At 36.8% G+C, this 72,089-nt stretch overlaps 4 protein-coding genes across 5 annotated transcripts; 3 read left to right on the forward strand and 1 right to left on the reverse strand.

The window, feature by feature from the left end:
* The first annotated feature begins 20,416 nt into the window (after nt 1–20,416).
* On the forward strand, nt 20,417–23,330 carry LOC111915459 (aspartyl protease family protein 1). Of its 2 annotated transcripts, XM_023911121.3 has the most exons (10): nt 20,417–20,865; nt 20,975–21,110; nt 21,251–21,486; nt 21,565–21,789; nt 21,875–22,010; nt 22,128–22,201; nt 22,462–22,561; nt 22,647–22,704; nt 22,828–22,899; nt 22,994–23,330. In XM_023911121.3, the coding sequence occupies exons 1-10, from the start codon at nt 20,558–20,560 to the stop codon at nt 23,221–23,223; spliced, it is 1,575 nt and encodes a 524-aa protein (XP_023766889.1). In that variant the 5' UTR covers nt 20,417–20,557; the 3' UTR covers nt 23,224–23,330. The 2 variants fall into 2 exon arrangements, with proteins under 2 accessions (XP_023766889.1, XP_023766888.1); XM_023911120.3 differs by having other exon boundaries at nt 21,875–22,201.
* A 1,393-nt stretch (nt 23,331–24,723) lies between these two features.
* LOC111915440 (peroxidase 64) lies at nt 24,724–26,315 on the forward strand. Its single transcript, XM_023911097.3, has 4 exons — nt 24,724–24,983; nt 25,103–25,291; nt 25,389–25,551; nt 25,772–26,315. The coding sequence occupies exons 1-4, from the start codon at nt 24,780–24,782 to the stop codon at nt 26,161–26,163; spliced, it is 948 nt and encodes a 315-aa protein (XP_023766865.1). The 5' UTR covers nt 24,724–24,779; the 3' UTR covers nt 26,164–26,315.
* Nucleotides 26,316–33,663: 7,348 nt separating this feature from the next.
* On the reverse strand, nt 33,664–35,285 carry LOC111915458 (uncharacterized). Its single transcript, XM_023911119.2, has 7 exons — nt 35,107–35,285; nt 34,828–34,932; nt 34,604–34,690; nt 34,470–34,520; nt 34,223–34,316; nt 34,027–34,111; nt 33,664–33,943 (listed from the first exon to the last, which is right to left on the reverse strand). The coding sequence occupies exons 1-7, from the start codon at nt 35,254–35,256 to the stop codon at nt 33,805–33,807; spliced, it is 711 nt and encodes a 236-aa protein (XP_023766887.1). The 5' UTR covers nt 35,257–35,285; the 3' UTR covers nt 33,664–33,804.
* Nucleotides 35,286–36,828: 1,543 nt separating this feature from the next.
* Nucleotides 36,829–38,868, forward strand: LOC111915457 (uncharacterized). The gene is made up of 5 exons (XM_023911116.3): nt 36,829–37,143; nt 37,667–37,785; nt 37,876–37,933; nt 38,044–38,121; nt 38,582–38,868. The coding sequence occupies exons 1-5, from the start codon at nt 36,951–36,953 to the stop codon at nt 38,773–38,775; spliced, it is 642 nt and encodes a 213-aa protein (XP_023766884.1). The 5' UTR covers nt 36,829–36,950; the 3' UTR covers nt 38,776–38,868.
* The last annotated feature ends 33,221 nt before the right edge of the window (nt 38,869–72,089 follow it).

The following is a 72,089-nucleotide window of genomic DNA, read 5'->3' on the forward strand; positions in this document are numbered from 1 at the left end:
GCATCCTAGAATTCTCTATAGTTTCCTTCTATAATCTCCAAGTATATATAAGTTATATAAAATTAAAGTTAGATAAAACTTCGAATGTAATGTGTCTGCCCTAGGCCCACAACCAAACATGGAACAGGAAATAAGGCGGACCCACCAATTCTAAGTCAATCACGACTAGATTCTATATAACTCTAGCATATACACTTAGAAATTATAGCTGAAAACTAACAATTCTAGGTAGAATGTAGTCTTAAAACCAAAGATCGAAACCAAATCCTAGTGTAGTGTACGAAATAGTAATAGTGGTTGTGAACATAAACTATACATATCATAGTTCATCGGATAGTGATAGTGGTAGTGAACATGAACTATGCATATTATAGCTTACCAAATGTGATGGCGATAGTGAACATAAACTATACATATCACAATTCAGCAAATAGTGATAGTGGTAGTGAACATGAATTATGCATATCATAGCTTATCAAAAGTGGTGGTGATAGTGAATCCCTTCCTGTTATAAGTTCTTAGTGTGGATGAAACATAAAATACACCTATTATAGTTTATCACATTGTTTGTAATGTATATACGCCCTAACTGTACCGATTATAACTAGCGTATTCGTTTGTGGGGGTATAATAGACTTAACTATACTTATTATAGTTTATCATAATTATTCGTAGTGGTAGTAACCCTTTTGTATATGTAATACCTTTAGTAATGTGTTTATCATGTAAATGAATCAAAAACTATACCTATTATAGTTTATCAATTAATTGTTGGGGTAGTGAGCATAAACTATACTTGTCATAGTTTACCAATGTTCGTATTTCAATGGATATAACCTTGTAATACCATTTATATATTTACCATACTTATGAAGGTAAGAACCCATTTGTTTTCTGATGTATTTCTACATAACAAGATAAAATGACATATATGGCAATAGCATATCATCACATGAAGGTACACACCTTGCTCAACAAGTTACAAGGTGCAAATGAAATTGAAAACATTTTTCTAGTATTACCATTTCTATTCTCTTTTTAGAAAATTCATATGAAAATCATTAAAGGTCCAAATCTGAATCCATAAATTCTGAGAGTTTGGAAAATGAGTCTAGTTTGTTCATAAATTTTATTATGATTTTTAGTGCTCCCTAACTTGTGTGAAAATATCCATATTCACAGACTGGTCCGGATTTGTTATTGAAATGATAGGCTGTTTTGTAAAAATCACCATAAATCATAGAAAAATTGTAAGGAGATGTGCAAGTAGTCATTTTAAAGGTATAAACCTGAACTGTTTGCATCTAATACAGTTTTGAAAACTAAAATGTTTAAGTTGACCAAAACAGTCTGTGAATAGAGTTAAACTTTCTTGACGAAAGCTGTTGAAAAAGTTTATTTGTGTTCTTGGTGTTTTAACTTGTATTCCCCCCCCCCCCCCCCTAAAACTTAAGAAAACATGAAACTGTAGGGGTATGAACTCACCTTGTGTGATTTCAGTGGATGGATGCTGAAGAAAAAGGAGTGTTCAACTCAAGAACACTAAGAAGATTGCCTTGAAGATTCGAGATTCTAACACCAATGTGATGGAATTTGTGTAAGCAATCTATGATTGGAGTAGAATGAAGTGTAACTATCACAAGGAGGATGAATTATACTTACCAAGAGTGTAAGAAAGCTTGATGATCAGCCTTGTAATCCCGAAATTGAGGGAGAAAGTTAGAGAGGAAAGTTGAGTTTGATCTTTGGTGAAATGAGAGCAAGTGAGTGAGAATGAGGAGAGAGGATGAGTGTCCAGCTCTAAGAACGTTGGAATAACTTGTGAGAGAGGGAAAAAGTACAAGGAAGTGACAAGGTATGGTGGGGAGGTGGTCGGGTTAGTCATGGAGTGGGTGTGGTGGTTGCTTGTGTCATAAATCAAAGAAAAGTCAACACTCCACCTCTTGTACTTCACCTACTCTTCTTGGATAAGATTTATCCCCAAAAAACGTGATTATTTAATAAATATAGGGTCTTATATGTTAAAATATAGTTTTGGGTGAAAATCTCGCGTTAAAATGATCAAAAACGGGCTTAAAACGCAAAACTAGTCAAAAACCAGGAAGAAAAGGCGAAGTCAGCGAAGCCTCTCGCATGGGACCGAAGGTGCGAGGGTTCGGCCCTGAGAAGGCTGGAACCGAAGGCGAGCTTGTCAGAAGCGAACCTAAGCGAGGCGGGAAGCGAAATAGACCGAGAAGAGGTTCGGTCCAGCAGGGTTCGGTCCTTAAAGGGGACCTTCGGGTTCGGTCCAACAGGGTTCGGTCCTTAAAGGGGACCTTCGGCCCTAAGAGGGTTCGCTTCTTAAGAGGAGGTTTCGGTTCCTTAAGGCTATTTCACCCGTTTTTACCCCGTTTTAAGCAGTTTTTGACCCAGTTAAGGGTCGGGCTGACCCTAAAGACTATAAAAAGTTAATGGAACTTTTGAGAGATATTTGGTAGAGATTCTAAATAGAGAGAGATAGAGTAAAAGAGATTGGGAGAGGTTTCGTTTGTGACCTTTTTGAGTATCCAGCTTCGCAACGCAAGGTCCGAAAACCCGTTAAGCCATGTTTAAGGGTCTTACACACTCCCGATGAGTATGCAACATCGTTTTATCGGTTTGGTTCGTTACTTACTATAGTTTTAGGTTAAGGAAATCTAGATATACGAACTTTTCAATTGATGATTCCTCATTAGTGTAGCGAGTTGAATAGTAATTACCTAACGTAAGCCCTAGTACACAAGGGTTAATTGAGTCGACCGGTTTGACTTGTTGATTTTGACTTAACCGGAAATTGACAGTTGTCACATTCAGGTCGATGAGCGCTTAAACTATATGGAGAGACCTGTGGGTATTTTGGAAAGGAAGAAGAAGATTTTGCGGAACAAGGAAATAATTTTGGAAAAGGTACGGTAGGAACATCGGAGGGGATCCGAGTGGACATGGGAGCCGGAGGCGGAGATGCGCGAGCATTACCCGACATTGTTTATTCCAGCGGACTTCGAGGGGGAAGTCTAGTTCAAGTGGGGGAGAATTGTAATGCCCCGAGTCTCAAGTATTTCTTAAATATGGTTTATTGGGTTAAGCTCTACTCGACGAGTTGGTTGACCTACTCGTCGAGTAGCAGCGGGATGGGATCGCGTGTTAAGTGACCTACTCGACGATTCCATATTGGGACTCGGCGAGTAGGATCTGGCAGATGAAACCCTAAATCCTAGGGTTTGTACCCCTATTTAAAGGGACCTTAGCCTCCCTTGGGCCTATTTATAGTTCTAAAGAGTCCTGAGAGTCCTTATACGTGTGTGGGTGCCTTGGTGTGGTGTTTGAAGCTTGGAAAGAGAATCTTGGAGGAAGAAAGCTAAGAGTGCAAAGGAATTGAAGCAAGGAAGGCGTGGGAAGCAGGATTTACCTCGGCTAGCATCCTTTGGAGGTATCAAAGTGCCATCCTTACTTCCCTTTTCCCTTTTGTTGAGTTTCTAGGGTTTTTTTTATGGATTTTCAAGTTGGTATGATGAGCTATGGGCTAGATCTGAAGTTGTAACATCAGATTTGGACCCTCCTTGGATTTTAGAAGCATAAAGTCACATTTTTGGTTTTGATTCAGGTCCCTCTGTAACATCCCGAGTTCAGGAGTGCAAGTTCAGGGTTCAAAGTGAAAATGTGAATGGGCAACTCGGCGAGTCCATGGGTAGACTCGGCGAGTGGGGTCGCGATTCTGGTCGCGTGATAAGTGGCCAACTCGGCGAGTCAGCGGCTGGACTCGGCGAGTTGGTGCTGTGTGGAGAAAACCCTAATTTCGGGGGTTGAGCCCTATATAAAGGACATTATACCCTCTCCCCCAACCTCCTTACTCTCCCTTGAAGGCCAGAAAACCCTAATGCGCGTTTGTGAGTGATTTTGAGAGCATTTGAACCTTGGAGAAATGTTTTTGGAAGAGATCTTGGAGAGTTAAGAGGCTTGGAGCAAGGGGCTTTGCAAGGATTTGGATTTCTCTTCTGTTGGAGCTTTCTTTTGAGGTATTATTTCGTTGCTTGGGCTGATATTCATCTAGATTCATCATTTTGGAGTTTTTGGAAAGTATAGCTTGTGATATTTTGAGTTTGAAGGTTAGATCTGAGGTTGCTACCTCAGATCTGGAATGGAGAAGGTCTAGAGTGCATTAAAGTCCCTGTTCTTGAGTGATTGGTGAAGCCATCTTGTCCCAAACCCTAACCCTAGAGTGTTATATGCTTAGATCTCTTTGGATTTACATAAAGTTTGCCACTTTACGTGATGGATGGTTTGTAGAAGGGTAGATCTATGGTTTGGATCATCTGCATGGCCTGGAAAGCCTCTGTATGGATTTAGACCTAAGGGTACTCGGCGAGTCACAAGGGTGTACTCGGCGAGTTGCTTGAAGATGGACAGGAACTCGACGAGTTGGAAGAACAACTCGGCGAGTTGGTTGAAGATAGCCTTGGACTCGACGAGTTTGTTCTTGGACTCGGCGAGTCTGGTCGTGAGGTCCTAACCTTTTTCTGGTTAAGTTGTGAATCGGTGAGTCAAGGGATGACTCGGTGAGTTGAGTGAGAAAGGACTCAGAGTTTGTTGGACTCGGCGAGTTGAGTCGCAGATTGGGAGTTCTGAGCATGGGGACTCGACGAGTCAGCGGGTTGACTCGGTGAGTAGAGTCAGTCAGGAGGTTGACCTTGACTTGACTTTGACCAAGGGTTGACTAGTTGACTTCCAGGAGCATTTTGGTAATTGTTGGCATTTGTTTTGAGTTCAGTGTTTTGGTGTTGGCTAGTGGTGGAGATCGTTTCAGTGGTCGGAGCAGCTTGGTCTTATCTTTTCAGTCGGCAGTTGCGAGGTGAGTTATCCTCATATATCGACATGGTCTACGGCACCAAGGCCGGCCCTTTATCGGATTGTAATCCGGGTATCGTTGTTATGTTATTGCTTTGCTATGTTTGCATCCTGGTAGTTAGGATGGTATATGTTAGAGACCTGGTTAAGGTCGGTATCCTGGTATATAGGATGATGCTATGCTAGTGACCGGTTAGGTCGGTATCCTGGTTAGGATGATGTTATGTTATGTGATCTGCTAGATCGGTTGATTGGATGTGAATTGTTATATGATTGAGTGTTTATGTGCACATGGTTGTTGGATTGGGGTTGGGTTGAGGCGGGTCCTGCTTTGTGTTGTAGGCCAACATACCCAGGGCGGACCGGTTATCCCGAAGGCCCAGCGAGCGGCCCGGATAGGCTGTAGGCCCCAAGAGGGCAGACCAGACGTGCCGAGGCTCGAAGAGTGGACCAGACCGACTGAAAACCCAGTGTGGGCGGACCAGTCATACGGTAGACTCAGAGAGTGGACCAGGTGGATTGAAGGCCTGGTGCGGGCGGACCAATCACACTGTAGACTGGATGTATATGGCTAGACTCGGAGGGTGGACTAGGTGGACTGAAGGCCCGGTACGGCGGACCAATCACACAGTAGACTCGAGGTGAATGGTTGTTCTGTGTTCTGTTATGATATGGCATGTTGTGCGTGTATGGTATATGTGGTTGGTATTTTAGGAGTATCTCACTAAGCTTTCGGGCTTACAGTTGTGGTTTAATGTTTTTCAGGTTCTTCAGGAGACCGTGGCAAGGCAAAGGCGTGATCGTACCGCTCCTCATGATTATGTTTTATGATGTGGTTCTCGGAAGACTCTGATAATAATTGTATTGAAAACCTTTTTGTAATAACTTTATGAAACTGGGTTGTTTTTGAAAAGTTTAAATTGGTTGAAATTTTTAGAGTGTTACACCCTCTTGGGCATGAAGCCCCATTAAGAACTTAGATTTGGCATTTGGAGCCTTTATGGCCACGCATGCACGTAAATTTTGCAACTTTACATGATAAGCATGCCCTAGAAGCTTGGATCTATGATTTAGAGTCGCTGCATGGCTCAAAACAAGTCTGTATGGAAAGAGGACTGAATGGACTCAACAAGTCGCAAAGTTAACCCGGCGAGTCACATGAAGATGGCCGTGAACTCGACGAGTTGGATGAACAACTCGGCGAGTCCGATGAAGATCGTTATAAGACTCGACGAGTTGAAGAACAACTCCGCGAGTCGAATGAGCTTTCTCTTGGATATGTATGAGTGTGTATCCTTTGAGTTACAAGGAGGGAACTCGACGGGTGGCCTTAAAGTTTGATCGAGAATCGAAGGAACTTGACGATTCACTCCGATGACTCTCCGAGTTGGAATGTACTTCAGGGAACTCTACGAGTAGCCGAGGGTACGCGGCGAGTCGAGGTCAACATGGACAGTTGACCTTAACTGAGGACTTTGACCTTGATCAGGGGTTGACTAGTGGGTTATGGGGTACCTTATAAGGTTAAGGACTTATGAGTATATTGTACTATGATCATAGGTGGTGGAGCCGGTGTCGGGTGATCCAAGGGTTGGAGTGTATCTTCCGAGTCGACATTTGCAAGGTGAGTTATCCTCACTATATCGATAGGGTCTATGGCACCAAGGCCGACCCTTTAGTTGTTGATGTTATGGTATGCTACATGTGGTTATGATCTGTTAGATCGGAATTAGGGTAGACAGTATGTTATGCTATTATGATCCGTAAGGATTAGTATGTTAGTGACCTGCTAGGTTGGTATGTTAGTTACGAGAAAATTCTATGATTGATGATCAGTGTGATATATATGTTTGATGTTGTATATGCCAGTATGTGATAGTTATGCGCACATGGTTATTTGTTTGCTGGATGGGTTGAGGCGGTCCTGTTTTGTGCTGAAGGCCAACATACCCTATGAGCGGTCCGGGGAGACTGCAGGCCCACGAGGCAGACCAGTCATGCTGAAGGCTCGAGATAGATTCAGATAGACTTTAGGCCCAGTTGGGCAGTCAAGTCAGGCTGATGGCTAGTATGTATGCTGATTGATTGATACATTGTTACTGATATGGTTTTGTCAGTGTGGTATTGGTATTTTAGGGGTAGCTCACTAAGCCCTCAGGCTTATAGTTTTCAGTTTATTGTTTCAGCTACTTCAAGAGATCATGGAAAGGCGAAGGCATGACCGTACCGCTCCTCATCCTTATGTTATGATTTTGGGACACTCTGATGGATATTTATTTGAAAAAGTTTTCGTAAACAATTCTATTTGAATTTCATTTATGGTTGAAAAAGTTTTAAATTGGTGTAAAATCTATGGATGTTACATACGCCGACAGACGCTGATCTGAGTTAGAGTTTCAGATGGGTGATATGGTACTCCTGAAGGTCTCACCCTTGAAGGGTGTGATCCACTTCAGGAAGAGGGGAAAATTGGGTCCCCATTACGTTGGGCCGTTCAAGATCATTGCCAGGGTTGGCAAGGTGGCATACAGGCTAGAGATACCGGAAGAGCTTAGTCGGTTCCACAGCACTTTCCAGGTTTTGCAGTTATGAAAGTGCATTTTGGATCAGGAGGCAGTGGTGTCGTTGGATGATATTCAGGTCGATGAGCGCCTGAATTACGTGGAGAGACCTGTGGCCATACTGGAGAGGAAAATGAAATTTCTACGGAACAAGGAGATTCCTTTGGTGAAGATATAGTGGGAGCATCGGAGGGAGTCCGAGTGGACATGGGAGCCAGAGGCAGAGATGCGGGAGCACTATCTGGAGTTGTTCGTCGTGGCAGACTTCGAGGACGAAGTCTAGTTCAAGTGGGGGAGAATTGTTACGCCCCGATTCTCAGGTATTGATTTTATGTAAGTATTTTCTTGAATTCAAGGTCTACTCGACGAGTTGGTTGCCCTACTCGTCAAGTAGCAGCGGGTTGGTCCACGAGTTTAAGTGACCTACTCGCCGAGTCCAAGAAGGGACTCGACGAGTAGGAGCTGACAGATGAAACCCTAAATTCTGGGGTTTTGCACCCCATTTAAAGGATCATTGGCCTCCCCCAACCTCCCCTTTACAACTCCTTGGCACCCTTAAACACTAAATCGTGTGTGTGTGTGTTTCTTTGGTGTGTTAAAGCTTAGAATAGGGATCTTGGTGAAGAAACACTTGGGGAAACAAGTAAATTGAAGCAAGGAACTCGTGGGAAGCAAAGATCTACTTCAGTTGACACCCTCTTGAAGGTATTGGGCTATTACCTTGGCCGATTTCATCTTAAATATCTTTTGGGTGGGTTTTAGGAAAGGTTTCTTATGTTTGAGCCAAGATCTGAAGTTGCAACTTCAGATCTGGACTCCCTTTGGCCTCTAGATCCATAAAGTTATCAACGTTGGCAAGTATGAGCCTTCCCTCAAGTGTGAGACTTCTTTACAAGCTTGGTTTTGTCATTTTTAGACTTTAGAGCTTTGCATGCACGTAAAGTTTGCAACTTTACGTGATAAACATGCCTTGGGATGCTGGATCTGTATTTTGGAGCCTTAGCATGGCTTAAAAAGCCTCTGTATGGATGAAGGACTGTAGGGACTCGGCGAGTCGCATAGTCCACTCGGCGAGTCCGATGAACATTGACGTGGGCTCGACGAGTCAGATGAGTGACTCGGCGAGTCGGCTAGGGTTTTCCCAACCTTTGGACACGTATGAATGCGGCGAGTTGTAAGGGGAAAACTCAACGAGTTGGCCGAGGAGTTTACGGCCACTGACACTAGAAACTCGGCGAGTCACTCAAGTGACTCGGCGAGTTGAGGTCAACATGGACTGTTGACCTTGATAGTTGGCTTTGACTATTGTACTTCTGGGACATTCTGGGGAATTCATGAGCATGGTGGGGACATTTAGTCAAGAAGGTCATGATGGGTATTAACTTAGCATTTATTGTGTGATAGTGTGAGATTTCCGGTAAGACAGCAGTCCGAGATTTGCAGTACTTCAGCACTACTTGCGAGGTGAGTTATCTCACTATACTAAGGGGTCTAAGGCACCAAGACCGACCCATAGGATATGTTATCCTAGCAGTAGTATCATGATTGAGTATAAGTTAGTTTGTATGCTAGTTGCTATGCCAGTTGGTAGATCTACAGGACTACCTGTGTTATTATCTGACAGTCTGTATGCCCAGTGGATATGATACCCTAGCAGTTGGTAGTATGATGAGTATGAGTTAGTATTGTATGCTAGTTGCTACGCCAGTTAGGTAGATCTGTAGGACTACCTGTAGTATTATGTGATTATCTGTATGTGCATCAGTTGTGCTATATGTCGACATATTATGTGGGATGTGTTGAGGTGATACTGCTCCGTGCGGTAACCAACAAACCCGAGAGAATTCCAGATACGAGCTAAGGGAGACTCGTACAGTGGGCTCGGTGGCAATCCAGATGTGAGTTGTGGCCCCGGAAGGCAATCCATACTCACACTGTGGGCCCAGGGGTAATCCAATCTGTAAAGCTATGGACCCAGTTTATGCTGTTAATTGTATATGTATTATGTGCAGTGTATCGGTATTTTGGGGGAACTCACTAAGCTTTTGGGCTTACAGTTTCAGTTTATTGTTTCAGGTACATCATAGGATCGTGGTAAGCGAAGGCATATCGTATAGCTCCTCATGATTTATTTATGTTTCTGCGGAAAACTCTGATAGTATACATTTTGAAAACAAATTTGTAATAATTGTTAGTTTTAAATGTTTTGAATAGTTTTAAATTGGCTTGAATTTTATGGGTGTTATAGGAGAGTACTCTAGTATCGTGTTTTATGATTATCTTAATGATTATGAAACCATATCACAATTGATCCTCTAAGGACACCTTAGTACACTTGTATGGCTAAGAAGAGGAATCAGGAATTGTTGAAAAGGTTAAATCAATTAAGGTGAGTCCTACTTCGTTCCAAAATCAAGTCTTAGAGTCATACTCCAAGATTGCAACTTGAGTGACATATCTTAAGAAGGTTTATAACACATCATGAAATATGGGATAGAAATGTTTTCTAATTCTTGCATATTTCAAAATTGGTAGTTGTGATGTTTTGGATAAAACAAAGACCGACTAAGACCAATTGTATGAAGTGTTTTTCCTTAATAAGAATCCACACTAACTCTTGGATATTAGTTTGTCAAGGAATGTTTCTTGACAGAGAGTCATATATGTCAAGAGGTCAGTGGGAGTCTTAAAAGATGTTGAATAGCTTCAAGAACTAATCAAGAATAAACCTATTGTTTATTACTAGCACACGACTTGAGGTTCATAACCTATCGTGTTGACATATTCGTGTTTCTGTGCCCACTCCAGTTAAAGTTGACTATGCATGTGAGTTTTATGAGTTCTCAATTGTTTGCATAAGGCAAAGCGCCTTGATCAGTGAAAGTTCATTGACCAGTATAGGTGAGTTGTTATACAACTTAGAAGACATGGTAGGCCCTTGTGCTGCCAAGTGGAAAGAAATTAAGATTGAACAAGTTCAGTCCATATGAGTTTGAATCTGCCATAGACCTTATCTAATGATAATGGTTGGAAATGACAGTTTCACATGAATAGAAACACATACACCATAAAATATAAGTGACATAAGGTCTCTTTTCAATTCATCAAAATGATTGTGAGGAAATGCTTTCAGTAAGTAGATTTTAAAGGAGATAGCAGTTGTGTTAATTGCGTTCTCAAATTCGATTATGATTACAACATCCTTCTTCATAGTTCGAAGTATGAGAAATGGTAAATAGTTTGAACATTCGGGACTTACTGCTGTAAGTTCTGAAATAGTTTAGACACACATGAGCTTTCTAATAAAAGGTGTATAAGCTTATATAAAGGCTTATCAAAGCATCTCGTATCAGAAATCTGAACTTTGGTATGAAAGTCAATAAGTATTGATTTCTAGAAGTCCAAGTGATTTCTGGATACATGTCAAAGCTAGTGGGAGCATAAGTTTTATGATAGTAGGAATATAATTAGCATGATAGTGGGAGCATGATTATTATGTGAAGTGTTGCAAGTTAGCAATACTGGTTATAGGAAACAAAGGTTAAGAATTTTGCAAAGTTGCAGAATTTGAAAAGTTGTTTTGCTATAAGGGAGAGGATACTTATACTTCATTTCGAATCTAAAAGTTTAGATTGAAATTAAACTTAGTCATAGTCATATATGAATGTCACGCTGAAAATGTTTCAACATTGGAAATTATATATATGGAAATATTATAGCAAAAGACTGGTCAAGTATCATGTCTTTATGTAAGACATTATGAATTATATTCCATATGCTTCGGGTATAAGATCAATTGCATATGCTATAATATTCACATTTTCTAATTTTCAAATGCCTAGGGAATTAAGAAGACTAGAACCAGATATGAATAAAGCTATTAAACAACTGTCAAGGACAATCTGAAGTTCGCTAAAGATTGATCGCTTGTAGTTGGAAGTATAGTAATGGATGGACTGTATTGACATTATTATGAATAGACATGATTCTATTAATATGAGTGGTCATATGACATATATGGAAATGTTTCCATAATGGGAGATGAATATTAAGAATCTATGTGAAAGTTAGAAACTTTTATGCAAGAAGGATGTTCAAAGGAATGTACTTTGAATTTGAGACTTCGCTTTCATGGAATTGTTCTTGTAATAATCTCCAAAGGAATACTTTGTAATATCATTGGCAAAGTCTTTGTGACTTTTGTACCTCAATATTACAAAAGGAATCATTGCATAATAGTATAGAATCTTACACGTATGATAAAGATTTGGAATTGTGAATGTGTCTATTTCACAAAGAAAGGACCATAGGAAAACATAGTGTGCATGCTTGGAGCATGGTATAACTATTGTTTTAATTCAAGTATTTAGTTGATTAATCGAAACATTGTACAATGAATAATGTGTAATCAATATGGTGATTAAATAAAAGGTGTTTTATTTGTATTCAAAAGTTTGGAGACCATATTGGATTCGATTATTCTTGTGTTTCACTTCGCATGTTTTGACTTCCCGAATAATAAGATTACTTAAACCATTCACGATCGATCATACTTTGGAAGTAGGTATTGAGGCAAGACTGTCATGAATCCGACTGTAGATTGTATAAAGTGTTTAGACATAGCAAAGTTTGCTGCAGTGGTCATGAGTACTCCTGTAATAAGATTTGAGTATTGGATTTAACCCACGCTCATCTGAATCACTTCATGGATTTCATCATGAGTGATTGTGAGACGATAATATCTTATATTCTTGAAACAAAGACATATAGTTGCAGTTTACAAGTTGGTTGCACATTGATGATATGTAAATGCACCAGTAACTTAGTGTTATAAAACATATTGTTGTGTGTAATTTGATGAGTAAATATAGCAAGCATACGAGTCGAAGTTTATCCGTTCCTTTTACCATAATAGGGATAGAAGCGATATCGCTGGGCCCCTCGATGATTTAGTGATGACACCCTAAGCGCTTGGCCAAGGCTGGACTGATTTGATTTATTCAATTAGGTTGTCGTCATAAATTGGAAATTGGGAAACAACACATGGATAGAGAGAATGATCATAATCCACGTCCCATGTCCATACAATATCTAGAATGGAGGAATATATGATCCCTTATCTAATGGACGTATTATTGATCAGAGTTCACAGTGGCTTTTGAGAGCTACGATTTCTAATCAGATTTTGGAGTCGTACTTGCAATAATAGTTATTAGACTTATCCAAGTGGGAGACTGTTCGATTAGGTGTATAAGCTCATAACTATAATTGATATGTACTGGACCCGATAGTAGCTTGATCCATTTTGGGTTGTCTTCACCAGAACAATTTGATAGGATGAATATTTGAGAAAGAGATTATTTGTGATTTATTAATATATTATAAGTATAATATATTAATTGAGGAATCATATTATTTAATTGGTATTAATCGAGAATTAATTTAGTGATCAAAAGAGACTTATTAAACTAATGGGGACTGATTAAGTAAATCGGTGATACTTATAGTTTGGGCTAATGATCCATGTTGATTATGTGGACTAAATCGTTGTGGAGTCCATGAAGATTTAATCCAAAGGGCTTATCATGTAGATTATTGGATTAAAGGTCCAAGGAAGTGGATTAGGGTTTACAAGTTGAAACTCTAGGAATTCAACACTATAAATGTAACCCTAATGCACCTAAAGTTGGCTAATGATTCCATGGTGAAACCCTAGTCGATTTTGATGCTTCATAACTTATTTCGCACAATCCTCCAAATGTTCACGGTGTTTGTGAACCATTTGATGTATCACACTTGAGATGCTAAGCTCTTGAAAGGCGAAATTCTACAAGTTACAACTAAGAGTTATTATTCTAACTAGTTTTTTATGTTTCAAGTATCAAAGTTGTATGCTAGTTATAGGTTTCATGCTTTGGATAATTTTTGTTGCATGTATAACTAGAGAAAACTTAGATCCAAAGCATTAGGGTTGTATGTGCACCATATGAGTGTTATAGTACATAAAACCCAATAGTTACGACCGTTTGAAATTAGGAGGGTTTTTTGTTAAGCCGCGTATGTTGGTCGTACGGTGTGTACGTTGGGCGTACTAGGCAAGGAGGATCGCGGGGGATCAACCGAGATTACTCTGGGCATAAGCGATCAGACCCCAAACACTAGTTTTAGGGTTTTGAGACCAATTTAAGATCCTTAACTCCCCCAAAACCTTTCCATTCTCAATCTCCACCCCTTCAACGTCCTTCCTTGAAACCCTAACCCTAGTTTGAGCCTTGTGAGCAAAAAGAAGGTGTTTTTAAGTGTTTTGGAGTGTTCTTGGTGCATCTTGGAGAAGAAGGAGCTCATTGGAGAAGTTTTTGGTTGCATTGGACCTTGTAGATCCAGACCTTGTTCACCTTAATCTTTCTTTTGGAGGTATAAAGTTTGAATCTTGATGATGTATTTGTTAGATCTAGCTAGTTTTGAGTGTTATGAGCTTTTGGTCAGTTTAAGTGCATAAAGTTTAGATCTTGAAAGTTTGTGACCTTGTTATAGATAAATTTGGAAACTTTATCCATCTAAACATCATATTGATTCAAATCTAAATGATGGAGACTTGGACTTAATGGATTAAGTTGAAAAGATCCACTTTTGGCCCCTTTGATACTTAAAAACTAGATCTTGGTTGTTTGGACCATTCTAATGTATAAAGTTGGAAAATTTATCCATTATGGAGCTATTAGGAACCATAAATATGTGATCTTGGTCCTTCTATCCCTTTTATCCACGAGTTATGATGCCTTAATGGATTAATAAGTTATGGTTTTGGCTTTTGGACCTTTTCTAGATATGGACAGTCATAAAGGTGGGAACTTTATGACTTAGAATGATGTTATGGGTCTAGATCCGAGTGTTGGATGAAAGGAATTAAGAGAATAATCACTTAATGGAAAAGTGTCATCTGACCGAGTACGTTGGGAGTACTTTTAAGTATGATGCGCGTAGTCGTATGGAGTCCCATTTCTGGATGGTGAGTACGCCATGCGTACAAGTTGAGTACGTTGGGCGTACTCAACCTGAAGTTTGACTTCTTGACTTGTTGACTTTGACCTTTGACCAAGGTTGTAACACCCAAAGTTTTGAAGGCCAAGAAAGGAAAGAAAACCCTAATTTTTAGGGGCGACTCGGTGAGTCCGAGCGGGATCCGGGTCGAGGTGCAAGTGACCGACTCGGCGAGTCGGCCAAGTGGACTCGACGAGTCTGGTCTGTGCGAGGAAAACCCTAAATCCGGGACTTTGGGCGCTATTTAAGCTCCTTATTCTCTCCATTAGGGTTCCTTAGAACCTCCCTCATTCAGAAAGCGAACCCTAAGCCTCCATTGTTGTGCATTCAAGCTTCCAAGCCACTTTTGGGTGAATTAAAGGAAGAAGAAAGAGGGGAATCAGTGAAGCTTCAAGGATTGGCTTCAGATCTGGAGTTTGTGGAGCCTTTCTGAGATATTGAAGGTAATAAGTCGTCTCTCTCCTTTAGATCTTCCATGGTTGTGAGATTTGGGGCTTTTAAGCCATGGTTTGTCACCCATTTGAGTTAGAAGCCGGATCTGGAATTGCTACTTCAGATCCAAGTGTGTTATGGACTAGAGAAGCATAAAGTATCAGCCCTTGAGTCAATGTTGAAGCCCCTTGGCCTTAAACCCTAGTTTATGGTGTATTTTGCTTAGATCTCTTTCTCTACACGTAAAGTTTGCAACTTTACGTGAGGAATAGGCTTGGGAAGGGTAGATCTACAGATTTGAGTCCCTGCATGACTCAAAAATCCTCTGCATGTATGAAGGACCGGATGGACTCGGCGAGTCCTTTGAGTGGACTCGGCGAGTAGCTTGAAGATGAGGAGGAACTCGACGAGTGGGATGAACAGCTCGTCGAGTCGGATGAAGTTGGGCATGAACTCGGCGAGTTGGAAGAACAACTCGGTGAGCTGGATGAAGATTGTCTTGGACTCGGCGAGTCTGTTCGCGAAACCCCAAACCCTTCGAGTTGAGACTCGAATCAGTGAGTCGAATGGAGACTCAGAGAGTTGGACAGGTCACGACTCGGAAATCGGTAGACTCGGCGAGTAGAGTCGCGAGTGGAAGGACTCTGAACATATGAACTCGGCGAGTCAATAGGGTGACTCGGCGAGTAGGGTTGACCTGGAAGGTTGACTTTGACCATGACTTTGACCTTGACCAGAGTTGACTTAGTTGACTTTCGGGGGATAGTTAGACTAAGTGTTGCATTGATATTGGTAGCTCGGGGAACTAGTGGAGCAGGAGTTCAGAGAGCTGTCGGTCAGCAGCCAGAGGATTATCAGCAAAGTTCAGCAGTGCGAGGTGAGTCTCCTCACTGTTTGTATGGGTCTAAGGCACCAATGCCGACCTATTCAAAATATGCATGAAAGACCAGGGGGTGGCTCCTGGCACACTGTATGTTATTATGGGTGATAGGAAGACCCGGGGGTTAGCCATAGGCAATATGCATGAAAGACCAGGGGGTGGCTCTTGGCACACAGTATGTTATTATGGATGATAAGAAGACCCGGGGGTTAGCCCTAGGCAATATGTATGAAAGACCAGGAGGTGGCTCCTGGCGCATTGTATGCTATTATATATGAAAGACCAGGAGGTGGCTTCTGGCACATTGTATGTTGTTTAGCTAAGTAGAGTAGTATGTACGGTTGTCTTTGTGATACTTGCATAAAAGAATAGGGGGTGGCCCTTGGCACATGTCTGTAAGACCAGGGGTGGCCCTTGGCACTTGTCTGTAAGACCCAGGGAGCAGCCCAGGCTTGACCAGGAAGACCATGCGCGGCCCGTGGCATAATGACAAGACTATGTTTGGCACATAGCACCTTACTTGATTATGGATAAGTCGGTTATGTATGGTTCTTGGCTATGAATGGTTTGTATGGTATGTGGTATCTGGGGAACTCACTAAACTTCGTGCTTATGGTTTTCAGTTTTGGTTTCAGGTGCTTCCGGTAGCGGATGATGGAGCTCGGGATGATCGCATGGCACACACCATAGATTAGTCAGCCTGGGAATGTTTTACTCTGATAATGAACATGTGTTTTGAAAACTAATACTCTGTTTATGTTTTGAAATGATGATTTTACTTTAAGTAATATTTTATTAAAAGAAATTTTTAGTCTTGAATTTTGGGACGTTACAAGTAAAGTGGGTTAGATCTGATCCCACATCGGCTGAGAAGGAGAACTAAACATTCCTTATAAGGGGTGTGGATACCTTCCATATAGCAATGCGTTTTAAAGCCGTGAGGGCAGCAGATCCCATAAGAACTCTGCAGTTAAGCGTGCTCGGGCGGGAGTAGTACCAAGATGGGTGACCCCCTGGGAAGTCCTCATGCCGAGTGGCACAAAGCAAACAATATTGTGATACGTGCCAGAGGGGGATGTTACAAATGGTATCAGAGCCAGGGCACGGGTCGATGTGTTCGACGAGGACGTCGAACCCTATAATGGGGGGTGAAAGTGGGTTAGATCTGATCCCACATCGGCTGGGAAGGAGAACTAAGCATTCCTTATAAGGGGTGTGGATACCTTCCCTATAACAACGCGTTTTAAAGCCGCGAGGGCAGTGGATCCCATAAGAACTTTGCAGTTAAGCGTGCTCAGGCGGGAGTAGTACCAAGATGGGTGACCCCCTTGGAAGTCCTCGTGCCGAGTGGCCCAAAGCGGACAATATTGTGATACTTGCCAGAGGGGGATGTTACAAAGGTTTTGACCAAGTATGAATTATGGGTATTTTAGGTATTTTGGACAATATTTTGAGATAAGGTCACTGTTTGTTGTATAGGTGACCAGTAGAATTGGTGTGCGGAGTTGTGATGTGTTCAACTATATTTTTAGACTGAGAGGTGAGTTTTCCTTACTGTACTATGGGTCGAAGGCACTGATGTCGGCCCACTTGGTTATGTATCCTGGTATATAAGATGTTGATATGCTGTAGTGATTTGTTAGATCTGTATCCTGGTATATAGGATGATGTTATGTGGTAATGATTTGTAGATATTCTTGTTTGTCTGTTGAGTGGCTATATGCTTATATGTTTTATATGTTGACGCAGTACGGTTTTGGGTTAAGGCTTTACTACTACGTGCATGGGCCAATAGACCGGGGGTAATCTAACCCGATAGTTGTGGACCCGAGGGTATTCCAGTCTGATGACTGATTGGACCTGTTGCATATTGTCATTCCAGTCCGACAACTGATTGGACTTGGGCATTCTAGTCTGATGATTGATTGGGTCGGGGCATTCCAGTCCGATGACTGATTGGACACAACATGCATGATTGTATATGTTATATGTTTGTGTGGCGGTACTTTGGGAGAACTCACTAATCTTTGTGATTACAATTTCAATTTTATGCTTTAGGTACTTCAGATGACCGGGACAATGCGAAGGTAGATAGATGGTTCTTATAGAGACAAGAGTATGATACCTTCGTGAATGAGTTATGTCCCTGCAGGGAAATAGATGATTATTACCTTTGGGAATGTAGATAGATGGTTCCTGTAGGAATCCAAATTGTGTATGATCAAGGAAGATAAAGAAAAGGCTCATTGCAAAGAACTAGATAAAAGAGTTATTTGTAATAAATTAGAGATATCCCATAAGGGATTAAAAGTAAGGATTCCATAAGGGATTCAAGAGAAGAAGAAAGATTAAGGATCCATGAGGAATCATAAGAGAGAGAAGTAAGATCTGAAGAGTGTGCCCAATAATGTTAGTGGGATGTTGTTCCCTTAGAGTATAATATGAGATGGGACTGTAGGGCCTAAATGAGAACATGTTGAGAAATTAGAGAATAGTTAGAGCCTATAAGAGACAGGGTAGAGAAGAGAACATAGCAAAGAAGAGAACATAGCAAAGAAGAAAAACAAACACAGGGAAGAGACAGAGCAGAGCAGAAAAACAAAACAGGGAAGAGATAGAGCAGAGAAGAGACAGAGTAGAGAAAAGACATAGATAAAGTATGAGTCGAGTATGTGAAGAGTCTGAGAAGAGGCTAAGAGTAGAGTATGGGCAATATAGTAGATGACAAAGAAAGAGGTAGACGAGATAAGAAAGATTAGAGAATAAAGATAGATGAGATAGATGAATGAGAAGAATAGCGGTGGATGCTATTAAAAAAAAGAGCTTAGATGTCAGAGTATGAGAAAGAGAATGAAGAGAAAGATAAGAAAAGACAGAAAGAATAACTCACCAGACATAGTGTTTGATGTAGTAGAGATTTATGTTTTGCAAGTTGCAGCAGCATCCGTGGTACCAAAAGAGACGACATGAGCACAAGGAAAAGAAGTAGATAATAGCTTGCCATTTGTTGTAGTTCCTTGTTGTTCATTTTTATGTATAGATTTTATTGTAAACCCATGATTAAACCTGAGATTTAAAGTGTTTTAAATTTTGTAGAATCCTGCATTGTAGATTAAAATTTTGATAATTCCCTTAGACTATATGTTAGAAAATTTAGGTCGTTACAGTTGACACCTTCTATCATTTTATGTAAAATTATAACTTCATATTTTCTTCCATTTTCTTTCACTGTATTATCCACTTGTACCAAAACTATATAAAAATCTTATAAGTTCATGTGATGGTCACATTTACTATTATCTCCCATACTTGTCATGTAAAATAACCAATTTTCCCTTAACACAAATTCTTGTATTTTCCCTACTTATTTCCATTTTTTGTACTTTCTAAACATCCAACTTTTTGATGTTACATAAATGAATTAAGCCATCAACATATTAATTAACACAAGTCGATTATTGTTCTTGCCTCTAAGTATTTTGCATCTATCGTATCGAAGATCGGATAAAGGAAATGAGTAACAACTAATTTGGAGGGTTGTGAATTCCCTTATTTTGGTTGTAGGTTCAACAGACGTATCACATCTAGATAATGTAGTACGAAGATGACCCATCTAAGTTTCCAAAGGGAAAATAAAAGAAACCCTACAAATCATATATTAGAATGGGATAACGAAAGTAAGATGTCTATAGTCGTGTCTCCATCATGGATAGAATGGAACTCATCTAGGTTTTCAAAGGGAAAATAAAAGAAACCCTACAAATCATATATTTAGAATGGGATAGCGAAAGTAAGATGTCGATAATCGTGTCTCCATCATGGATACAAGGATTGTGTCACAAAGATGTCCTGACCTTTGACATATTTAGATTCATTAACCTGAAAATGTGGTAAGCAAAGAGAATGCAAGTCGCGCGGAGTGAGTAGTATTACATAAACATGGGTAAATCATAGTACAATCATATAGATCAGAAAATATGCAAACGAGACCAACAATGAAATAGTAAGTCAAAGTAAACAGTAAAACATAAACATAAATAAATCATAATATAGGCATATGAGCAAGAAACATGTACTAACTCTATAGATCAGAAGACAAACCATATAAGGGTGTCATACTATCATCTATCCTAATATTTAGCCTCTACACCATCCTATTTGAGGCCATATCATATGAAGAGAAAGCTCATTCATGTCTATGCTCACATTATCCTCCCATTTTTGTTTATGACATCATCTATTTCTCTTGCCATCAATCATCATAGAATCCATATTTGTTACCACCGTTGATAATAGTCTTCTTTGGACATGTCCATATCATCCCAATCCTCATTTCCTTAATTTTCACAATTTGTACCACTCCAAAAGATTTTCTTACGAATTCATTTGGTTACCACCATAACACAACTATCATAACCTTGAGACTAGCAATAAAAATAAACCATTTTGATATTGCAGTTATGGAAGGAAAATATTGCAAATAGGTAGAAAAACATCGCAAAATAGGTAAAAAGATAATTAAAAAGAAAAATAAATGGATATTTAATTTCACATTAGAAAAATATAAAATGTTGTTTCATAAATTACTATTTAACCCTTTATCCTAAAATTAAAATAGAAATATATTCGTCATCGCCGACCAAAACTAGAACACAAACTTTCGCTTCAACCGTCACTACCCCACCGATTCTCCTTTCCTCAACCTCCGATTTACAGATCTTAACAAATCCCCAATTTTTCATTCAACTAAATGACAACTCCCACCTGAAAACAAGTAGAAATGCAATCCTTTTTCGTCTTCTTCATCACCTTTCTTTCAATTTGGGGAAATAATTTCATCAAACACTGCTATGCAAGCGTCTTCACCTTAAAAATGCACCACCGGTTCTCGGAGCCGGTGCGAAAGTGGTCGGAAAGCATTAACAAACTCTCCACTACCGATTTCCCTTCCAAAGGTAGCGTCGAGTTCTATTCTCAGTTGGCCGACCACGACAGGGTATTCCGAGGCCGGGGACTTTCAGATTCCGGCGAACAACAGCTCACTTTCGTAGATGGGAATTCCAGTTTACGCATCAAATCGTTGGGATAGTATGTATTTTGCCAACTCATTATCCTTATTGCTTGTCTCGAGTTCCTGATTAGGGTTTTTTATTCTTGTTTATCATCTCAAATGCGGATTTTTTTAATGTCCAATTAGTTTGCATTACACAACGGTTTCTCTAGGGACGCCAGGCCAGAAGTTTTTGGTGGCGCTTGATACCGGAAGTGATCTATTTTGGGTGCCATGTGAGTGCAGCAGATGTGCCTCCATTGATAACACACCTTATAGCTCTGTATGTTATCTATATTTCTATCATCTCATAATCAAATCAAGTCAAGTTGTTTTCATGAAAGGTTAAACTTTTTCTCATAGGTAAACAATTTGATCTAACAAAACCCCAAATATTAATGAGATTTTTATATGATCTTATAGAAATTTAACATGAGCATATACAACCCAAAGGAATCATCAACTAGCAAAAAAGTTACTTGCAACCACAGAATGTGCACTGCCAGCTGTCCTGGTAGTGGAACACTCAGCACTTGCCCTTATTCATCTTCTTACATCTCCTCTCAAACTTCAACTTCTGGAATCTTGATGGAGGATTTCCTTCACCTAGAAACAGATGACATTCATGGACAAATTGTCAATGCATTTATCACTTTCGGGTAAATTCAATTCAATAAAACTCATTTCCACATTATGTATACATACATACATGTTTGATTTATATTTGAAAATTACAGATGTGGACAAGTTCAAAGTGGTTCATTTCTACACATTGCAGCTCCAAATGGTCTATTTGGGCTTGGAATGGAGAAAATATCAGTTCCTAGTTTGTTAGCAAGAGAAGGTTACATTGCAAATTCTTTTTCCATGTGTTTTGCACATGATGGAAGTGGTAGGATTAGTTTTGGTGATAAAGGTAGCATTCATCAACAAGAAACACCGTTTAATTTTGATGCATCAAAGTAAGTGGTATTTGGTAAATGGTAAATTTTCGTGTTTTGATTCTAAACTTTTTGATCTTTTATTTATAAAATTCACAATTTGCAGCCCAACATATACAATCACAGCAACACAACTTCGTGTTGGTGAATCTCTTATAAACTCAAGTTTCACTGCCCTTTTTGATTCGGGCACCTCCTTCACATATCTTGTTGACCCTCATTACACAAGGTTGACCAAAATGGTAAGAATGAAAAAAGATCAAAACTTTATAATCTTTATTACATGGGTATGCATGAAATCATCATATATTGAGGCATCAATTTATGTTTATATGTGGGAACATCTTTTTGTTTTGCAGTTTCACGCACAAACTAAAGATTCACGAAGGCTAACCGATAAAAAGATCCCTTTTGAATATTGCTATGCTATGAGGTCTACTTTCTTGTCCTTTTTCTTTCTTAATCTTTCTTTCTTGTTTTGTTTTTACATAACCAAGTAACCATTTTCCAAAGGCCAAATGTGAGAAATAGAAACCTACTTTCTTTTATTTGTGAAATATAGCATCATACTTTCATTTCTTTTTTATTAAACAAATAAATGAAAGTAAAAGCACGTTGCTATTTTTACTTTTAATATTTCATATAAACCCTTTTCTAATTATGTTATCGTGCCTTTGTCTTTGTTATATCTAGTCCTAATGCAAACACTAGTCTACTCCCGGATGTTACTTTGACCATGAAAGGCGAAGGTCAATTTTTTATCTACAATCCCGTAATTGTCCTCCCAACTCATGTAAAATTCCCATCTTGCCACTTCATTTCAATTTCTTGAAACAAAAACAAAAAAACCTAATCTTTCTTATATTATTATGTTGTAGCTGGAAGTTATATATTGTCTAGCTATTATCAAGAATGAAGAAATGAGCATCATTGGACGTAAGTCTTCTCTTTCTTCTATCCATTTTGTTGGAAAATACCTTTTAATCATATATTTATCAGACTAACTGAAAAACTAGCTGATAGCTGATAAAAAATAACGTTTAATTTGTTTGCAAACAGAAAACTTCATGACCGGCTACCGAATCGTATTCGATAGAGAGAAACTTGTTCTTGGGTGGAAGAAGTCTAGTTGTAAGTCAATTTCATTTCCACTTTTTACACATATTATGATTATTGGAAGTCAAACCTTGACTTTCTTTAAAAATGAAACATAATTGTTTTGTAGGTTATGACATTGATAACTCAAATGCTTACTCATCAAAGCCATTAAACAGTGAGATTATTCCTCATGCTGTTGCTGCTGGATTTGAAAGTGAAGGGAATAATAGAACAAGAGCTCGAAGCTCTAATGCATCATTTCTTCATGCAAATTTTTGTTTTTTGACTTGTAATTTATTTCACTCTCTTGTCATTCATTCTTTCATTGTAGTTATTTTTCTTCATTCTTTTGTTTGAATTAAATTGTTTTACTTTTTTTTTTGTTGATTGTGTGTCCATATGCCTAAAGTTATGTATGATTGTAGCTTTGATTGTGAATAGTTGATAGTGTTAGATTAAAGAAAGTGTAAGAAGGAAAAAGTGTTTGGATTAGTGTATACATTATTAAAACACAGTAAGCTGATAAGTTCTTTATAGTGTTTTGCAAATTTTGTTTATAAATGACAAAAAAGACATGGGTAGAAGGGTAAATTGATATGCAAGTCGTTAGTGATAAACAAAGAAAAACAACGGTTGCAATTCACATGATAAGATTCTAAACTCATGGGTCAAGACAAGTCAACGGGTCAACCCATGGGTTTTGGGTTCTGGAATAATCTTTTGTGCTTTTCATTTTAGCCCCGTTTTAAGATTTTTGTGCTTTGAAGTATCTAAAAATGACCCCATATGAACTTTGAACCTTTGGTCTCAAACTAACATGCATCCTAACTTGTACCATGTGTAACAATACTTGTACCTTTCATGCCTTAGTCAATTTTCTGGATTTTCAAGATAAAGATGTATCCAACTTGTCAAAAGAGACTTCAAATAATAAATTTTATTGTTGGACTTTAGAGTAAACTAACACAATAGTAAAAATCTTTGACAATTAACCTACTCATTGCTTTAAAAGCATCCTACTTTAAGATACATGATAAACATAATTACTCTCTCGGATGTTATACTCTTTCTTCAACTTAAGAAGTCTGATAGTTCGGTGGTTTAAAAAAAAGTGAAAATCGTTTTTTTCCGATTGATTGTGTAAAATATTAAAGTATCAAATACAAACAAACAAAGTTACCTTTAGCCAAAATGGTTAAGGCCTTTGTCTCTCAAAGGTTGTATGTTTAAATCCCTTGCAGGGTTTTTTTTTCTGTAAAATTTAATTTTTGCGTGTTTAAATGTTATCTGAAAAAGTAAATCCGTGATTTTACTAGCCTTTTTAGTATGGTAATTGGTCATTGTGTTGTATTTTCCAAAAAAGTAGGTTATGATGTAATATAGGAAATCAAAATATGGTCGGTGAATAACTCAAAAAGTATTGCACCTAAAGTTAATGTTTAATCAAACATTGAATCAACAAAAAGTATATTTCAAACTGTAATCATATATTAAAACATGGGGGTGTCTAGCTAAGGTTCTATTTTTTCCTTTTAAGTAACCATTGTATCATATATTTTATCAATTAAGTCTATTAGATCTAAATGGAAATTAGTCCCTTCTAATTGATGTAAACAATCCACCAAAAAAGTTGTGAAATGCCTAAAAGGTAAAAACAATGAATAGACAAAGTCTTGTCTTCTAACTAATTCTTCAAACTTACTCCAATATCACTAGCTATATCAGCCATGCACTATCAGTTAGTTATCATACCAACCATGAACCACCCAATCATATCTCCCCCCCCCCCCCCCCCCCCCCCCCCCCCCCCACCCCCAATATCTTTCTATAAATAACATGCCATGAAGTCCATGCAGATCATCTCAAAGGTGACAAACTACATACGAGTTGATTTATAAAGGCAAGCATATAACATGGCTCTCATGACTACATTATTAGCCTCACTACTCATTCTCTCATTTTTCTCTCATGGAACTTCACTAAGTTCAAACTACTATTCCAAAACATGTCCTAATGTTGAATCACTAGTCACAAAGGCTGTGAGTGATGCTGCATCAAATGACAAAAAGGTCCCTGCAGCACTACTAAGGATGCACTTCCACGACTGTTTCATAAGGGTATATATATATATGCATGGGAATCGATAGTTCATTTCAATTCTCTGACATTCTTATTATATCGTGTTGATGACTAAATTGATCACTAATTAACTATTTTTGTTCAATCTTTCTAAAAGGGATGCGACGCTTCTGTTTTGCTGGATTCCAAGGGCAAAAACACCGCTGAAAAAGATGGCCCACCTAATGTTTCTTTGCATGCATTTTACGTAATCGACAATGCTAAAAAAGCAGTTGAATCCGCATGCCCAGGAATAGTTTCGTGTGCTGATATCTTAGCTCTAGCAGCAAGAGATTCAGTTGTGCTTGTAAGAATTGAATAAATCTTCTTATTGTCGACAATATTAATTATAAAGAAACTGTTGTAATAATTATTAAAGGGTATTTTGGACATTTCATTAACAGTCTGGAGGACCATCTTGGGATGTGCCAAAAGGAAGAAAAGATGGAAGAACATCAAAGGCTAGTGAAACTATACAACTTCCGGCTCCTACCTTCAACATATCTCAACTTCAAAAAAGCTTCGCTCAAAGAGGTCTATCCCTAGAAGACCTAGTTGCCCTTTCAGGTAACTTATATTCCGAATATGCCCTTTTGTACCTTTTTCACCCCAAAATAAATGAAACATTTCCATTATAACAAAGTTTCAATCCAATATATTATTTCTTCATCGACTCTTTGTTAATTTGAGGGTATTTTAAATATGCCAAAGTCAAAGACTTTCACCGAAATATGCATCCACATTAACATAACATATTATTTGTTCATGTAACTTGTTATATATGTAGGTGGGCATACTCTTGGTTTCTCGCATTGTTCATCATTTAAAAATAGAATCCACAACTTCAACTCCACAACAGATATTGACCCTTCACTCCAGCCTTCATTTGCTGCAAGTTTAAAAAGTGTTTGCCCAGTTAAAAATGCAAAGAATGCAGGAGTTCCAATGGATCCTTCTTCTACAAGTTTTGATAATACATACTACAAACTACTCTTTCAGCAAAAGGCGTTATTTTCTTCGGACAAAGCTTTGCTTGATTTCCCTAAAACTAAAAATTTGGCATCTAAGTTTGCAAGCTCAAAAGATGCGTTCACAAAGGCGTTTATAAAGTCAATGATTAAGATGAGTAGTATTACAGGTGGTCAGGAGGTTAGAAAGAACTGTAAGGTGGTGAACTAGATTGCATATGAAGATTTATATGTACTTTCGTGTGGTGAGATAAGTTTATAAGATAAAGGAGAAGCCCAATGCACCATGGCTCTTAAGTCTTAGATGACATGGTTGTATTAAATTTGTTATAATAATGTTTAAGTTTTTGATACTAGCAGAAATATTACATCTGTCAGTGGATTTTAAATTTATAAGATTTGAGCAAGGGAAGACTAATGAGTACATATGAACTATGACAATTGACACACATGCCATTTTATGACATACAAAAATGTATGTCAACAAATGTCATCTAAAAAAACGAAGGATTTATGACTTGCATACTTCTATCACGTAAATCCGTGTCATCTTTTTATAACATTTACAAATACAAAGATGTATGCTATTTTTAGTGTCATAACAACTTTCAGAGTGATGAGAAGAAAATGCATCTTCTTCTGCCAACAATGAAAGTCGTTTCCTTCAAACTTTTCAAGTTTTTTCGAATTTGGAACTCATGTCCCTGACAGATTATGACATTGTTATTCCTTTCAAATCATAGATTTTGAATGTTAGATTTTGTGTTTTGAAATAACAATAAATAACATGGATTTTCAAGGATTGTGTTTGGAAAACACTTTCCAAAATCTGTGATTTCGACCATATTGTCCGGGGTACTATGAAATCTAATTTGGAATCCAAGAACAAATCGATTTGGAATGCAATCTTATTCCAAATCTAAAACACAAAATATACATTGCTTTGTTGTGATTTGAGAGACAGGATTGCAGAGAGAATAAGAAGTAGTTAATAGGGAAAAATAGTTACTTTCCTGTCTTCCTTACATATGAAGAAGAAAATAGTTAATAGGGAAAATGGCTCCTTTTTAATGGACGTGAATATTGGGTCATTAGGCAAAAAAATAAGGGCCGCCAGGGCTTTGTCCCTTGGACCCCGCTAGAGGCGCTGCCTCTAGACCCGTCAGGGATGCTTCCCTTGGAACCCTGTCCTTTGGTGTGTTGCCCTCGAACCTCCGTATTCTCGAGTCCACATTTATCAATATGAGTGTATACCCCGCACCTCTAATTTCGGGAATTAAATTGAATTCAGTCTATCTCGATAATAATACTAACTACACTAAAATATGTTGATGATACTAAAATCACCAACATGTCTCACCAAACCATCATTGTCTAAATTTATATGCATATTGTTAAAGTTCTAAAAGTCATATTTATTAAGTATAATACTAAAAATTATTCAATATTTGTAATAAATACAGATAATGCTATTTTTTTTTATCATACAAGTAAGTTACAAATTTTATAAGAAAAAAAAGTTATATTTGAGCCAACACATTTCTTTTTATAGTATTGTGTATGAAGCTTATTTTGCTTTTATTTTTGGCTTCAAACAAATCGATTTTTACTTTCGATTTTATTCACTTATGCATATACGACACCATTGCACGTGTCTAAATTTGAAGTTATTGATTTTATTAATTCAGAATTCACATGATCTAAGAATTTGAAGTAATTGTCAATTGGTTTAACTCGTAATATTCTTAGGTTAGACATCATAAATTTGAAGTCAAATAAAATTTCCAAAATAAGAGAGAGTGAATGGGCCCCTAAATTCCTATGGACAACAAAATTGGTTCATATGGGGGTTTATCTTCCTTACTCAGAAAAAAATTATTACAGGATATATAATTTTTTAAGTAATTTTTATAAAAGCACGAACCAATGTTGATATGATAACTTGCCATCCTAGTGGTTATGATTCAAGTTTCACCTGTAAATATGATGTAATTTAGTACTAGAAAAGGACGTGCGCCTCTGCGGCTTTTTAAAGTTGTCATAGTTGGATAAATATAGTGGCAAAATTTTAAAAGAGGTTTTTTGTGTTTTTTAATCAAAATGTAAAAGTTTTGATTATAAGGACGAAAAGTGTCAAATTCATTAAAGCTTTGTGGCAAAAACACTAAAATGTAAAACTTTTGACTGGAAGAACTAAAAGTGCCAAAATCATTAAAGATTTGTGACAAAAATCTAAAGTCGTAAAAACTTACTCATAACATAAAAATATAAAAAATTTGATTTTAGGGACAAAAAATATCAAATACACCAAACATTTGTGGCAAAATCCTAAAATCAAAAAATTTACTGATCCTAAGGTCCTTTGGATTTAATATATAGTATATATAATTAGATTAAAATGTGTTAAAGTATGGTATTTAACTCTTATCTATATCAGGCTACCAATTTATCATGAAAAAACAAAGGAGTAAAAGAAAAGTGCATACATACCCAAAAGAAACATTAACAACCTTTTCTTGATCTACTAATAAACGTAGGTTTAAAGCAATATTATTTGCTTGAAAATGTAAGACATAATCATAATATGCTATAACAGATTTGACGCTTCACCATATACCCATAACTATATAATTTCATATTAACATTTTTATAGTTAGGTCATAGGTGTGTTTTAATATATTGAACCATATAAACATGGTTAAAAAGAGATTATCCATAGGTATTTGCCATTCAACATGTATCGGTGTGGCAAAGTATATTTCAAAATCGATGCATGATGAAGAGATGGTTTCAACTTTCAACATGTGAATGCCAAGATGATGGTCATTGAATTATGATATCATCAACAACTTGCAATATCTACTTACGATGTGTTTGACAAAGAGGTTTTAGAAACTTTTTAAATTTTTATTTTTTTAAAAAACAAAGAAAAAATTGTATGAAAGTACGTGTTTAAATTTTTTAATTTGTGTACCGAACTCATGAACGAGACGCATTCCTTCCCATGGGCACAAGTGTAAATTCCCACCATGTTCGTCGTTTGATGCTCATTTTCTTATCGGTTCTTTGTTCGATGTTTTAGCGTGATCGGTAACTTTGGTGTGAACACGTCTTTTTACTCATTGCTATACTATTTGGGACTTCAAGGTGAGTTTTTAGATTTTCCTAAACCATGTACATAGTCGACAAATACATTTCATGAACGATTCTTTTGATTTAAATTAGGATATTTCCTCACTTTATAATGATTGTGGGTGTAATATGTGATATCTTGATGTTTTCCTTTGTGCTAATTGACAAGCCTTGGAACTTGATTGATATCTCAACTCGATTACGATTTATTATTATTTGTTAAAAATATGTTATGGTTTGACTCATGAAATGATTGATATATGAATATGCTTGGATGTGTATCTGTTGATTATTGTACATGCTATCCTAGCTACTTGTTTCAGCTATGTGAGTTTGCATGCTTACACTTGGTATACAACTGATTATATGGGGTTATGCTTAGGGGATAGGGTAGTACCATAAAACCCTATCCGGATTACTTGCGGGCTTGGTCGGTTTGTAACATCCATTTTCCAGAATAGATCAGTTGAGAGTTCAGAAGGATTAAAGGTAAGGTTTTTGGGAAAAACCTGGTGTCATGACGTGACATGCGAATTGGATGATCGCGTTTTGAAATGGTTGTCACGACGTGACTGTAGCTGGAGCTCAAGCCCATAAAATTTTAAGGTTTCTTCCATATTTAAAGTCATTAACTCGTAACCTAGGGTATCCTCTTCAGCCTCCAGCCCCTCTTAACAAAATCTTAGCCTCTATTGATGAATCCTTGAGCATTTGGTGTTGTTTTGGTGTCTTGAAGGAGAAGGGATCATCCTTGGTGCTTAGATCCAACTTGCAAGCCTCATTTTCATTATCTAGCAATTTCTCTAGACTTTTGTGAGTATTCAAGCTTCAAGCTTTATGATTTCGTGTTGCTAGATCTAGACTTTTATGCATTATTCTCCATGTTTAGACTAGTTGTAGTGATATAATTCCATAAATTTGGCAACTTTATGGGTCCTTAGAGTCCCTTTGTAGTTAGATGTGCTAGATCTGAAGATTGGTGGAGTTTTGAACTCTTGCATGAGGTTTTGACCTCTTTTTCATCATTTGTGACCTAATTTGAGCTCAAGACTTACATAGGGAATGCATGTCTCCAAAGCAACGATTTTTATAGCTTTTTGGGGTGTGAAGAAGCCTTCTGGAGGAGATGAGTGTGTGGCTTAATGGATTAAGGGCTTAACCCATTAAGCTGACCAAAACCAATTCTCATGACATGATGATATGTATGTCACGTCGTGAAGATTGAAGACCTTGCGACTATTTTGTCTTTAGTTGGCCACGTGATTGTTTTGTTGACCGTTGACAGTTGACTTTTTGACCATTTAACCTTGGGTCAAACTTGAAGGATTTGGGTTATTGATGAAACCGGAGATTTTAGTTGAAAACCGAGCCTTGCGCGGGCAGAGTTTCAACTTGAAAAGATTATTTTCTCGGGTCTTTGGTGTGTCAGACTTGCTTCGGGTGTCGGGGATGTTTCCTAGGCTTCGAGGGGTGTTAGGGTAATTTGAGAGAGAATAGAAGGTGAGAGAGAATCAAATTTGTAACCATAATTCGGGCAGCCTCGCACCATATTTATAGTATCCGAAGCACCTGATTACGTTTGGCGTAATTTCATGTACGCGGGGCGTACTCCCTTAATAGCCACTTCGCTGGGCGTAAACCATCGTACGTTGGGCGTACGAGGGGATCAGTTCGAACGCGTCAAGGTTACGATATGTGGCACTCATGCGAAGGAGTAGGGAGGGTGACTAACTCCGGGTCACTTACACGAGTACGTTGGGTGTATTCCTTCGGACCAGCCTCGAAGTTTGTGCCTAAAACTTCAAATTTTTGTATCTTTCGCATACGAGCACCGTTTTTGACGTTCTTTATATGCACGCGTAGGTGAAATTATGCTCTAAAACTTTCATTTAAACTCTATCGGCTAATTTTGAATTTATTTTTAATGTTATATTTTTAACGGGACGGGATAAGAAAAGTCCGTTAAAAATTCATAACTTCTTCATCCGACGTCTGTTTTTGTCTGTGTTTTTACCGTTATACTGCTATTGACGAGATCTTCGATTCTCGTTTAGGTTGTGTCGGCTAAAAATCACTCGATCTTTATTTTGAGTTTCGAGTTGTGTACTGCTATGCCGATTCTTAGAAAAATCATAACTTCCTCATACGAAGTCAGATTTAGACGTTTTTTTTATAAAAAAATTCTCGGTTTAACGAATACTACGACTTTCATTTAGATCACTTAGCTAAAAAATTATTTTATCGTAAACTCACTTTTTACGTCATATGGCGTCGTGCCGATTCTGTTACGAAACTTCAATAAGTCATAACTTCTTCGTTATAACTCGGATTTCGATGAGGTTTTCGCCTAAATGTTTCTAACGAGATAATCTACAACTTTCAACAAAATTATTTTTACTTATTTCAAACTTTATATTTTTGTTAATTTTGATAATTGACTTTTGATTGGAATCTGATAAGACTTCCAATACTTTCCAACTGATTCTAAAAATAGTTTTACTTCAATCTCATAAAACTATCTTGTTAGAACTCAACACTCAAAATCATATATTATTTAATAATATTCATTTTTAAACAAAACACGATAACTGAACGTGTATGTTATATGTGCATATTTAATTAAATTAAAATGAATGTTGATAGTTCCTACTAGGAAATCCGATAAAATTAGAACGATAAATAGAAAATTGGCACGTTCCCTACGCCAAAAAGATTATAATTTCACTTTATTTAAATAAATAAATAACATGTGAGAATTGCATGTGAAGTTGATGTTTAATCAAACATTGATCCAGCAAAAAAAAAAATCGTTTTAAAATGTAATCATATATTAAGAACATGGGATGTCTAAGGTCTTAGGGACGTCCCTTTCCCTTTTTGGTTACATGGTAATATGGTATCTAATATTTGATCAATTAAAATATATTAAATCTCATTCTATTATCATGAAAATTAGTCCTTTTCATAAACAATCGACCAAAAAGATTATGTGTTCTAACTAATTCATCGAACATACTCCAATATCAACCATGCACTAACAGTTCGTTATCACACCAACCATGAACCACCCTACCCCCCCCCCCCCCCCCCCCCCTCCACCACCACCACCCACCCCACCCTCTTCATCTAATCATGACTACATTATTAACCTCGCTACGAATTAAGGGGCAAATTAGAGAATAAATATTATGTTAATTTTCAGTCATTTACCTGGAAGGGATTATATACTTACATCTCATCAAAACCATTGGCTTTTAAAGAAAATTTTAAAAATAAAAATAAAAATACTCATAACTAGCAGATCATTGTTGATGTGGCATTTCCAAAACCAAAACTTTCATTAATATCGGAGTTTTTAATACATTTTCCACAAACCCATTCTGATGTGGAATTGATATTATTAGTCATTTATCATTTATCATTTCTTTTTCCTGAATTTTCAGTATTTTTTTCATTATTATTATTTTTTAATTTCTCTAGTTTTGTGGATAAATGGCTGATGTATAATTTGCCCCAAAATAAATGCACAATTTCCTCTTAAACTTAATCCAAATATTAATTTTGGTCCACATGATTCCTTCTTGGAATGGAAGGCTTCCGGTGTTTGTATCAAAATAACTTTCAATAAAAAGTGTTTGAATTAGTCGACGAATTGTCAAAATGCAATAATAAGTTATATTTTAGTGTTTGGTAAATTCTGTTTATAAATATAAAATGATCAAAAAGGACATCTTGATAGCTTATTTAAGAAACGATGTTGTTGTGATATATATGATTTTTTTTATGGTTAAAACAGAGGTAAAAATGTAAAATTGTTTTCACCTATAATAAGTTTTAAATTTTAAATAAGTTACAAGGAAATAACTTATCAAAAACTGCTTATTCAAGTCAATAAACATTTTTTATTTATTCCATCCAAACACTTGAATTGTAAGTTAATTGCTAGTTCCAAAGTTATAAAGAACCCATGGGATAGATTCTATTCCTACCATGTCTTAATAAGACTTTCACTTTGATGATCTAAATTTAAAGGACATTTTTTTACTCATGGGAGCACAAAATATCCATGATATTATAGTGTCTTATTAGCTATCTACAACATAAGACCTCACCATGACTTCAGAGTTGTTTGATAGTTGTTGATTGAGTCAGATCTGATTGAGTCAATGTCTGACTGAGTCAGACCCAATGAATATGATCGAGTAACAGGCATATCAGAGGAGCCAAGACCAAGTCAGAGGCTTCTGGTGTCATTGGTGGAGCTTTATAAGGGCAAGGGGGGGATGTGGCCGCCCCTGATTTTTTGTATATAAATAGTCCTTATAGTTTCATTTTATACATTTTAGGCCTAAAAATATAAAATTTTTGCTGTGGCCCCCCCTGTTTACCAATTTTTATACATATTATATTTTCGGCCCCCCGAATCAAACATTGAAGCTCCACCCCTGTCTGGTGTGGTATCAAACAGCCTGAATTTGACCGAGTCAAACTCAGCCTCTTACGATTTTACCAGACCCAATAAGAGGCATATCAAACAACCTCGTAATGCAATTTTTATGGATTGTAATTCAGATTAATGTGGATTGTAAAGAATGTGATTCCAAATTTCCAATCAATGCAGATATGTCATTTTAGCTAACCTAGAAATGTGTAGTATGGAACTTTGCACAATAAACAATCTAGAAGATACAAACACCAGAAAGATTAATAGATTAACAATCTAAACTCGAATTTCAACCAATTGAATGTTGCCACTTAAACCAGAAGCCTTCCAAGAAGGAAGGAACGAAAATCCATCCAGAAGCTTCACACATTTCAATTGCCATTTCACCATCAAGAACTCAATAAGGTGATGCCCACTGCATAAGTAAAAAAAATCTCATAGGGGTGAAACTTGAAAGAGTAAAGAGTATTTAATTGTCTAATTTAAAACAATTATTACCTTCTATTGTGATAACTTGTAATAAAAACTGATCCAGGTGCATTCTCCAGAAGGAATTTCACAGTTGCAAAGAGGTTGTCAAAGGCTTTGTAATATGTCACAAAAACATTATAAATGGGAACTTTAAACTTCTTATGTAATATAAGCATAGAAAATGGATGATAATAATGCATATATGATATATCTTATACCCTACCACTTGAGTCATATAACACATCAGCTCCAAGGATTACTTGTGGTTGCAAACTGAAGATGGATTCATCCCATACACCCCATGTAAGCCCCATTACCTATAAGATATAGTTGAGGTGAATATATGAATGTATCATGTGTTCAAAGCTTCAAATGACTAGAAAAAATCCATGGAAGTGTATATAGTATATACACACAGAAAGGGGAAATAAAGATGATTATTAACAGTTGTTATCTACATGAATTATTACCTCACACTTGACATTATTAAGCTCACAGACTCTTCTCATGTTGTCCAAAACCTGCAAATTGAATATTACAAGCTTGTAAGAAACAGATTCAGAGTAATTAGAAGTAATGTACATTGTACAAGCCTTGTTTATACCTCTAGTCTGTTGGAGTCATCAGTAAGAATGACATGTGCACCTACTTTTGCAGCAATCAAGCCAGGAAGTGATGTTCCAGCTCCAAGCTGCAGATAAACGTTATGTTGAGATTAAGGAATTGATAATCGATTAATCATAAACAGAACACGGAATGAATCATGATTTATCTAAAACAAAGTAGCTAAAACGATGTAAATTGTGTATGTTTAAGTTTCGGAATTACCTCAACCACGCGAATTCCGGTAAATCGAGATCTTTGTTGCCATACGTACTCTGCTAGAATAACACTACATGGCCACACGAACAAGCCGTAGTCTTCTTTCATGCTCTGTACATTTGATCGTGGCCTTTAGTAGGTGATTTCGTGCAATTCACACCTTATTCGCTTGCTACGAAAGATAATTTTTCTATGTATTCGTGCGTAGAGAACAGGCAAGCTAGATCGAAATGTTTATCAATTTACAGAAAAAAAGGAGAAGGGAAACTCATGAAGAGGGAAAACCTCGATGATTGTGATGGAGACGGCATCGTCGGAGCCATTTGAATCTCCGAAATAGTGATGAGATACGGTGGTCATACCTTCCGTTGGGGTTGGCGGAGTTTCTGTTGAGCCGCCGTCGCCATCAGTTGTGTAACTACTGTTCTCTTCCATGGAAGAACCACAATGGCGAACTCTGACTCTATTCGTCCTAAACTTATCCATAAAAAGTCCTTGAGGTTGTAACTATTTACAAAAACTAACCTTGACATCAAAATTTGTTAGGGATGAGTATGAGTCGGTTTTTGACTAAAACCGAACACAAACTTTACAAGTCCATATTTTCTAATTAGGATAGTGGTAAGGGTTTTGTTGGCGAAAAGAACCAATTGGATATTTATAATGGGTTTTTGTTTTGAAGATTCTTGCTAATCATTTTAAAGAAATCTTGGATAATATTATTAGCATCGAACAAACTGTTTACGTAGAAGATAGAAACATCTTGGATGACGCGTTCTTACTTAAAGAAGTTTTTTCTTGGACCAAAAAGTGTAAGAATAAAACTTTGATTTTCAAAGTGGACTTCGATAAGGTTTTTAACTTGTTTAGTTGGGAGCTCTTATACTTAATTATGGAACAAATGAAATTTGGATGGAAATGAATAATATGGGTTAGGAGTTGTCTTTTCATCAAGTAGGGCCTCTTTTGGTCAACGGCTCACCTACAAAGGAAATTGAAAACATTAAAGGAGTGAGCCAAGAGGATCTGTTATCGACGTTTCTCTTTATCGTTGCCATGGAGGAGCTCTATATGAAAAAGAGCTTGTGAATTTCATTATGTTTGAAGTTTATCTCTTCCGTTGAATGGTATCTCTCTTTCACATCATACATACATCAATGATGTGACCTTTATTGATGAGTGGTCAAAATTAATTTTATTAATCTTCATAGGTTTCTTCATAGGTTTCTTCGTTGTTTTTTTTCTTGCTTTGGGGTTGAAGGTAAACCTGCATGAAATCAAGATGTAGATATAGTATAGATTCGTTTGCTTGGATTGGATGGATCCCACTGATGATCACTTGCTTTGTTGGAGGAAAAATGCCTTAATGTGGATGCTCAATGTGATCGAATGTGATCGCTTAAGGACAATAACACTCAAAAGATGAGATTGTCTTTAGGCTGTGTTTGGCGCGCCACAGCTAGCTTATTTTTCGAGCTTTTTTATGTTGTCGTGTTTGGTAAGCCAAAAAGTAGCTTATAAGCTAGCTTATAAGCTAGCGTTTTGAAAAGCTACTTAGACTAGCTTTTTAGGAGCTTTTTTAAAATTTTCCAAATACACCCCTTAATTAATTATAGAAACACATATTCTTACATGTCATTTTATGTAATTTTATATATTTCAGCTAGTTTTACCAAACGTTAATTTTTATCAGCTAGCTTTTTAGCTATCAACTAGCTTTTTATTTAACAACTAGCTTTTCAGCTAGTCCGCCAAACATAGCCTTAGTTTAGTGCATTATTGGATGATTTTGAAGGCTAGAAATGTATCTGATTCAGGAACTAAAAACATATCACAATGCTTATGACATTTAATTGGATAAAAAATAAGTTTACATTTAATTGGATAAAAAATAGGTTTATATTATTGGGGTGTATATTTTTTTGTTTTGCCGGCTGTTTAAAAAAAATAAACATTACTCTTTGAATTTTTAAACTAAATATATTCTCTTAAAAAAAATTCTTAGGTGGTCAAAGTCTCAAAGACCCGAAGCGATCTCTTCTTGCATTATCCAATTTCTAGACTCTACTACACTCTGCTGCTCAAACTCACCGAAAAGGGTTACTATTAGGGTTACGATTTGTCCGATAATGGCGTTCGCAAACTATTCATCACTTGTTCATATCGAAACATCATCAAAACATTCGATAATAAAAACTTCTTCTTTTGCAATTTCTCCAAAATCATCATTATCGACATCTTCCTTATTTTCATCTCATTCCCGCAACCGTGAATCACGAAGGCTTTCGAGTTTTCTGGATATCCTAAGAATTCGTCGAACAGGTATATTTGTCTTACGAATATGATTGAGTTGTGATCAATAATGTTTTTCGTATCAATATTTTTGAGAAATCTAATGGAGTCTGTTCCTCTACTGTTACTTTAAATGTCAGTACATGTTGGCATGAATCAGTAGCTAATTATATCTCGAACTGATTAAATGTGCTATGGCGATAGCCTTGATTATTGCTCCTTAACTTATTTTTCGTTGTTCCCATCGAAATTGGACGTCTTTCCATGAATTTGTTTAAGAATAGGTCAAAAACCCTAAATGTTATTCACTAACTGACGAAATAAAAGATCATCAATCATGGAAGTAAAGTCAATGACATTAATAGTTTGAAAATAGATGTTTGGATTCATTAGTTTCTCTTCACTACAGCGATTACAGATGGACCTAAATAGTTTCAAATGAAAATAGGTCATTAGAGATCATCACTCTGTGCATATTTTTTATCAGGATGAAAATAGATTTTGAGTAGAATCTTTTGTTTTGCTCATGTTCTAACCATAATACTTATCTCAGTTGCAGTCAAACCACAAGCTTCTGGGGCCAATTCAGTTGCTGAGGCCTTTTCTGAATTCAAACACCTTCTTCTTCCAATAACAGATAGGAATCCTTATCTCTCTGAAGGAACTAGACAGGTTATTGCTTCCACCTTTATTAGTATTATTAAATAAATGAGAATAAAATCTTTAATCTTTTTCTTCTGATTCATTCATGACTCTTAACAGGCTGCAGCAACTACAGCTGCTTTGGCCAAGAAATATGGTGCTGACATAACTGTTGTGGGTATGACTCTCGTTTACTTTTTATAAATTCAATTAAATAAATACACACATTCGTTCATAAAAACCTCTATGAAGCTAAAAATGAAATTGTATAAAACTTCTGTTTTGTAGTCATTGACGAAAAGCTGAAAGAATCATTACCTGAACATGACACTCAACTTTCAAGCATCCGTTGGCATTTGTCTGAAGGTAGGCCTGCTTTCTTTCTCTATACTGTGTTTGACATGCATTGGACTGAGACTGATATTGATGTCTGACAGGACAAACATTGCAACTCTTTTTGTCCCTCCCAGAAAGGTGTGATAGGGACTTGTTCTCGATCTCTCGTATGTGAAAAAGACATAAACGCCCTTCTCATCCTCATCATCGGAAATAGCCTTAAAAAGCTTGTCCAAATTGGACAAGCTTTTTAAGGCTATTTCCGATGATGAGGATGAGAAGGGCGTTTACGTCTTTTTCACATACGAGAGATCGAGAACAAGTCCCTATCACACCTTTTTGGGGGGGGACAAAAAGGGTTGCAATGTTTGTAACATCGACATCAATGTCAGTCTGAGTTTAATGCATGCCAAACACAGTACAACATGTTCTGTTTTATGATTTTGATTAATGATTCTTGAATATTTTTTTTTATGTTTAAATAAAAAAGGGGGGTTCCAAGAATTCAAGCTTTTAGAGAGACTTGGGGAAGGAAGCAAGCCAACTGCAATTATAGGTGAAATTGCAGATGATATGAATTTAGATTTGGTTATTATGAGTATGGAAGCCATCCATTCAAAGCATGTAGATGCAAACTTGCTAGCTGAGTTTATTCCTTGCCCTGTTATTCTTCTGCCATTGTAACTCTCTTTTTGTTATTGTTTAATGTGGGGTGGGTCTTTTTGTAGCACATCTTTTTATATTTCAGTTTGATTAATCTTTTTCTTTAATAGTAAATATATTTGTGTTAATCTTAAATAACCAATTGGGAAATCAACTTTTAAGAACAAATTTGACTGGTAAAACCAATAGCCATAGTACATAATCTGTTGATGTGGCATGTGATTTTTTTGAAGATCAGAAGATGTGAAGTTCAATTCGATGCTAGGGTTGTATTGCGTTGTGCTTTCTTGAAAATAACTATTTCATGGCCTTTCAAATTGAGAAAATTATGGATGTTTCTTTTGGTTGTGTGTGATGGAATGGAATAAAAAAAACAATGGAATGATCAAATTTCATTGATTGTGAATAAGCTTTTTGTTAAGTCGGATTAAATAGAATTTTAATATGTTATTCTTCGAGTGTTGTTTCTTTTATTAGGTATAGGGAGATTTGTTAAGTTTGATTCCTTGGTCAATGATATTCATTGAGAAAGTCAAATAGATAGTCAACTAATGCGTATAGATTTAACAAAATGACCACGAATTGGAAAAGTAGCTAAAAATGATAATTGATAGGAGGCATATATTGCGAAATTATTGTTTATCGGACATAAAGTAATTTCACAATGCTTACATTGTGAAAATCATGGAAAGATATCTTTTGACAGCTATTTTGTCTTTGTTTATTATTAGAGCACTAGTTGTGAAACCGTATATTATACGGGTTGATTAAAACAAAACGATTAAATGATAAGTTTATTTGAATTTGAAATTTGAAATAAATAAAAATTATGAGAAAAAAGACATGCAAAAAATAAATAAATTAAAATTATTGTTTAGTTATCAGACCCGTATACTAAACAGGTTAATTATAACAAAATATTAAACACAAAGGTTTAAACTGTAAATTTATTTGAAATTGAAATTGAAATTTAAAATTTAAAATTTGAAATTAATATCTATCATTAATTTATGAAAACTAATTAATAATATATTAGAAATGGAAAATGAAATAAATGATAAGTGGAAAATAAATATATCTCTAAATTATGAAGAAATGACATGTGGCAAATTGAATGGGAGAAGGACATGTGTCAAAATCATTTTTATTTATTAGGGTAGATCGGATTTTTTTTTTTTTTTTTTTTTTTTTTTTTTTTTTTTTTTTTTTAAGCTTATTACTATAAACTTGTATATTACACGAGTTTATTAAAAAAAAATATTAAAATATAAATAATAAGTATTTTTTAAAATAAAATTTTGAAATAAGGAATAAAAAAAACATACTAATTGCAATTTATTATAATATTTATTACGTTCGATACTTTACATATATAAATATATGATTATGTGACTTTTTAATTTTAAAAATGGAAAAAAAAACTATAAATTAATATGTGAATATTATTTTTTAACCGTTGTTTCTACGTGTTATAAACTAATACTCCCTCCGTCCCAAAATTATAGTTCATCTTTCCTTTTTGGTTTGTCCCAAAATAATAGTCCATTTCTAAAAATAAATAACATTTTTACCAAAATACTCTCTCATTATTACTAAACCAACTAAGCATTTAATGGAACATTAAATGCAAAGTAAGGATAAAACTGACATTTTATTATATAAAGTTAGTACTAATTAATGTTTTTCTTAATATGTGTGTTTTTTGTCTGTGGACAATAATACTACGACGGAGGGAGTATATATATATATATATATATATATATATATATATATATATATATATATATATATATATATATATATATATATATATATATATATATATTCAAATGTGGATAAACAATTATTGTGTAGACGTAAGAATTAAAATAGACCAATTGTTTTGAAAATTAGTATAATGATAAATTTTTAATCTTAACTATTAATTAATTTTGGTAACTAGATAATTAATTCATTAATCTCTTTTATTTAGGCAAGTTTGTTTAATTATTTAAAATTCTACACATCAATAAATCCCCAAAAGACGTCGACATTCTTCTTCCTGTTTCCTCTCTATTTTCAGCCGCCTTCCTCCTTCCCCCCCATTACCTGTTGTGCTCGATCAATGCTATTGTTGCCGTCGGAACCCCTTTGCGTCACTATGTCCGCTACCAACACCACCAAGGAGGAGCAAGAAATTGGTCGTGCATGTATTGACGGCAAGAATAAAGGATTTGTTTGACAAATCGATTCTGTATTCTCCAAATTCCAACACCCCTCGGTAAGTTTGAACTCATAAAATTGATTTTGTATAATCTAAATTTCTGTAATCTATTATTTACACACATAGTTAAAGAAAAAAAATCTATTTTTTGGGTTTTGTATTGCTCAGTTTGATAAGAAAAAAAAACAATTATGTGTTGTTATTGCTGCAATTTAAAAAGAAAAAAAAAACATTTTAGCGTGTGTTTTGGTTTGGTGTTTGATTTGATATTTGATATGTAATCTACATTGTCATTATGTCCTCCACCTGTTTGATAATTTGCCTCAAAGAGATATCTGGAGTGGTTGTTTTGATTATGTGTAACACTTGTGTTTCTGGGCTAAAGCATTAAAGATGATGTAATAGTCTAGGTCAACCTTTGTAACTTGTTTTGAAATAATAAAGATGTATTATTTGAGTATTATGTGTTTTATACTTAATTGTTATAATATAATAAATTAAGGATAAAGAAATAAGCGTCAAAATTAAATGTTAGATAAACCCGATATCCATGAAGAAGGTTGTAGTTGTTGAAACAAGGATTCCGAAGATATAAAAGAATACCGAAATCCAAGTTATAACGAAGAAGTTATGACCTGTCGAAGTTTCGCGACAGAACCGACACGACGTTGTGTGATGTAAAAAGTGAGTTTACGATAAAGTGCCTTTTAGCTTTAGCAATCTAAATGAAAGTCGTAGTACTCGTTAAACCGATAGCGTGCATAAAAAGAATGTCAAAATCTTACTTCGTATGAGGAATTTATGAATTTTCTAAGATTTGACATAGTAGTATGTAGCCCGGAATTCGAATTATAGATCGAACGATTTTTAGCCGAAAAAACCTAAACGAGAATCGAAGATCTTATCGATAGTAGTTAAACGAAAAAAGACACACAAAAACGGGCGTCGGATGAAGAAGTAATGAATTTTTAACGGAATTTTCCTATCCCGGCCTGTTAAAATATAACTTTAAAAATAAAATCAAAATTAGCCGATGGTGTCTAAACGAAAGTTGTAGAGTATAACTTCACCTACACATGGATATAAAGAACGTAAAAAACGGAGCCTATATGAGAAAGATATGATTTATTGAAGTTTCAGGCACAAACTTCAAGACTAGAAGTACGCCAAGCGTACGAAGTATGTACGCCCAACGTACTCGTGTTTACGGTTCGAGATTGGCCACGTCACCTACTCCTTTGCATGGTGCACACGTGTTCGTAGCCTTGACGCGTCTGAGATGATCCCTTCCTATGCCCAGCGTACTCGGTCTACGCCTAGCGTAGAACCTCACAAGGCAGTACGCCCCGCGTACATGAAGATTACGCCGCGCGTAATGTGAGGATTTGGCCACTATAAATAGAAAGCGAAGTTGTCCAGATTTTGTGTACAAATCTTATAGTTTTACACCCTTTACTATCTCTCAAACTATCCTAACACCCCTGAAGCCTAGAATACCATCCTAGCACCCGAAGACCCCCGAGAAAAAAGAGTTTTTTTCGAGTCGAACTCTACCCGCACAGAGCCCGATTGATGAGATTTGCAATCGAGTTTAAAATCAATTCAATTAAGAATTCAGAAAGAAGAAAAATGATGAACACGAGAGTAAATATAATATTTGTTCAGCTCATATTATGCTTTCAATTTTACAGAGTACAAAGGAATTCTCTGTAAAAAGTGTGTGAAAAGTTAAGTTCTCACTCAGTACAGTCTCCTATTTATAGGAGTACAAAAGCATAACAAAATACTAAGGACTAGACATTCAGACTATTCATTAAAATGCCTTAGTAAATATAACATTACATCCGAAGACTCTACTTACGAAGACTAGAGATCCTTCGTAACAACATAACTAACACTTCGACTTATTACAACATTTATACCCTAACAATCTCCCCCTTTGGAATAAAGGTCGAAGTCTTCATGAAGTTAGTAGTTGAACAGCATACATCAGCACTCTTCGGATTTCCATGTACCAAGAGATAACTTTCTTTATCTCCTTCTTATCTCCTTCTGAATTCTTCTTGCAATGATTCATACGAACAATTAAGTTCGTATATTGAGAATTCTTATATCTCTCCACTTCAGAAGTTTGAAACAAGAATCTTTTAGCTCTTCCAGCTTTATCTTTTCCTGCAAAGACAATCCCCAATGGCTTTAAACATATTTCACCGTCTTCGTACTTTTTCAACTCAACCTGCTTCTTCATAGGTGCCATTGGTGCTGTAATGTCGATGCCTTTAACAGTAGCAAGTTCGACATCAGTTTGAGCTAAGCACTCGAAATAATTCTCCAAGAAAATTTTTATGTGCCTACACCCAAGACTGAAGACATTTGGTTCTGTTTCTTGGAGAAAAGAGAAGGATTTGTCTTTAAGTATCAGAGCAACATTGATGAGATCGTAAGTATTCATCAATGGAAAGTCCGCCACAGTGAACTCTTGTATCTTTCCACTTGCTCTTATCACAACATATTTCAAATTCTGAAACTTTCCTTCGAAAATGGCATCCCTTTTTATGGATATCACCTTCTTGATCTTTTCCCAGAACCAAACTTCTTCTTGAGCCGTTGCTAACACATCGTGAAATCGTATCTTCATCTTCTTTCCCTCTTCAACATCCATAGACTTTGTCTCTGTTTTAAACTGTGGCATGATGAACATCATCTCGTTGATCGGAAAATCTAGTTAACCATAATCAGTATTTGTCACCACAAAACTCTTCTTCGGAATCTTTTCAAACGAATACATATGATCGAACATCACCCTTGATTCAATAGTTTCGTAATTGAACAATTTCGAAGGATCTCCCTTATCAACATTCGAACCTTCAAGAGCTCTCTGACGCATTATACTTTCAACATGCCTCATTCTTTCAACTTCAGCTGCCACCTCAGCTTTCTTCTCTTTGTTAGTCTTCTCAACCAAGACTCCTTTTCCTTTGTCTTTAACATTCGAAGGTGCTGCATTCTTTGACGAAGATACATTCGAAGTAACTACATTCTCATTTACAGTACCTTTTGTAATAGGTCTTGAAATTGGAACAGTTGTAGTCACAGTCGAAATGACTGGAGCAGCTGAAACTATTCTTGGTTTAACCACAACTTTCGAAGGATAAACTTTTCCTACCACCTTCGAATCTTCAGATATCTTCTCATGTTCCCCAGCCTTTGCTTGACCAACCTTTTCTCCCCCTTGCACCCCTTTGACAGCAGGTGGGGCATCTGATACGTTCGGCAAAAGGCTTGAAAGTCTAAGTAATGGAGTAAGATGTTTTTGTAGGATGGCTTCGAAATGAATGAATTTCTGAGAAAGAAATTCTTGAGAGATAATCGGAGAAGATGATTTTGAAGATATTTCTTTGAGTTCTTTCAGCAGCTTCACCAATTCTCCAAAATGTTGTACTTCTGTGGCTGAAAGAGAGATCATCTGAGGATTTACTTGTTCGAACATCTTAACACACTGAACAACCGCATCACAAATAATGTCGATCTTCTGATGTGCTGATTCATACCCTTGTTGAATATGTTGAACTTCCTTCGTCATTTCTTCACGAAGTTCACGAATCTGCATATTAACGTCTTCTCGAACCTTCTTAACTTCCTGTACGAAGAGCACATGACGCTCCTTCGTAACAGTCTTCAAATCCTTCACTTCCTTCAAAAAATCAGATCTCAGAGAATTGATTCTATTCTCTGTAGAACTATCAGTCTGATCAGTCTTCTCAAGAATGCGGCTTTCAGAATCACGTATTAACCCTGTTGCCTTCGAAATCACCCTGCTTTCCATTTCCTTCATAACAGAATCGACTTCCATGATATTAATTCCAGCACTTCCCACATCTGCTTGAGATTGCAAGATAGAATTCAATTTTGAATTCAATATCTTGAACTGCTTCATCGTCATCAGCATATGGTCAGGAAAATCTTCTTCAGCTTTATCAAAGGAAAGAGCTTCGAATGTTCCTCCAAACCCTTCGTTGTCAGTTTCCTCATCAATAGCCATTGTTTCAGCAACAGGTGATGATGGATTTGGTGGATCAGTTGATTGTGTAGAGAATATGGTGGTGAAAGGTTGATCCATTATAGATTGGAATGTTGGAGAATCAGTTGTTGAAGTAACCTGTGGTAAAGACGTTGATTCAATAAGCTTTATATCAGCAGGCTTCGAAATCTCAGTAGACTGAAGGATTTCTACTTCTTTTGGAATGTCATCTTCGGGAGTCTCAGGAACTTGATCCACTTCTTCGATACGTTGGGTTTTCTTCAAAAGTTTCGCCATATCTTCAGCCCTTCGCTTCTTAGAAGATGGAGATACCGGAGCTGGAATTTCTCTAACGGTAACCCCTTGATGAGTAACTTGTGTTTTCTTCACCAACTGAGATTTTCTTTTAATTTTTATTCTTCGAAAAACCCCCGTCTTCGAAGGAATCGTTTCTTTTGATGGAGAGGCTTCGATAATCGGTGTATCAGCCACTGAAGTTAAAACAGGAGACACCTCTTCGACAGTTCGAGATGTAACGATTAGCTCCTGATTCTTTTGTTCTGCTTTCACCCCTTTTTCCGAAGACTCACCCTCTGTCTTCTTTGATTTCTTCGACTTTTTCTTCTCTTCTTGTTGTAACATCCCAGTAACAACGGTTGTGTCAATAGATTGTAAATATGACACCAACACATTATTCGTGGGATCCACCTTCTTGAGCATTGCATCCGGAATACAAGCAACTGTGGTAAATATAGCCGGATCATCATGTACCTCCTTCGGACTACCATACATGTGGAAAACGACTTTCTCTTCGTAATCCGGAACTTCGATTTTCTCCTTCTGATAGACATATTGGACTATCAGACTCCAATATCATGCACAAGAAATCCTCTGCTTAGCACTAGTCTTCGAAATACTTGTTATGAACTCTGTCCATAACTGCTCAGAATAATCAACTTGCAAATCGTAGTATAGCCCAACTACCATTGCATAGACCTTCATCCTTCCCTTATCCAACCCCACAGTTCTTCCAGTGAGACATCTAAGAAAGATTCCAAATAAAAAGTTCCAAATTGTTGGTAACCCCGACTTCTTGAAATCACTAATTCTTGTCAATGGAGTTTGGTGACCCATCTCATTGAACATATACACCACTTGTGAAGAAGTAAGTTCATCATACGGGCCAGAATTCGGAATTCCCAAAATCTTGCAAAACACCCTCTTTGAGACCCTAATTCTTGTATCTGTGACCATTGTGAATTCAACACATCCAGTCTCCTTGTTGTATGACGCCGTAGAACCTGCCTTTGATAACCACGACATCGGAGCAGCAAATGAGTCAAACATTGCTTTAGACAGAACATAATTATGTAAAGCAACCACAAGCATTTGTAGTTCTTCCGGATATTTTGACAAATCCGATTCGACTTGATAGTTGGAACCCTGGATCTTCAGAATTGGAACACTAATAATTTCATCAGTAGTTGGTGAGGAAGTAGTCGCCATTGAAGATGATTTTGAGTAAAGAACGTATGAAGAAGATGAATTGCACATAGAGTTTTTGTATTTCAGAGAGTTTGATCGCGTAAAGTGTTATTGAGTTCTGATTTTCCCTTTTATATGTAACCCTAGAATTTTGAATTTGAAGCGGGATACATTAAATGCTTACTGACATGGCACCTTGAAAAACAGAATGTACTCATCAAAAAGTAACAATCGTAACTGTCAACACGCCTTACACGCTTATCATACACCATGCGTCATTAAGAGATATGACTATTTGGTATTCCCCAAAAGAATTGTAACCGTCAGATGCCTTCGGAATAGAGGTTAGACTCTTTCACTTTGAGGTTTAAAAAGCGAAGTCATTTGCCAGAATTTCGAAATCGTCAGTTTAAGTTGGTGTTACTCAAACCTCAAGGATTTCGTGTGTGCTGTGTTCCAAAAGAAATTAGATGAGAAACAAGGAAAAAGAAACTTTTGAAAACTTGTGATGTCAACAATTTCTTTTGACACAAAAACAATATTATCCCAGGCAAAGATATCTTCGAAAATTATGAAGAGAGATAATTAACAGTTTGTGTGGTTTCCCGTGAATTACAATCGATAACTTGTAAAGAAGTTTCGAAGGGTTTCTTTTATTGGACACATGGGTGGCTTCGAAAATTTTGTTACATATCAACCTTAAGATAAGGTGAGGAATTGTAAACAAAATTAGTTGTATGACCAATTTAGTCAATGACAACTTGGTTGCGAATGATATTCAACGTAACTAGGATTTTGAAAATATACCCACACGGAAATCGTATTCATAAAAACATTTATGTTGGATCTTGTTGGGAACAAACATCGTAGTTTTCGAATGTTTGATTAAGATCACTCAAAAGAAATGAATAAGATTTGGAGTATAAAGGTACTGAAGCAAAAGCTTCGTAAGATCTGGAACATGGTTCCCCGTCAATTCCTTAAGGTTTATGATATTTTGGGTTTCACTTCTATCACGGACTCATGATATTAGATCATAAACACAGATTTGTAATTTGTCTAGGTTTTGATTGGTTTGATCAAAAACCTCAAGGACAAATGTCTTCGAATATTTGGAATGTAAGATTTGTTTGGTTTAAAAAGATTGGATAAGAATCGAATGGTACCTCTGTTATAATGGACAAAACAGAAAACTCTTAACTCATTTGAGAAGAGTAAGGTAGCTCTTGTTGATTTATGCAAATACAAGCCTTGTTGGGAAGAAATTTTCATGAGATAATTTCATCAAGGCTTTCATTTCCCATACATAGAATCATACGAGGCTTGAGACAACATGCAGCAGCATGCTTCTAGGGACATCCTAACTAATCCAAAATGTATAGAGATCATACCTATCCTTCAAATCCAAACGCATGAATCCTTCGTATTTGAAAATTGACAAAACTCACAATACACATGTTAAAACTAAAAAAAATGAAAAATATTTTTGGTATTTTTGTAATTTTTCAAAAAAATAAAGACAAACTAAACCAAAATCTTTTTGGATTTTTAATTTTTCAATAAAAGAAAATATTTTTGATTTTTCAAGTTTTTCATAAAAAAAAATTAACAAACTAAAAATCTAACCTTAGTTGAAATGTGTACAAATACGAAGCATTCGAACTGTTGACTTGAACAGTAACCTCTGATTATCTATTTCAAAACTTCCGAATGCGAAGCGTTCGAAGCGTTGACCATGAACAGTAACCTCTGAACACTGAATCATTCTTTCCGTCCATACACCAAATGATTCAGACCCATCACTCTTCACTTTTATCAGTTTGAAGAGAATTTCCATCAATCATTCCCAATCCATCTAAGATCCTAAGAAACGATTTTTCATCCAGAGCCTTGGTAAAAATATCTGCCAATTGTTCCGTTGTTTTTACAAAATGAATTTCAATATTTCCTTCTTCAACATGATCTTTGATGAAATGATATCGAAGAGCAATGTGTTTGGTCTTCGAATGCTGCACAGGCTTATGACAAATTCTTATTGCACTTTGTGAATCACAATATAAAGGAATCTTTTTCATATTAATTGCATAATCTCTTAATTGACTTTGAATCCAAATTATTTGTGATGTACATGCAGCTGCAGCAACATATTCAGCTTCAGCGGTTGATATTGACACACATGTTTGCTTCTTCGATTGCCAGCTGACCAGCTTTCCATCTAGCTATTGACACCCACCAGTTGTGCTTTTATGATCAAGACTGCATCCTCCAAGATCCGCATCTGAATAAGCTTGTACACAGAACCCTGTTTTCGAAGGATACCACAATCCTAACGAAGTAGTGCCTTTCAAATATCGGAAAATATTCTTTACTGCTGTGAGATGTGGTTCACGTGGATTTGATTGATACCTTGCACAATTACAAACAGAATACATAATATCAGGTCTACTTGCAGTTAAATACAATAAAGACCCAATCATGTTTCGATACAAAGTAATATCAACAGCAATTTTATCTAACGAAGGAGTTAGCTTTATGCCCGTTGCCATTGGTATTCGTAACCATGTGCTATTCGTCATGCCAAACTTTTCCAACAAATTCTTCGTATATTTCTCTTGATTAATAAAGATGTCTTCCCTGTTTTGACGAATATTCAAACCCAAAAAGTTATTAATTTTACCCATCATACTCATTTCAAATTTGCTTTTCATCAGATCTTCGAATTCTTTAGATAAAGCAGGATCAGTTGAGCCAAAAATTATATCATCAACATAAATTTGAACAAGCATCAGATGATTTCCAATTTTCTTTCGAAATAAAGTAGGATCAACTAAGCCTTGTTTAAATTTAGATTGTTTAAAAAATGATGTTAGAGTTGCATACCATGCTCTTGGTGCTTGTTTTAACCCATATACAGCTTTATCTAAAATATAAACATGATCAGGATGTTCTGAGTTTATAAAACCTGGAGGTTGTTCAACATATACCGTTTCTTCGAGTTCTCCATTTAAAAATGCACATTTGACATCCATTTGATAGACATCAAAATCTTTATGAGCTGCAAAAGCCAGAAAAATACGAACAGCCTCGAGTCTTGCGACAGGGGCAAATGTTAGAGTTGCATACCATGCTCTTGAGAATATCCTTTAACAACAAGTCTAGCCTTATTTCGAATAATATTTCCATCTTTGTCAGTTTTGTTTTTATAAATCCATTTGAGTCCAACAACTGACACATCATCAGGTTTTGGAATTAATCTCCAAACCTTGTTTCTTTCGAATTCAGACAATTCAGCTTGCATAGCAACAACCCAATCAGAGTGTTCCATTGCAACCTTAATTGTCTTTGGTTCGATATTGGAAATAAAAACATTAAACATGCAGAACTCTTGATGATTGTTCAGTACCTCATTTCGTGCATGAAGTTGTGCTCTTGTCATTATTCCTGCTTGTGGATCACCAAGAATTTGATCTTTTGGATGATTTCTTGTCCATTTATCCAATGGTGGATAATTAGGATCACAATCCAAAAGTGCATCTTCGAACATAACATCTGTTTCTGATCCATTTATGGAAATTGAATCATCAGCATCATCAAAATGTTCTTCTTCAAGAATTGTATCATTCTCTAGTATGGGCTCCCCCTCGATGATTGACTCCTTTTCGATATTTTGCTCTGGTTCATTGATCGGTTCTTCTTCAAGAATATGCTCCTCTTTGACACTAACATTTGTTGACATGTTATCTCTTTCACTATAACGCTCCCCCTCAACAAAAGTATTTGAATCCAAGTGCTCCCCCTCCACTGGATCATCATCTTGTTCATTTGAGTTTAGATTCAAATTCGAAGTTGAATCATTGTTATACTTCGAATTTTCTGATGTTTGATTATCAGTTGCATTTCTTTCTGCATCAATTGCTTGATCTGAAATACCGAAAATCGAATCATAATCAACATCATCCATTTCAATTGAATCATTTATATTTGAAGAATTTTGCAAAATAGGATAATTCACAAATTTATGATTAGTCTTTTTAATGTAATGATCGTCAAATGTCAAATTAAAAGTTTCTTCCACTTTGCGAGTTCGCTTATTTAACACTCTATAAGCAACTGAATTGTGTGAATATCCCAAGAAAATTCCTTCATCTGCTTTTGTTTGAAACTTCGAAAGATTATCCTTAAGATTCATTATGAAACACCTGCATCCAAAAACATGGAAAAATTTGACATTAGGTTTTCGATTATTGATGATTTCATACGGAGTAACATTAAACCGTCTATGAATGAATGATCGATTTTGAGTAAAACATGCAGTTGAAACAGCTTCAGCCCAAAGATATTGAGGTAAATTCGAAAAAGCCAACATTGTTCTTGCAGCTTCACATAATGATCGATTTCTTCTCTCAACTACACCATTTTGTTGTGGTGTATAAGGAGATGAAAAATTATGCGAAATTTCTTTTTCCACCAGAAATGTATCGAATACATGATTTTTGAATTCAGTTCCATGATCACTTTTAATTTTTCGAACTGTCTTCTTCAATGAAACTTCCATCTTTTTGATAAAATCAATCATCATTTGTGGAACTTCGGATTTTAACCTGAGAAAATAAACCCACGTGAATCTTGAAAAATCATCTACTATTACCAAAATATACCTTTTCTTGTTAAGAGTAGCAACTGTTGAAGGACCACATAAATCTATATGCAAGAGTTCAAGGAGTTCAACAATCTTCGAATCTATAGTGATTGGATGACCTTGTTTGTGTTGTTTTCCTACTTCACAAGCTGCACACAAACTGTCATTATCATATTTAAGAATGGGTAAACCTCTTACTAAATCTTGTATGACAAGTTTGTTGATGTTTCGAAAATTAAGATGTGATAATCTCCTGTGCCATAACCAGCTAACATCAGCAGCAGCCTTCGAAAGTAGACACACAGCAGGTTTGCTTACAATAGGAACAATATCCAATGTAAACATATCACCTTTTCTTTTTGACTTAAGTAAAACTTCCTTAGTCTGGACATTCGAAATGACACTTCCTTCTTCATTAAAAAGAACTTGATTGCCAGTGCCCACAACAAGTTGTGAAACACTTATCAAGTTGTGTTGTAAACCTTCAACAAATGCAACTCTGTTGATAGTGAAATTTCCATTCGTTATCTTCCCATAACCCTTGACTTTGCATTTGTGATTATTACCAAACTTAACCACTCCTCCATTTTCTAGGCTTCGAAAATCACGCAAGTTTTCCTTCTTCCCAGTCATGTGACGTGAGCAACTACTATCAATGTACCACTTGTTATCATATTGCTCGTCACAAAGTACCTGCGATCATTGAAAAAATTTAGGTACCCAAGTATTGTTGGGTCCATTTATATTAGGTTTGTGATTCAATTGTAAAGTACAACCATTAACCCAATCATATACTTTGGTTTTGAAACTGTCAATAAATCTAACATTTTCATTCGAAGGGTCAGATATATGAGTTTTTATTATTTTCAAATTTTCACTAATTTCACCCTTCGCATCTTGAGTTTGTGATTTTTCACTTTTTGCTCTTGTGACCGGCTGCCAAACTTTAATTGATATATTTGACGCTTTGGATGATGAACTACCATTCGTTGAAGGATTAGCATATTTGTTATACGCCTCATGTATCTGTTCTTTCGAAAACTTACTTGATTGGTATATCTTTCCTTTTCCTTCCAACCAATGATCAATATTTCTCTTTGTTGTTATTCCCTTTGCATATGATACTTTGTCAGCTTGTTTCTTCAAAGGATTATAACATTTTGCCGAATTTGGAACATAATCAACTTTTGGTTTTGAAAGATATGATTCATGATAAGATGTCTTGTTTTGAAACTTTGAAGTTTGATTTTCAACCTTTTTCTGAAAAAATTTTCTTGGTATTATAGATTTTATTTCATTTGAAACTTTTGAATTTTTATTTGAAAACGAAGCACTTTTCTTTTCAAAAATTTGAGACTTTGATTTTTCTTTAAAAACTTTTCTTCTTTTTGAAAAATTTGTTGATCTCATTTTTGATGGCTCAACAGTTTGCCAAAAAATTGTTTTTCTCGCTTGACGTTTCGAAATATTATTGTCCTTTGAAAAATTTTCAACTTGAGCTTTAAATTCTTTTGAATTTAATTTTATTGCTTTGTTAATTGTTTTAACATCAGTTTTAACACCTTCGTGCTTTGTAACCACATTTGCAGTTGGGACAACTTCCTTCTTTTCAACTTTTGACTTTTCAATCCATACTCTTTTTGGTTTATGATGTTGAAATTCATATGTATTCTTTGTAAGATTATTTTCAACTGTACTTTGATTTGAAAAGAATCCTTCATTTGATGTTTGCATATTGTCTTCCTCAACCATCTTTTTGAATTCAGGTTTTATATTTTCAACATTACCTGTTGTTACGAAGACTTGATTTGGGAACACAATATCATCAGTGCATTTGAAGATTGGATAAACAACAGTATTCGATTCAAGAAAATGAGCACCTTTTTCACTAAGAATCTTCTCAAATTCTTGTGTATCTAAATAGACTTGATCAACAACCACTCGAGGAATTTCAATTTCTTTCGATCTTTGACTTGACTTCGTATTTGAATTTTCTTCCTCATTGTCACTATCATCAGTTTGACTCTCATGTATTTCCAAAAACTCCATATCACAAACTTTCGAAGTTGAGGGTTTATCAGTTTCAATTTTCATTAAAAAATCGTCACATTTTTCTTTCCCTTTAAATGAATTTGCAACATTTATGACAGACAACTGTGAACAATTTACATCCTCTAAATCACTAATTTCACTAATATTATCAGAATTATCTTCAATATCAGCAATATTAGTTTCACTATTAGATGTAGAATTCTCAGTCTTTTTCAAAATTCAAAGTTGTTCTGATTTAGTTAAGGTTTCATTTACAATTTTTACTAAATCATTAGCATCAAGATAATCTTCGAATTTTGCAATTCCATATCTAAACCTATCATCTGGAATTTTGTTAAAATCAGAAATTTCTTTTTCACAATCATATGAAATACTATCAACCTTAGCTCTATCATAAGCTAAAAATGGTAGTAATTTTCTATGTTGTTCCTTACTTATTTCACATGTATGATGTAACTCAGTTAATTTTCCATACAATCTTTTTGCTGAATTACAAAAAATATTTCTTTGAGCTAACAACAAGTTTATTTCTTTTGCTAATTTTTCTCTATCCTTCATGATATTTGAAACTTGCAATTCTAAGTAATCAATCCTAGTGACTTTTGAATCCAACATTTTTCTTGTCTCTAGTAATTGATCACTTAACTTTTTTTGCTTCATTGCTAGCAGACACAATGATTGAATCAAAGTAAGTAACAGTTTCATCAAAAGATACTAGCTCAGAATTATATGCAGAAATTGGAATGTTAAAAGATTCAAGAATGTTACGTACCTTGGTAGTCATGGGCGACTTGTCAGTAGACTTCGAAACGAAGCATTGCCCACACACTTCGTCAGTCTGTTCATCATCTGAATCCTCTTCCATTTTTGCATACATGGCTCCATGAGTTGGATTTTTCATCTCTTCATCATCTGAACCCGAAGACCATATTTGATATGTTCCATCTGATTCATTCTCTCCATGAGCCACCAATGACAAATTCTTCGCTTTCTTCTTTACTTCTTCCAGTTTCTCAGTGTAGTAAGCTTCATCCTTTGTTTTATTTTTCTTTTCCTCTTTCTTCCTCAACAAACAATCTACTGCCAAATGATTTGCTCCATAGCAATAATGGCAATTAATTCCTGTATCACCTTTCAATAACATCTTCATTTGCTCCATCTCATTCTTCGAATCTGTTTTCATTTCTTTCTTCTTTTGATCCAGTTTGTTTTTGTTCTCAAAACTACCCTTCTAATTTGATGACTTCTTTGGATTAAAAGGTTTCTTAAAAAATTTCTTTACTCTATTGTTTGAGTAAAAAGCAACAACCTCATCATCAGAATTCATCAGAAAACCTTCTTCTTCATCAGACTTCAATTTTTCATTTTCTCTTTCTGAAACCTTCGAAACTAGAGCCAAAGGACCACCAAGACTTGCTATAGCTTCTTCAGCTATTTCATTAACTTCATTTTCATGAGATTTTAATTGATTGTACAAGTCATTCAAAGTCGAAGTATCAAAACTCTGTTGATTTTTCACCATCATGCTCACACTTCTCCACTCCTTTCGAAGTCCCATTACAAATATCAAATTGTACTCCATTGGTGACCTTATTATACTATATCGATTACAACGATAGATTAACTCGTTGAAACTATCATAGTATGCTTCAATAGACTCATTTTCTTTTTGTTTGAAATCTTTGAGTTCCACCAGGCATTGTTTCACAGATGTGCTCTTCGTCTTTTCACTTCCTTGAAATTTGTCTTTGAGATTGTTCCAAATTTCTTTAGCTGTTTTGCATGTTCTGACATAATTGTACACAACAGGAGGCAACGCACCTCTTAATTCCCTCATGCATTTCTTTTCCAGCCGTTTTAAACGATCAGTTTGATTGTCAACTTCTGAACTACTTGAAGACATTCCGATTGGTTGAACTTGTGCAGGTTGATTGATTTCTCCTGAGATGCATTTCCATAATTCTTCATCCAATCCGTTCAAGTAATCTTCCATTCGATCTGCCCACTGATCATAATATTCTGGAATAAGCATTGGAATTTTTGTGGATGATCCAAGTAAATGAGAAAATGATGTCATTGAATTCAGATTGAATGACGCCATTGTTGTACAGACAAAAACTTCAAGATGATACTAAACTTTTGAGAATTTTGAAATCAAATTGTATAATTCAAATAAGAATTACACAACGATCACTCGATTAACAAATATTCTCACAGAATCAAATCCTAGGTTGAGATCAAGAAGAATTTTTCAATTTCAAAAAGGACGGAAACTTTTCGAATCAAACAGTAGATTCAAAAACCTTTTTGATCGTATGAAAATCAGATCACAGAAAGGATTCCTGCTCTGATACCAATTGATGAGATTTGCAATCGAGTTTAAAATCAATTCAATTAAGAATTCAGAAAGAAGAAAAATGATGAACACGAGAGTAAATATAATATTTGTTCAGCTCATATTATGCTTTCAATTTTACAGAGTAAAAAGGAATTCTCTGTAAAAAGTGTGTGAAAAGTTAAGTTCTCACTCAGTACAGTCTCCTATTTATAGGAGTACAAAAGCATAACAAAATACTAAGGACTAGACATTCAGACTATTCATTAAAAGGCCTTAGTAAATATAACATTACATCCGAAGACTCTACTTACGAAGACTAGAGATCCTTCATAACAACATAACTAACACTTCGACTTATTACAACATTTATACCCTAACACCGATTTTCGAGAAAACCTCCCGGTTTTACCTAAAAAGATTGTATTAAGGGATGAAGTGCTATCCAATTACCATCTTATCAAGTGAGTGTATAATCACTTTCATCTTACACAGATATAAAGTGATGACGTCCGCAACAACAGTTGGAGGGAAGGCATGCCGAGCAAACTCCACGGCGTTGGCACGAACGGAGAGGCGGGACTCGTTATGAAGGCTCCAGGTGGGAACAAAATGGGAAAGCCCAAAAGAACCTTCACCAGCGCCCCCGCCTGGAGAGATGGGAGCTTGTCCTGGGTCATTAGGACCTTTTGAAGGCGAGGAGCTAATAGGAACAGAAGAAGCAACTTGAGTAGGAGCAACGGGCTGTTTAGACCCCCCACTGACCCCTTCGGACTGTTGAACGTCGTCATCAGGGATCACAACAACGGCCGCCGGTGTTGAAGAAATAGAGTTCAGGAGGTGGGAGAAATTTCTCTTGGTGTGGACCCGTTTAGCGATATTAGGTACACCGGTGACTGTCTCCCCTATAGCTAAGACAACTTTCCTCTTAACTCACATATGCCGAACATCGAAGATGATACCATCCTTGCTGTCCTCGTCGTCCTCAGTAGAGGAGTTGTGAGCACCACCCAGCGGCATGATGGTCGAAATAGGACGAGCGGTCAAAGGGTTCACCTCAGCAGACGACGAACCCTCCCCAACCACCGAAGGAACGGGCACAACGGCGGTTAAAGCGAGTTGATCTAGCCGACGAGGCGGGGGAAGGCGTTCAACCAAGTCCACTTCCCGGCATTCCATCTTCCCCCGGTAGCGCTTCCGCAGGACCTCGTTCATGGATAAGGGGGATTCGACACCTGAAAATGTTAGAATATAAGGAGCTGAGTCAGAACACGAAGAGCAAAAAATGTTAAAACCCTAGCCCCAACAAGCACACCCAGGCAAACGAATAGGAAGAAAACGTAGGTACTTACCATCGACGATGCAGAAGAAAACCGCTATCTTGCCACGGCGCCTCCAAGAAGGGCTCATCCCCACACTGGATAGCAGAGATTCAGAGTAATCCTCGGGAGATACCTGGACACTCTTCAGGAAATCAGGAACACCCTGATTATGGGGAAACAGCTTGGGAGTAGTGTCGACGAAGGTGTTAGCACGATAACGACTGCTACCGGCCAATCCCTGGTTCACCCACAACCACTTGTCCTGCTAATTTTTGGGTGTTCGCCTATCAGGAACCAGGGTGCACCCTCCTCGCCGGACAGAAAATGTGCACTTATCACCAGTACAACAAAACCTGAAAAAGTACTTAAACACGAAATAGTCGGGGAGGTAACCGTTGGCACGATAGATCATTTCAAACGCCACCATCTTATTCACAGCGTTCAGAGTCAGCATTTGAACACTGCAACCATCCTTTTGAAGGACCTCCTCCTGGAAGCCTGTTAACGGAAGACGAAGACCAACGTATAAGGTTTTCTGATAAACCCCAACTTTTTCGGGAAGGGGACGTGATAGAAGAACCGAGCAATGAGAACTCCACATCGTCCAAAGAAGTAAGACCATAGGTGTGCTCAAGCAGTTGATACTCAGTTGTAAAAGGAAGAATTCCTGGGGGACTCGCCATAAGAGAAAAGAAAGGAAAACAGACATGGGGAAGAAGAACAACAAAGGAAAGGAAGCGTAAATGAGAAAGTGTAATAAACGTGCTTATAAGAGAACAGAAAGGGCGGGATATTCAAAATTTCTGACACGGTGACGTAACCGTTGGCCATCATGAGGGGTCACGTCGTCATTAAAACTGGAACGACGGGCAAACAGGTAACCGACACGTGTAGAGCAGTTAAGTCTAGAATGTCGTAACTAGCATTACAACGCTACGACTACCAGACTAGGGGACTTGAGGACGTGCCTAACCTGGCACGGAAGAGTCACGCCTGGACAAGGAGCCTGGCACACTGGTAGAGTCAGGCTCTGCGGGCTCAACGCCCCTAAAGAGCAGGGCGCTCAGGCGAAAGGATCACACCCGCCAGGGACGCTCCCAATACCAAGACAAAAGATACGGTCAGGCGACAAGGCACATAGTCAGACCATTATCGTCGGAGCCAATGACAGCGCTCTAATGGATAGAGGCGCACGATCCTCCAATCAGCGCCTCTAACCTTGTCTCCTCAAAAGCGATCTCGTCTCGTACGAACGAACAGGGTCGCTAGGTATAAAAGGGCACGCTCAGGAGCTCAAAGGGTAAGCTATCTTCTTCCAGTAACACTTACAAAAACCCTAAACCCTATCTAACTTGACCGTCCGAGCATCTTTCCGGGGGCTTCCTCCCAGGAAACGGCTGGCGGCCTTTCTTCCTTGTGATCTTGCAGAAGCCACTCGGAATCCATTAGAAGAGCTCAGATGGGATCAGCAGCAACGTCACATCATAAAGTATTTGTTGGATAAGGTGTCTAAGTCCATAACTATTTCGGGCTTGTACTTGACCCGACCCGGCATGGTCCATTTGGGTTGCATGGCACCATGCAATTGGATAGACTAAATGAGAGAAATAACACTTGGAGATTATTAATATATTATAAGTTCTAATATATTAATAATATTATTTGATTAGTTGATCAAAGAATTAATTTGGAATTAATTAAGTGATCAAAGGATAACTAATTAAATATATGGGTTGATTATGTAAATCATCCATATCTTGTATAGTGGGCTAAGAGGCTCCATGGATTATCAAGTTGGGTTCTACCCATAGGATGCTCCATGGATGCTCCATGGGAGTTACAAACCCATGGGTCATGGAAATGAAGAGTCATGACACATTAGGGTTTACATGGTGTAACCCTAGATGTGTCAACACTATATAAGAAGCATATTCTCCACAAAATTGGCTACACAAGTGTACATACATAGAGACATAAGAAACTAGAGGGCTTGGCCGATTTTGAGAAGTGTGTGTTATCTCAAGAGTCTTTCCAAGAGCATTTGGTGTTGTGTGAAGCATTTGAGGCATCATACTTGGGGTGCTAGGCTCACAAGGTTTCAAGGAACACAATCAACAACAAGGTAAGTTATTCTATCTATGATTCAAGTTAAAATTGTTCCCCATGTATGCTAGATAGGAATATAACCTTGGGATTCAACTTTGCATGATAATTAGACAAACATAGATCCAAGGTTATTAGGGTTGCATGTACACTTAAGAAGTGTTAGAATGCTCAAAACCCATCAGTGGTATCAGAGACTAGGCTTGTTTGTTTGTTATTTGTGCTTAAAAGTTGAAGAAAGTCGAAATTTCTGCTGTCTGACTGATGGACTCGGCGAGTCCATGGGGAGGACTCGTCGAGTTCATGTGTATCTTCAACCTACTCGGCGAGTAGGTTTATGCACTCGGCGAGTAGGGTCGACAGAGTGCAGAATTTCGACTTGAGTTGCTGGAAATGGATTAGAATCATTACCCTAAAATGTTTTGGTACTTGAAAACTTGTTTTAGAAGGTGTAATGTCTTTTCTAACTCATTTACAACAACTAGTTATCAAAATTACAAAGATTAAATGTGATTTTGATTCTTGAAAGTGTTCATATTCATATTCTTGTTCTTATGATGTTTAGATGATCATAGGAATTATTTGTAACCTATGTGGTAGATTAATTCATGATCATAATGTGTTTTAATGGAGTCCATAACTTGTCCTCAAGTTATGGAAAAACCAAAAGTCTCTTGGATTAAAAACCATTAAAAGAACACAAGAGTTAGGAAAAATGAAAAGTCCTCATTTTATTACTCTAATAAACTCATAAGTTACAAGAAATGAAAAGTTTTGAAAGTTTACAAAACTTGCCCTCAAGTTTTGGAACAAGTAAAGTTAAGTTAAAACTTTAGTTCCAACCCCTAGAATTTTAAAAGTTAAAATTCAACCCTTATACTTATATTATTATGATTTAATAATTATATATATATGTATAAGAACAAAGTCGTCTTACCGCTAGTACGCCTCATTCACGAAGCCGGTCTATAAGGTGGGTATAAGGTTGTTGCCTATAAAATGGTGACTTAATGGGTGTCCACTCTCACCCACCGCTTGCTTGATCGGTGGAGGGTCGTTAGCCGAACGGGTAAGACAAGGACTTATTAATTCTCATTCAAAGTATGATGAATATAATAAAGTAACTAAATGTTTTATTAAATTCCCAATCTTAGTTACTTTAGGAAAAATGTGAATAAGGTGCTATTCCATGAAATTACACTTTACACTTGATTAAGTCGTTGGTGGAGCGTGTGTGGTTAACCGGCACACTAACTTGGACTTAACAAGGTAGGTAAAGGGTGACTTAGGGTTTATTATAGTATCGATGGAGCGTGTGTGGTTAACCGGCACATCGATTGAGTGATAAACTTTAAGGGTACCAAGTGATTTGCATGGTTACTTCACACCTCGTTTTGTGATCCTCGGTATCCCAGTCACAAAACTTGGAGGGCACACTCGAGATTGAAACATGCCTTTGAAAAGTTCATTGAATCTCAAAGAATCTAGGAATTTCTAAGAACCATTCAAAAAACCTAATACTAAAATATTGCGGTTTTCATGGTGGAAATTGGTGAATCGTCATTCACCTACCTTTCAAATATGATATAGCTTAGATTACGGCATACCTCTTCTAAGTTATATTATATTGTGATTGGATCCTAGCCTTAATATTACATTTGGGTGTTTTATTAAGGACTCTCTTATATCTAAACTAATCTTGTCCTCCTCCCTTCAGATGTCTTTCAACAATGCTTCTGGCTCTAATCCTAATGGCTCCTTTACCCTTATAAACTTGTGTGGGAAAGTCACCTTTGATGGATCCAACTTCAATGAGTGGATCAGAAACATCAGGATGATTACCCGCTACGAGGACAAAGAATATGTCCTTGACAAGGAGCTTAAGGAGATTGATGAGTCCACTGCAACTCCTCAGGAGATCGCTGAATTTCAGGCACATGAAAGGGATGCTACGAAAGTGGCTTGCATCATGACGGCCACGATGACAGCGGAACTCCAAAAGTCTTATGAGGATTTCTACCCTTATGACTTGCACCAAGATTTGATGGAAAGATACCATCAAAGTGCAAGACAAGAGAGGTATGAAATCATCTGCTCCATGATAACAACCATGATGAAGGACGGGGAATCCGTCACGAGCCACATGCAGAAAATGCAAAGGTATGTGGATCGTTTGCTGAATCTTAATGTGAACTTCCCGGAGGATCTTGCAATAGATATTATTTTGCATTCCTTACCATCGTGCTATGATCAATTCCGCATGACATATCACATGAACAAGGAAGAAGTCACCCTCAGCAAACTTCAGGGACTTCTCAAGACCGCAGAATCAGGTCTTAAGGGGAAGTCGGTTGCTATCACTCCTACTCAAAACTCTACTCCGGTTTTGGCAATTGGGAAGAATCGATGGAGGAAGAGAAAGAGATCTTCGAAGGGTACCAAGGCTCGGACCCTTGATGGCTCTTCTTCAAGTGGAACCAAGAAAGGTTTCATTACTCCTTCTTCTGACCCAAAAGAGGCTGAATGCTTCTATTGCCATGAAAAAGCTCATTGGAAGCGGAACTGCCCAAAATACCAGCAAGATGTGAAGGATGGGAAAGTTAAACCCAACCATGCAGGTATTTACACTATCATTTCTAATAACTCACCCCATTCTAATTCTTGGGTCCTTGATACCGGGTGTGGTATTCACATTTGTTGTGACTTGCAGGGACTAAGAAGAAGTGAGGATGTGGAGCAAGGAAGGATAAACTTGATCATGGGGAATAGGAAAGCTTTACCTGTTACCAAGATTGGAGTTTATACTTTATCGCTAAGTAGTGGGTTTAGTTTAGATCTGAATAAGTGTTGTTATTCGCCAAGAATGGCAAGAAATATTATTTCCTTTCATGCTTTGTACAAACAAGGGTTTACCTTTTCATTTAATAATGAAGTTGGTTCCATTGATGCTTTCTTTAATAATATTCTTTATTTTAAAGCATTACCTTGTGATGGTGTGTATGAAGCTGTATCTGTTGTTGATAACTTAGGAAATAATGTTTTGTGTATTGATTCTACTAATAATAACTTGGATAAAGCATCATTATGGCATTGTCGTCTTGGACATATAAGCAAGAAGCGCATAGGCCAACTCCAAAAGGATGGAGTCTTGGAGTCGTTTGACCTAAAGTCAGATGATAGTTGCGAATCATGCTTACTTGGAAAAATGACAAAGTCACCCTTCACAGGTTCGTGTGAGAGGGGTGAAGGTTTGTTGGACCTTATACACACGGATGTGTGTGGACCATTCAAACATGCCACAAGGGATGCTAATCGTTATTATTTGACTTTTACTGATGATTATAGTAGATATGGATATGTCTACTTGATCAAGCATAAGTCAGAGACTTTCGAGAGGTTTAAGGAATTTAAACAGGAAGTCGAGAATCAATTGGGCAGGAACATTAAGATGCTTCGATCCGATCGTGGTGGTGAGTATCTTAGTTCAGAGTTCCTCGACTATCTAAGGGAATGTGGGATAGTCTCACAATTGACACCTCCCAGGACACCACAGTTGAATGGTGTGGCTGAGAGGCGTAATCGAACCTTGTTAGATATGGTTCGTTCCATGATGAGTCAAGCTACGCTACCAATCTCATTCTCGGGGTATGCCTTAGAGACTGCCGCCCATATTCTTAATCTAGTCCCTACAAAGAAAGTTGCCAAAACTCCTCACGAGATGTGGACTGGTAAAGTACCTAAACTAGACCACATCAAGATTTGGGGTTGCGAGGCTTTCGTGAGACGCGAGACTCATGATAAGCTCGAACCTCGAAGCGAGAGGTGTATTTTCATCGGTTACCCACAGCGATCCTTTGGTTACCTCTTCTACAGACCTAGTGACAATGTGGTCTTTGTAGCAAGAAGAGGAGTCTTTCGAGAAAGAGAGTTTATAAGCCAAGGAGACAGTGGGAGGCAAATTGATCTTGAAGAAATTCAAGAATCAAGCGGTGAAGGAACTTCAAACTCTAGCCCTCAACTTGAGGAGGAAACTCATGTTGAGCCAATTGACAAATCTGTACCTCTGAGACGTTCCACGAGAGTTAGGAGTGCACCTGAGCATTACTATGGTTTCCATATTACTGCAGAAGGTGAGACACTTATTAGTGATGAGACACTAGTAAGTCAAGATGACCCTAACAGCTACGAGGAAGCCATGGCAGGCCCCGAGTCTACTAAATGGAAAGAGGCTATGGATAGCGAGATACAATCCATGTATGACAATCAAGTTTGGAACTTGGTTGAAAATGTACCAGGTCGTAAGACAGTAGGGTGCAAATGGGTCTTCAAGAAGAAGACCGACATGGATGGTAAAGTACACACTTATAAGGCTAGACTGGTTGCAAAGGGCTTCTCTCAAATTCCTGGAGTGGATTATGATGAGACCTTTTCTCCGGTAGCCAAGATTAAGTCTATTCGGGTTCTGTTAGCCATAGCTGCATTTCATGACTATGAAATATGGCAGATGGATGTCAAAACCGCTTTCCTTAATGGAAAGTTGGCTGAAGATGTTTACATGAGTCAGCCAGAGGGTTTTGTCAGCAACGAGTACCCTAATAGAGTGTGTAAGCTTGAGAAATCCATTTATGGATTGAAGCAAGCACCTCGCAGATGGAATCTTTGCTTTGATGAAAAGGTCAAGGAATTTGGCTTTTCTAGGAGTGAAGATGAATCTTGTGTGTATGTCAAGGCTAGTGGGAGTATAGTTAGCTTTTTGGTATTGTATGTGGATGACATACTACTCATAGGAAACGACATTCCAACCCTGCAGGAAGTAAAGTCCTGGCTTGGGAAGTGTTTCGCTATGAAGGACCTTGGTGAAGCTGCCTATATTCTAGGGATAAGAATCTTGAGAGATCGGAGTAAAAGACTAATTGGACTTAGTCAAAGTACCTACTTGGATAAGGTGCTGAAGAGATTCAGCATGCAGGATTCCAAGAAAGGAGAGTTACCCATCCAGAGTAACACCAGATTGAGTAAGACACAAAGCCCTAGCACTGAGGCTGAGATAGCAGAAATGAGTCGAACACCTTACGCTTCGGCTGTAGGATCGATCATGTATGCTATGACGTGTACTCGACCCGATGTAGCTTTTGCCTTGAGCATGGTTAGCAGGTATCAGGCGAACCCTGGCAAGGCACACTGGACTGCGGTAAAGAATATCCTCAAGTACCTACGGAGGACTAAGGACTGGGTTCTTACCCTCGGTGGGAGTGATGACTTGAGAGTTGTTGGGTATAGTGATGCTAGCTTCCAGACTGATAGGGATAATTTCCGCTCTCAGTCGGGCTGGGTCTTTACCCTAAACGGAGGAGCAATTTCTTAGAAGAGTTCCAAGCAAGAGACAGTGGCAGATTCTACTTGTGAATCAGAGTATATTGCAGCTAGTGAAGCAGCAAAGGAGGCGATATGGCTGAAGAACTTCATTGGAGACCTTGGAGTTGTACCAGCTATTAAAGAGCCAATGGAAATTTTCTGTGATAGTGAAAGTGCTGTTGCCTTAGCCAAGGAACCAAGGGATCATGGTAGATCCAGACACATCGACAGAAAATACCATTTCATCAGACATCGGATCGAAGAAGGACTCCTCGTGGCAAAGAGGGTATCATCGGATGAGAACCCAGCAGATCCCCTCACGAAGGGACTGAGTAGGGTTAAGCATCTTCAGCATGCTCGGAGCATAGGGCTGAAGGATGATATAAGTTTTAGTAGTTAGATAACCCGGAAATTTGTAAAGTGTAATTGACATTTGATGATGAATAAAAGGTGTTTTATTTATGAGTAAAGTGTTGCTATCTCTTGTCAATCGTTTACTATATTTCTTTTGCATGTTTTGACTTCCAGAATAATTTTGTTTGGTATAACATATTATTCAAACCTCCACAGTCGGTCATATGTTGGAAGTAGATATGAATCAAGACTGTCATGTTTGGTTGTAGAGGTCTTGGACAAGGCTACAACAATCATGAGTGCTCATAAGTTCTGAGCATTGGACACAACCCACGCTCACTGGAATCACTTCATGGAATTTTATCTCGAGTGATCGTGAGACGGTAATATCATATAAGTCTTCAAACCTAGAGATATGATTTGTTACTTACAAGTTGGTTATGCATTGACTGTACGAAACCGCATTGGTAACTCGATGTTATAAAACGTACTTTTGTGTGTAATTCAATAATTGGTAGAACAAACATATGAGTCGAAGTTTATCTGTTCCTTCTTGGATTAGAAGGTGATATCTGGGCCCCTCGATGATTTTGTTTTGACCCATGTACCGGGCCCGGTCAGAACTAAGTTGATGTGTTCAATTAAGTTCTATGTCAAACAAATCGGAAATCGGGAAACAAATGCTGAACAATAAGCAAGACAATGTTCCATGTATTTGTCTGGCTGATATCTAGAACAGAGGATTATATGATCACTTATCTTAAATGGCGTATCATCATCTTCTCAGTTCCGAGAGACCTTGAAAGAGCTACGATTGCCAGTCGGTTCCTGAAGTACTAGAGATATAGTTATTAGACTTATCCAAGTGGGAGACTGTTGGATAAGGTGTCTAAGTCCATAACTATTTCGGGCTTGTACTTGACCCGACCCGGCATGGTCCATTTGGGTTGCATGGCACCATGCAATTGGATAGACTAAATGAGAGAAATAACACTTGGAGATTATTAATATATTATAAGTTCTAATATATTAATAATATTATTTGATTAGTTGATCAAAGAATTAATTTGGAATTAATTAAGTGATCAAAGGATAACTAATTAAATATATGGGTTGATTATGTAAATCATCCATATCTTGTATAGTGGGCTAAGAGGCTCCATGGATTATCAAGTTGGGTTCTACCCATAGGATGCTCCATGGATGCTCCATGGGAGTTACAAACCCATGGGTCATGGAAATGAAGAGTCATGACACATTAGGGTTTACATGGTGTAACCCTAGATGTGTCAACACTATATAAGAAGCATATTCTCCACAAAATTGGCTACACAAGTGTACATACATAGAGACATAAGAAACTAGAGGGCTTGGCCGATTTTGAGAAGTGTGTGTTATCTCAAGAGTCTTTCCAAGAGCATTTGGTGTTGTGTGAAGCATTTGAGGCATCACACTTGGGGTGCTAGGCTCACAAGGTTTCAAGGAACACAATCAACAACAAGGTAAGTTATTCTATCTATGATTCAAGTTAAAATTGTTCCCCATGTATGCTAGATAGGAATATAACCTTGGGATTCAACTTTGCATGATAATTAGACAAACATAGATCCAAGGTTATTAGGGTTGCATGTACACTTAGGAAGTGTTAGAATGCTCAAAACCCATCAGTATTTTCTATAAAATATGTGCTATGTGTATATATATTGATTGTTTATTTGAGATGGGTGTTGAATGGATGTTTTATACAGGTTTTAAACTGTATATGTATTTTTATCTACAAATATGTTGGGTATAACATGGGTAGATAGTGTTGGATATACTGTCTAAGTCCATAACTTTATTTGGTATGTACTTGACCCGACTCGGCATGGTCCATTTGGGTTGCATGGCATTGCAATACTTGGATAGACAAAATGAGAGAATAAGGCACTTATGATTATTAATATATTATAAGTTCTAATATATTAATAATAGTATTATTTAATTAGTCTTGATCAAATATTAATTTAAATATTAATTTGGTGATCAAGTTGAAACTAATTAAATATATGGGGTTGATTATGACAATCATCTAAACTTTTATAGTGGATTAAATGATCCATGGTTTATGGGTTATGGATATAACTATTTGGAGCTCCATGGATAGTCCATGGGAGCTACAAACCCATGGGTCATGAGAATGGAAGAGTCATGACAATTATGAGTCTTCATGATGAAACCCTAATTATGACACCACTATAAAAGGGACCCCATGGCTAGGAAAATCAGGCACTAGAGTATTCTTGTGAGGGCATAGCCGATTTTGAAGTGTAGAAGTATTCTCTCTAGTTATTCCAAGGTTGTAGTGTTGTGTGAAGCATTTGAGGCACAACATTTGGGGTGCTAGGCTCACAAAGTCTTGAAGGAATCCAAGCAACAACAAGGTATGTATTTCTACTAGTTTTTATGTTTTATGTAATCCCCATGCCATGTTAGTTAGGAAATAACCTTGAAAAAGAAATTTGCATGTATATAGAGAAAACATAGATTCAAGGTTATTAGGGTTGCATGTACACTTAGGAAGTGTAAGAATGCTCAAAACCCATCAGTGGTATCAGAGCCTAGGATTGTTTTCTGTATACTTGATGCAAAACTGCTTAAAAATTGAAAAATCTGCTCACTGACGACTAGACTCGCCGAGTTTATGGGGAGGACTCGCCGAGTCCATGAACAAATTCATCCTACTCGTCGAGTAGGATAATGCACTCGACGAGTAGGAGCGTGCTGGGCAGCTTTTCGTGTTTTGTTGCTGGAAATGGACTAAAATCATTATCCCAATCTATTTTGGACTTGTAAAATCCGTTTTTCAAAATGATAATGATTATGTTAACCCATTTTTGCATGACTTTTATGAATTTTCAAGTATTGTATATGTTTATATGGTTTCTTGAAATTGCTTGACATGAATTTGTGTTCTTATGAGCTTTTAGAAGATCATAGGAATTATGTGTAATCTCCATGTGTGTTTAATTCATGATCTTAATGTTAATGATGGTGTCCATAACTTGTCCTCAAGTCATGGATAACCAAAAGTCACTTCTTTAAATTGTGATTAAAGAACTAAAGAGGTTTCATAAAATGAAGAGTCTTCATTTTTATGAACCATTAAAACTCATAAGTTACAAATTGAAGAGACTTGGAATAGTTTCAATTCTTGCCCTCAAGTTTTGGAATTTGAAAAGTCTTACTCTTTAATACTTTAATTCCAAATTAAACCTTAGATTTTTAAAAAGTTTAAAAATCAACACTTATACTATTATTATAATTTTATTATATAGATATGTATAAGAATATGTCATTCTTACCGTTAGTAGGCCTCATTCACGAAGCCGGTCTATAAGGGAGGTATAAGGTTGTTGCCTATAAAATGGTGACTTAATGGGTGTCCACTCTCACCTACCGCTTCCTTGATCGATGGAGGGTCGTTAGCCGAACGGGTAGGATACGACTTTAAATACTCATTAAAAGTATGATGAATTATAAAGTAACTATACATTATAAATTCCCAATCTTAGTTACTTTAGGAAAATGTGAAATTGGTGCTAGGCCATAAAATTACACTTTGTACCTTACCAAGTCGTTAGTGGAGCGTGTGTGGTTAACCGATACACTAACATGGACTAGTAAGAGTGGCAAAGGGTAACTCGACTTTATTATAGATTAGTGGAGCATTTGTGGTTAACCGGCACATCGATTAGGTAATACTGCTGAGGGTACCAAGTCAATTTGTATGGTTAGTCACACCTTCTTTGTGATCCTCGACATCCCAGTCACAAACTTGAGAGGGCACAATCGAGATTCAAACATGCCATTGAATGTTCAATGTATCTCAAAAGATCTAGGAGTTTTCAAATCCAATTAAAACTTAATTATATTTTGTTTTTCATGGTGGAAATTGGTAAATCGTCATTTACCTACCTTTAACAGTTTTATAATTTGGATTACGACATCCCTCTTCCAGTTATAAATAGGTTATTGGGTCCTAGCCTTAATATTTCATATTGGGTGTTATATTAAGGACTTTAAATCAACTAACTTGAATTTCTCCCATTATAGATGTCTAGTTTAGACAGCTATGGTCTTCCCAAATCTTTAGGAAGAAGCTTCCTAATGAAGATGATATCCCGAATGGCAATCAAGGTGAAAGATCAATCCCTTTTTTGTGCATTAGTGGGACTGAAAATCATACTTCACTTCCTTCACCTACTCCAATAAATCTCCTTATCCCACAAGTTTCAAGACATGATAAGTTCTAAGTCGCTCAATCCCTATTGGCAAACAAAGTCTATATGTGCTTAGCTCTTGGAGATTAAGTCACATATTGACAAGCCGAGAGAGTCGGGTGTCAAAGTCTCAAGGTAGCTGGCTGTTGACTTGGTCACTCCCTGATGACAGATCACGACATGAACCTTAATGATCTTACCTATTTGCTTGATGATGCTGAATCAACAATGATTTGGGGCATTGGTAAAGCAAAATTTGATTGGAAGATCAACTTCCCAAACTTCCATGGACATTGACAATGGTAACATTGGAAGTCCAGAAAACCTTTCTCTTCCCAATTGAAAGGGATTGGCCATAGTCAAATCTGTTGACAAAATGGTAAAGAGAAAGGCTAAGTCTGTGATAGTCCTGTGTATCGTTTCCAAAGAGTCCATATGTTTTTGTTGCCAAAGGAAGGGCATTGGTTGCGAAGCTGCCTAATTTACCTAAAAATCCATAAGGATGGTAAAGTCAAATGTTTGACTCTGCTTTAGGTAAAGTCCATTATCTAACTTTATTAAGTTTCTATTCTAAGATTCTTATTGCATGATGTGACTGGGTCACATATTGATGTTTAAGAATCAAAGAAGAGTGAAGAAACTTAAAGGAAGTATATGCTGATTCTGATCGTGAAGATGGATTTCGATCACATGGTTCGGTGATCAGAATTTTGAGTTGTTACTTAAGAGTTAGATATGTTGCTTAGGAATAGATAACAACAAGTTTTCCATATGGATTGTAAGGATAAGTTTTCTGCAAAGTTTTAAAATAAAAGAAAATGGTTTTGATTTTATTTATTTTAAGTATCCTTACAATGGCATTTGTGAAAAGGGTTGTTGCTTACATGTTTCCATTGATAAGCAATATGGGTAAATGGATTTGATTCTTTCATTAGTGGTAGTGTCATAATTTACCAAATAAGGAAAGATTCTCATCACCCAAGTTTCAGTTGGATAGAAACTTGGAATCATGCAAGTTGTATTGTGTGATGAATGAGAATTTTCATCTTTGGTAAATTAAGAGTAATTCCTTGTTCACATTCGCATGTGAGTCAAGCGAAGGACTAAAGGATCGAGTACATTAAGTTGTGCACTAGTCAGGTCCACCACAAAGGTAGATAAGATTATTCGTTATGATTTACTAAAGTTTAGTAAATATGGTTATGCTTACGAGTTTAAGTGTAATTCTGAAACATTGGAAAGGTTTCAATGTATGACAGAATGAATAAGAAGAATCAAATAAGGCAGAAAGATAAAAGTTTCTCCAATTTGAAGAGATGGGAGAGTACTTGTGTATTTTGTTTTATGATTATCATAGTGATTATGGAACCATATTACAATTGATCCTCTAAGGACACCTTAGTGTGTTTGTTGCTTGAGGAGAGGAATCGTGAATTGTTGAAATGGTTAAATCAAAAGATAATTCATATTTCGTTCCAAAAAAAATCCTGGAGTTATACTCCAAGATTGTAACTTGAGTGACATAGTCTTTAGAAAGTTCATAACACTTGTCAAATGTAGAGTAAGATGTTTCCTATTCTTGTACATTTGAGATTGGTAAGTTGTGATGTTTTGGATAAAACAAAGACCAGCTAAGACCAATAGTGAGAAGTGTTTAACTTGATAAGAATCCGCACTAGCTCTTGAATATTTGTATTGTCAAGGAATGGTTCTTGACAAAGAGAAGTCTTATAAGTTAAGAGGATAGTGGGAGTCTAAAAGATTCTGAAATAGTTTCAAGAACTAATCAAGAGTTTTGTTAATCACTAGCCCATGACTTGAGGTTTGTAACCTATCGTGTTGACATATTCTGTGCTCATCCCAGTTAAGGTTGGCTTTGCATTGAAGTTCTGAGAGTTCTCGACTATTTGCATAACAACCTGGAAGCAATGGTAGGCCCTTATGCTGCCAGATGGCAAGAAATTAAGATTGCACAAGTTCAGTCCATATGAATTTGGAAGTGTCACTAACCTAGTCCTGTGATTATGGTTTTGACAAAATTCACATGGAAAAGAACACATACACCATAAAATCTAAGTGTCATAAGGTTTCTCTTCGATTCATGAAAATGATGGTGAGGAAACGCTTCCACTAAGAAGATTTTAAGTAGATAGCGGTTGTGATATTTGCATTCTCATATAGTTAGTGGAGCGTGTGTGGTTAACCGGCACACTAACTAGTGAGAATTGCAAAAGGTCTAGACAAACATGTGAGCTATCTAAGGAAAGGTGTATGTTTTTTATAAAGTCTTATCAAAGCAATCTAGTATCAGAAATATGAACTTTGGTAAGAAAGTCAATAAAGTATTGATTTCTAGAAGTCTAGTTGATTTCTGAGTACATGTCAAAGCTAGTGGGAGCATAAAGTGTTATGCTGGTAATCATTATGCTAGTGGGATCATGATGATTATGTTAAGTATTGCAAGTTAGCAATGTTAATTATAGAAAACAAAAGTTTCAATTTGCTTTGAAAAGTTGTTTTTCTATAATTAAGGGAGAGGATTTTATACTTCATTCCAATTCTACCAGCTTAGATTGAGTTTTATCAACTTTAGTCAAGGATATATATGAATGTTATGTTGGAATTGTTCAACATAAGGAATTTCTATATATGTTGCATTCTCAAAATTCGATTATGATTACGACATACCTCTTCATAATTCGAATTGTGAGAACATGGAAAATAAAAATTTTATAGCATGAATCGTGTCCCATATACTTCAGATATAAGATCGATTGCATGTACTATAATATTCATCCATTCTAAATTTTCCTAATGCTTAGGGCATTAAGAAGGGAAAAAGGAATAGAACTGGAAATGACTAAAATGATTAAGCAAATTGTCGAGGACAATCTAAGGTTTACCAAAGATTGGTTTCTCATGGACAACTAGAAGTATAGAGTAAGTACCATATTGACATATTTTGAAAAGAGGCAACTCTTGTTCAGAAGTGATGGTCAAAATGGTAATATGGAATTGTCTCCATAGGTGGAAGTTATTCTTTGAATCTGTGTAAGATTAAAGAACTTAATGCTAAGAAGGATGTTCAAAGTAATGTACTTTGAATTTGAGACTTCATTTCCATGGAATTGTTTTCCATTGGAATGCTTTGTAATGTCTGTTGCCAAGTCTTTGTGACTTCTGTGCATTGTCATTATAAGGGGA

This window comes from Lactuca sativa, chromosome 3 (assembly GCF_002870075.4).
Source record: "Lactuca sativa cultivar Salinas chromosome 3, Lsat_Salinas_v11, whole genome shotgun sequence".
NCBI lineage: Eukaryota > Viridiplantae > Streptophyta > Magnoliopsida > Asterales > Asteraceae > Lactuca > Lactuca sativa.

Excerpts from the sequence above, each read along its gene's own strand:
- LOC111915459 (XM_023911120.3), top strand. The coding sequence starts at position 20,558 with ATGCAATCCTTTTTCGTCTTCTTCATCACCTTTCTTTCAATTTGGGGA. Across the intron at positions 22,202-22,461 it reads GAATATTGCTATGCTATGAG|TCCTAATGCAAACACTAGTC; the intron begins GTCTACTTTCTT and ends TGTTATATCTAG. Across the intron at positions 22,562-22,646 it reads TAATTGTCCTCCCAACTCAT|CTGGAAGTTATATATTGTCT; the intron begins GTAAAATTCCCA and ends ATTATGTTGTAG.
- LOC111915440 (XM_023911097.3), top strand. The coding sequence starts at position 24,780 with ATGGCTCTCATGACTACATTATTAGCCTCACTACTCATTCTCTCATTT. Across the intron at positions 25,292-25,388 it reads CAAGAGATTCAGTTGTGCTT|TCTGGAGGACCATCTTGGGA; the intron begins GTAAGAATTGAA and ends TTTCATTAACAG. Across the intron at positions 25,552-25,771 it reads AGACCTAGTTGCCCTTTCAG|GTGGGCATACTCTTGGTTTC; the intron begins GTAACTTATATT and ends TTATATATGTAG.
- LOC111915458 (XM_023911119.2), bottom strand. The coding sequence starts at position 35,256 with ATGGAAGAGAACAGTAGTTACACAACTGATGGCGACGGCGGCTCAACA. Across the intron at positions 34,691-34,827 it reads CCGGAATTCGCGTGGTTGAG|CTTGGAGCTGGAACATCACT; the intron begins GTAATTCCGAAA and ends GTTTATCTGCAG. Across the intron at positions 34,521-34,603 it reads ATGACTCCAACAGACTAGAG|GTTTTGGACAACATGAGAAG; the intron begins GTATAAACAAGG and ends TTCAATTTGCAG.
- LOC111915457 (XM_023911116.3), top strand. The coding sequence starts at position 36,951 with ATGGCGTTCGCAAACTATTCATCACTTGTTCATATCGAAACATCATCA. Across the intron at positions 37,786-37,875 it reads TCTCTGAAGGAACTAGACAG|GCTGCAGCAACTACAGCTGC; the intron begins GTTATTGCTTCC and ends GACTCTTAACAG. Across the intron at positions 37,934-38,043 it reads TGCTGACATAACTGTTGTGG|TCATTGACGAAAAGCTGAAA; the intron begins GTATGACTCTCG and ends TCTGTTTTGTAG.